At 42.4% G+C, this 70947-nt stretch overlaps 3 protein-coding genes and 1 long non-coding RNA gene across 7 annotated transcripts; 2 read left to right on the top strand and 2 right to left on the bottom strand.

The window, feature by feature from the left end:
• Positions 1 to 10676: 10676 nt before the first annotated feature.
• Positions 10677 to 34069, bottom strand: LOC130112849 (bifunctional apoptosis regulator-like). The gene is made up of 9 exons (XM_056280362.1): positions 33817 to 34069; positions 32805 to 33110; positions 28269 to 28367; positions 27936 to 28029; positions 18090 to 18262; positions 17750 to 17894; positions 16735 to 16884; positions 12411 to 12607; positions 10677 to 12317 (listed from the first exon to the last, which is right to left on the bottom strand). The coding sequence occupies exons 1-9, from the start codon at positions 33819 to 33821 to the stop codon at positions 12125 to 12127; spliced, it is 1362 nt and encodes a 453-aa protein (XP_056136337.1). The 5' UTR covers positions 33822 to 34069; the 3' UTR covers positions 10677 to 12124.
• Positions 34070 to 34243: 174 nt separating this feature from the next.
• Positions 34244 to 44899, top strand: LOC130113145 (zinc finger protein OZF-like). 3 transcript variants are annotated; one of them, XM_056280678.1, is made up of 9 exons: positions 34244 to 34304; positions 37590 to 37757; positions 38283 to 38347; positions 40176 to 40344; positions 40427 to 40522; positions 40657 to 40746; positions 41871 to 41954; positions 42130 to 42372; positions 42794 to 44899. In XM_056280678.1, the coding sequence occupies exons 2-9, from the start codon at positions 37631 to 37633 to the stop codon at positions 43576 to 43578; spliced, it is 1659 nt and encodes a 552-aa protein (XP_056136653.1). In that variant the 5' UTR covers positions 34244 to 34304; positions 37590 to 37630; the 3' UTR covers positions 43579 to 44899. The 3 variants fall into 3 exon arrangements, with proteins under 3 accessions (XP_056136653.1, XP_056136652.1, XP_056136655.1); XM_056280677.1 differs by lacking the exon at positions 34244 to 34304 and adding an exon at positions 35490 to 35600; XM_056280680.1 differs by lacking the exon at positions 34244 to 34304 and having other exon boundaries at positions 37660 to 37757; positions 38238 to 38347.
• Positions 40005 to 47528, bottom strand: LOC130113146 (uncharacterized). Of its 2 annotated transcripts, none has more exons than XR_008810271.1 (4): positions 47390 to 47528; positions 43154 to 43286; positions 41902 to 41951; positions 40005 to 40260 (listed from the first exon to the last, which is right to left on the bottom strand). It is a non-coding gene; the product is annotated as an uncharacterized LOC130113146 (long non-coding RNA). The 2 variants fall into 2 exon arrangements; XR_008810272.1 differs by having other exon boundaries at positions 40250 to 40336.
• Positions 47529 to 53071: 5543 nt separating this feature from the next.
• Positions 53072 to 69489, top strand: LOC130113361 (zinc finger protein 497-like). The gene is made up of 7 exons (XM_056280947.1): positions 53072 to 53100; positions 55351 to 56064; positions 57668 to 57726; positions 59034 to 59162; positions 59594 to 59819; positions 67719 to 67988; positions 68101 to 69489. Exons 2-7 carry the CDS (start codon positions 55485 to 55487, stop codon positions 68718 to 68720), a joined length of 1884 nt encoding a protein of 627 aa, XP_056136922.1. The 5' UTR covers positions 53072 to 53100; positions 55351 to 55484; the 3' UTR covers positions 68721 to 69489.
• Positions 69490 to 70947: the final 1458 nt, after the last annotated feature.

Below are 70947 nucleotides of genomic sequence, written 5' to 3'. Positions count from 1 at the left end.
TGTATATCTGTATTTATTTTTTATTATTACATCATACTATTGGATATAATTACGATATTATTACAGTATTATACCACTTTATTATACACACACACACACACACACACACACACACACACACACACACACACACACTGTATACTTCCTACCCTCACATGTAAATATTTTGTGTTGTTGTCAGTGTTAACGTTTGTCCATTGTGTGTAATGTACTGGTCACCTATGTAAGCAACTTTGTACATGTGTAAATATGGTTTGGGGCGGGGATTTATATATATTTTCATTTTCTCTGATATATATAACATATATTGTTGTTATATATACTGTAGATATATAATGTGTTCATATATTGTTTATATACACTGCTCAAAAAAATAAAGGGAACACCTGAAAACACAATATAGACCTCGATGAATGAAATATTTCAGCTGAAAATCTTTATTTATTAGACAGAGGAATGTGTTTAGAGCAAAATAACCTAAGAATGATCAATGGAAATCAAAATCATTAGCCCATTAAGGTCTGGATTCAGAATCATACTCAAAATCAAAGTGGAAAATGAGAACATAGGCTGATCCAACTTCTGTGGAAATTCTTCAAGACGATTCAAAATGAGGCTCAGTAGTGTGTGTGGCCTCCACGTGCCTGTATGCACTCCCTACAACGTCTGGGCATGCTCCTGATGAGACGACGGATGGTCTCCTGAGGGATCTCCTCCCAGACCTGGATCAGGGCATCGGTCAACTCCTGGACAGTCTGTGGTGCGTCATCGCGTTGGCGGATGGTACGAGACATGATGTCCCAGAGGTGCTCGATTGGATTCAGGTCTGGGGAACGTGCAGGCCAGTCCGTAGCATCAGTGCCCTCGACATACAGGAACTGCTGACACACTCTGGCCACATGAGGACGAGCATTGTCATGCATGAGCAGGAACCCAGGGCCCACTGCACCAGCATATAGTCTGACAATGGGTCTGAGGATCTCATCCCGGTACCTAATGGCAGTCATGGTACCTCTGGCTAGCATGTAGAGGTCTGTGCGGCCCTCCAAGGATATGCCTCCCCAGACCATCACTGACCCACCGCCAAACCGGTCATGCTGGAGGATGTTGCAGGCAGCAGAACGTTCTCCACAGCGTCTCCAGACTCTCTCACGTCTGTCACATGTGTTCAGTGTGAACCTGCTCTCATCTGTGAAGAGCACAGGGCGCCAATGGCGAATCTGCCAACCAAGATGTTCTCTGGCAAAGGTCAATCGGGCTGCACGGTGTTGGGCTGTGAGCACAGGCCCCAATTGTGGACGTCGGGCCCTCATACCATCCTCATGCATTCTGTTTCTCACTGTTTGAGCAGAAACCTGCACATTAGTGGCCTGTTGAAGGTCGTTTTGTAGGGCTCCGGCAGTGCTCCTCCTGTTCCTCCTTGCACAAAGGACCAGATAGCGGTCCTGCTGCGGGGTTGTTGTCCTCCTGCGGCCCCCTCCACGTCTCCTGGTGTACTGGCCTGTCTCCTGGTACCTCCTCCATGCTCTGGACACTGTGCTGGGAGACACATCAAATCTTCTTGCCACAGCACGCATTGATGTGCCATCCTGGATGAGCTGCACTACCTGAGCAACTTCTGTAGGTTGCAGATACCGCCTCATGCCACCTCTAGTGGTGAGGGCACTAGCAAAATGAAAAACTAACCAAAGATCGGCCAGAAAAGATGAGGACAGGCAAATGGTCTGTGGCCACCACCTGCAAATCCATTCCTTTTATAGGGGTTGTCTTGCAAATTGTCTAATTTCCACCAGGTGGAAATTAGACAATTTACCAACAGGTGAAATTGATTCACAAATCAGTGTTGCTTCCTAACTGGACAGGTTGATATCTCAAAAGTGTGATTGACTTGGAGCTACATTGCATTGCTTATGTGTTCCCTTTATTTTTTTGAGCAGTGTATTTATATAGCCTAATCATATATTGTTTCTTCAACTTATTAAAATAGCTGACTTTACTGCCACTATCTGCTTCTGCCTCTCTATCATATTTTAGCGTGTGTGTGTGTGTGTGTGTGTATATATATATATATTTATAGTGAGTGTTTTGCTAAATACCGTATTGTTCCGAATATAAGACGACCCTGATTATAAGACGACCCCCCCTTTTTCAAGACTCATTTATTGAAAAATACTTTTTGAAGAGCAAATATTGGTTTTATAAAGAAAAACATTATATTTGAAAATAATGATAATAAAAACACATTGAATAAAACAAGGTAGTCTGTTTAACAGCTTTTAAATAAAATTATGTTTTCAATATATTTTAGATGAAATTGTCACATTTAAATAAAAAAATGTGAATATATTCGTAAATGAATGACTTATGGTATTTAAATAGCATACAAATGAAAATAAACTGTAGTCTATTGAGACTATCCATCTCATAGTGAAAAAAATAACCATTTCAACATTTCAATAACTGCATTAACCATCGAAGTGGTCTAATTTTAGAACGGTCTTGAAACAAATCTGACTGAGTGAGAATGCATATTGACATTCAAAAGTCTAGACCTCGAATGTAAGACGACCCCCACTTTTTCGTACGTATTTCCAGGGTAAAAACCCCGTCTTATATTTGTTAAAGTGTGTTGTTACCTTCTACTAATGAGACGTTACAACTCGTTTCAACCCCACGGGACTATAAACTTTAATAATAACTTCGGCACGTAAGGTTATGCATCATGCTCGGTCCGTTATTCCAGGTGCAACAACCTAAACGACCCCTGTGTAAACAAGGAACTAAACAATGGTTCCTAACAATAGCTCCTATTGTTACATCCTTTCTCTTTTCAGTTTCTTCTTTTTTTTTAGAACCTTTAATACATTTGCACAATATTTGTGATTCACTTTTTTTTCTTTTTCATTCATGCCCCCCCCAAAGTCCATTAGTGCTACAGATCCATTCATCTATGTGAGGTCACAAAGTCTTTGTATCGCTGCGGCTGCACAACAGAGCGGCCTGATCTGGTGGTAACAGGGTTGGCCCTGTCACCAGTGTCCTTGGTTTTGTTTCCTGCTAAGACACTGCGAGAAGGAGCACTCTCTGAATGTCCGGGTTCAACACTCTCTGGCTGACTGGGACTGCTGATCTCCATGTCCATAGTGTCAGTGAAGATTGCCCCTGGTGCATGCCTGAGGTGTCTGCGATTTCTCCTGATGACACCACCCGTGTGCAGCTGGACCTCATAGGATCTCCTATCGACCGGCCTCAGCACCTTGCCCACTCTCCAGCCAGTGTGGGGTGCGAGAGGCTGAACTCTCACACATTCACCTGGGGCAAGCGTGTCCAAGTCTTTAGCCGACCTGTCGTAGTATGCCCTCTGCCGTTGTTGGTTATTTTGTAAATCCTGTTTCACCTGCACAACTTTCGGCTGTAACAGGCTTGCCTTGGTTGGCAGTAGTGTTTTGGTACGGCGACTGAGCAGCCGCTGTGCTGGTGTGGTATCAGTACCCTGTGATGGTGTGTTGCGGTGGTCCAGAAGGGCGAGATAAGGATCCCGTCCAGCAGCCTTGGCTTTGAGCAAGAGTCTTTTTGCTGTCTTAACGGCTGACTCAGCTTTGCCGTTGCTTTGCGGGTAACCTGGTGATGAGGTTTTATGTTGAAATCCCCACAGTCGACTGAACTTCTGGAATTCTTGTGACGAATACTGTGGGCCATTGTCCGAGATTACAATATCTGGGATACCTTGGCGGGCAAAATGAGCTTTCAGCTTCCGTATCACTGTGGTTGACTTGGTATCTGCCAGGTAATCTATTTCCCAAAAATTTGAGAAACAATCAACAATTATGAGGTAGTCTTTCCTCAATGCATCAGGGATGACCGCGCGCTCACTCCTGAACACTATTCCATCTTGGTGGCTTAACTCCTCTTGGAATGAGAAGTAGGGCTTGATTTCCCTTGGTGTTTTTGACTTATCGTCAGGCCATCCTTGCTGCATCATTTTGATGAGAAGCTGCAGTGTTTCATCCTCTTTTGTGGCAGATCGTATATCATGTAGCCTGTCTGCTGCGATAGGTAAGTGTTGTGCCATGTTGACAGTCTCTAGTTCTGCATCCGGTGCACTCTCAGGAAGATAAGCTCTGCTCAGAGTGTCTGCTAGCAGCATGTCTCTACCTGGCACATATACTACATCTAGATCATACTTTTGTATGCGCAGCATCATTCCCTGCAGCCTTTTGGGTGCACTTAGTAGAGGTTTTCTCACTATTGTTTCCAACGGCTTGTGATCACTTTGCACCGTCACTTTTCGGCCGTATGTGTACTGGTGAAATCTTTCCATGCTAAAAACCATTGCTAAGAACTCCTTTTCTATTTGTGCATACCCACGCTCTGTTTGAGTGAGTGCTCTGCTTGCAAATGCTATTGGCTTACCCATCTGCATGAGCGCTGCGCCTAAACCTGTGTCTGAAGCGTCACACTGCACTGTGAGTTCCTCATCTGGGTCGTAATATTTCAGTACTGGGACCTTTGCTATAGTCTCTTTCAATTTGAGGAAAGCCTCCTCATGCTGTGCTGTCCAGTTCCACTCCCTGTTTTTGCGTGTCAAATCTCTCAACACTATGCACTGGTCTGAGAGGTGGGGACAAAACTTGGCTAGATAATTTACCATACCTAGCAGCCTTTGCACTCCTTTCACATCAGTCGGTGCCGGCATCTTCTCAACGGCAAGCACTTTCTCTGGATCCGCCCTGAGTCCATCAGCCGTCAGGCGGTGTCCAATGTATGTGGTCTCCTTTTGTCTCAGCTTGAATTTGTCTTTGTTCAGCTTGATGTTCTTTTGTCTGCATCTTTCAAGAAACAGTCTCAGTTTTCCATCATGGTCACGCTCAGCTTCCTCCTGTGTTTCCCCTTGGCCTGTGATCAGTACATCGTCAGCTATAATGTACAAGCCCGGTACACCGTCCAGCGCTTGTGTGAGCTTTCTCTGAAAGATTTCTGGGGCCGGACTTATCCCCATTGGCATCCTCAGCCACCTGTAACGTCCGAATGGAGTGGCAAATGTTGTTAAATAGCTGGACTCCTCTTCCAGCTGCACATGCCAGAATCCACTCTTGACATCACACACTGTGAACACTTTTGCTTTTGACAAGTCCGGTAAAATGTCCTCAATGGTTGGCAGTGGGAAGTGACTGCGCTTTAGAGCTTTGTTCAAAGGCTTGGGATCGATACACACTCTTGGTTTCCCACTTGGTTTCTGTACCACCACCATTGCACTGATCCAATCTGTACTGCATTCCACAGGTGTTATGATCCCTCTTTGCTGTAGGTCCTGTAGCTCGTCCTTCAGTGGTTTCATCATGGCGACTGGGACCCGCCTCTTTGGCAGCTGTACTGGTTTCACTGTGCTGTCCACCTCTATTTTGTATTTTCCCTCGAGGCAGCCATCGCCAATGAACACATCAGCATACTCATCTTTAATTTGTCCCATTATCCACTGTCCTGTTGTTGTTTCTGTTGTGACAATACTGTCTATTGTCATGATGTTTTCATATTGCACTTTTATCAATTTCATGGCCTCACTGGCTCTCCTACCCAGCAGAGGCACTGTACCAGCTGCATTCACCACCTGGAACTCTAAGCGATATAGCTTGTTGTTTCTCGGGTTTCTTATTTTCACTTTACATTTTCCCAGTGGTTTTAATTTGGTTTTATTGTACATTACTAGTACACTCTTCGTGTGTTCTAATTTGGCATCTGGATTCAGCAGGTTAATTGGGATGATATTGCAACTGGCACCACAGTCTATTTGGAATTTGATCATGTCCTTGCCTAGAAGCATGCCAGCATAGAGAAGCTGAGTTTTCTTCATTTTCTCAGTTTCTTTTACACAGGTGCTAATATCTTCATATTCATCACTCTCAGATTCAGTTGTTATTTTACTCACATATTTCTTTTTCCTTAGTTCCGGTTTTACTCTGCATTTTGCTGCAAAGTGGTTCTCTCTTCCACACTTTGTGCACTTCTTCCCAAACGCTGGGCACTTTTGTTTACTTTTCTCGTGCGTTTTTCCACAATATCTGCACTCCACAGTGTTGCTCGTCTGTTTCCGATACTGTGCTCCTTGCACTGCATGTACCTCTTCCACCATCGATCCCGAGATGGTTTTCACATTGTCCTTTGAGAGCTCAGCGGCTCTGCACAGCTGCAAACATGTGTCCAGTGTCAAGTTTTTCTGTCGGAGCAGTCTTTCTCTTACGATTGTGTTGTTACCTCCACACACAATCCGATCCCGAATGAGCGAGTCTCTCACTGTCCCAAAGTTGCATGTTCTTGCCAACACTCTCAGTTCCATGACATAATGGTCTATATTTTCACTGGTGCCCTGGTTTTTTGTAAAAAAACGATAACGTTCCACAGTCTCGTTAACGCTGGGGTCGCAGTGATCATCAAACTTCTCGATAACGTCATCTAACGTCCATGCATCCTTCGGTGTGTCGCCCAGTAACGTGTCCATAAGTTCCCTGCCGCTCTCCCCGACAAGATAGCTGAACAGTTTCACCCTCTGTTTGTCATCGGCGTCAGCCATGGCTAAATCCACATACAGAGCAAACTCGTCCCTCCAGGCCTTCCATGTCTTCGAAAGGTTGCTTGAGTCCAGACATAACGTTTGCGGTGGTTTAAGCCCATCCATGTCACACGGCAGTCTCACGCTAGCAGCTAATGCTAACATATACTGAACGTTGCTTAGGAACACTAACCGCTCTCCCGCTCCTAGAAACTTTTCTGCACCAAACTTCAAACCGAGTCGTCCGCCGCTGCCACCATGTTAAAGTGTGTTGTTACCTTCTACTAATGAGACGTTACAACTCGTTTCAACCCCACGGGACTATAAACTTTAATAATAACTTCGGCACGTAAGGTTATGCATCATGCTCGGTCCGTTATTCCAGGTGCAACAACCTAAACGACCCCTGTGTAAACAAGGAACTAAACAATGGTTCCTAACAATAGCTCCTATTGTTACAATATTCAGAACAATACGGTAGCTACCTATCATACATCACATATATCATATATCAGAATATTCTATTACTGTTAAGCCAACTATGAATATTAAAATACGTCAAACCACGTGTCCTGTATCATAGCTACATGTATGACGTTTTCAGCAACAAAAAAGGCGTGGAAATCAGTTTAGTATTCAGCGAGTTATGATTGATTAACTGCGCTGACAGTTCATTGCGCCTGCCAAACACATTACACTGAGTGGAGCGGGTGACCGGTCCAAGATGGCGGCCCACGGCTCGTCAGCGCCAATAGGCAGTAGCGGTCGATGCGGCGTCTACTCTTTATATGTCTATGGGCGACCCAAGTAATCCGACATTGTCATATCTAGTTGGAAACTCGGGTAGGCTACTGTTTCTGAAGCAAGATTCTTCAATCTTTATTACATTACCAACAGCGGTTTAGTTTCATGTTGAAACGGTAGTCTATTATAGGCTAGGTGTATAAAAGGCCCCTACGTATCACAGCGTTAATTATTTACGTTGGGTGAAGGTATATGATCATGAGGACAAAACCATTCAAATTGCTCCATAGGGGGCGCAACAGTGCTAATGCTTAGACCCCTCCCAACGCCGCTTGCGGCTTTATTATTATTGTAGCGAATTCGGGGGACAACGCATCCACAGGAACTGCCGCGGCCGGGAAGCGAACCCGTAGCGCCCGCACCGCAAGAGACATCGCTAACCGCTCGACTAAAGGGCCAGATCCGCGAGCCAGCGGCCAGCGTGTCTTCTTATCCATGCACGTTACATTATTATTATTGTTATTATTATTTACCATGTCTTTGTTATGGGCCCTGAGTTTTGAGTTGAGCTGAGTGTTCAGAGGCCCATTCTTATCTTTTGTAAAAACCCACGTAGGAAAAAAAACACGCAATAAAACAATTTAAGTGTGCTTTTAATAAAAAGTTATTTAATGATAAACTTGCATCTTGCGAATAAGCAGTTGAGCATTCCAGCCGGACTTTATTCAGACGATGCACTCCAATAACGACTGATGGGTCCATGGTGCGGTATCAGACCATTTATTGCAGCATTTTACTAGTCACACCGTAGACACACCATAGAACCACCGTAAGAGCTGAAAGCATATACATAAAACAATCATTCAATTATATGTGCAACCACGTTTCCCCCATAGCTAGCCACCAGTACGGGGTGCATAGCACTAGCTAGCATTAGCGATCTCCAAATCACAAAGAACACATTGTAAATAAAAACATAACGAAATTCGAATCAAACAGTCAATCGGCACTCATACCTGTTCGCCTTCCAGCTAGGTGCTAAATAAATGATGATGATCAATGAATTATAAGTTGTGAATTCGTTCTGTGCATAGTGAACATGACCATCGTGTCCAACTTTCAGTTTTGTTCTGCGGTTTCTCGCAGCAGCGCACAGCATCATGGGAGACCAGAGTTTTTCAAATAAAGGTCACATAACAAAAGGAAGTGTAATTCGCTGTTAATATAAATCAGGACTGTACTTTAGGCACCAAATACAAATCAATAATGAGCACCATACAAATCAATAATAATAAAAAATATTATGACAAAATTATATGGGTCATTTACAGCAATCTTAGAATGAGATTCGACGATGATCATAATTATCACAAAGATGATACATATTTATATATTATAAACCTACATAAAAGAGCGGCATGGTGGCGCAGTGGTTAGCGCAGTCGCCTCACAGCAAGAAGGCTCTGGGTTCGAGCCCCGGGGTAGCCCAGCCTGGGCAGGGGGGGGTCGTCCCCACCCGCGAAGCCTGCATGCTCTCCCTGTGCCCAGCTGAGGTTCCTCCCACAGTCCAAAGACATGTAGATCAGGTGACTCGCTCATACTAAATTGCGTGCGTCGGCCCTGTGTGATGGCCTGGCGGCAGGTCCAGGGTGTCTCCCCGGGGGCCCGCCACCCAATGACTGCTGGCATAGGCTCCAGCGACCCTGAGGGCAGGAAAAGCGGTTCGGATAATGGATGGATGGAAAGACGTACCTAAAAAATACATTTTTTGGTATTGTAAAAGAAGACAGAGACACTGACTTGACAATTTGGGCTTTAACCCTGTTATTTTTGTGCCTGTTTATTCTTATTATCATTATTATTCAGAAATGTTTTTGCAAATTTCTGTGAGATGGTAAATGGTAGGGATATGCGATTTTGCGCATACATTGGAAGTTGTGTGCGAGTGTTGCCCAAAAAAAACAAACATTGATCCCCATTGGCCTGGTGGGGACATTGTAATTAAAGGTAAAAAAAAATTTTTAACTTTGAAAAGTCATAACTCCTGCGCGGTAAATCCAATTTACATGAATCTTGGTACAGACATCAATCTATCCTCACTTTACAAAGTTGAGTCAAGAACCACCAAAGTCCGCCTGACTAGATTTTCCGCCATTTTGAATTTTTTGAAAAACATATTTTTGACTTATCCCCCTAAACCGCTGGTCCGATTGCTACCAATCGGAACAGCTATGTGGATCATTATTGGACCAAGCTTGTCAAAACCTATATAAAACTCGTTGATATCTTGTTTAGTTTTCAAGACATTGATAAATGAACCCCAAAAGGGCAGGGTTCAGCACATATACCACCTCAAATCAGAAACGTTTAAGTGCTTTCACTCATCCGAGGACACGGCTTAGAAGCAAACGACGTGTATCTGTTTCCAGGCTGTGGTGGAAGAACATGTCAAATTTCAAAGAAATCTTTAAAACAAGAGAGAGCTCTATGTAATAAATTCTAACTTCAAGCCATCTTAAACGCGAACAACACGTTTTTCAGGTACGCACACGAAGACGTACGCACACGCCACCAGCACGCACGCGTTTCAATATATTATTCCACCGTCCTTCTAGGCGAGACACGCCCCGCGTAGCATTCAAGCACTAGGATTGGCCAGTACTCGTTGCCTCCTTTGGTTGGATTGGTTAAGGTTAGGGTACAGTAGGGTTAGCTAGACAGAGGCAGAGTAGGGGCGGGTCTTCTTAGCGCAACATCCTAGCGCCTGGATGCTACGCGGGGCGTGTCTTGCCTAGAAGTGCCGTGGGATTCATAATAAATCGTAATTTCATGGGCTGTAGACAATTTGCGATCCTCAATCAAATCACTTTATTTTAGTCATGTCTGACTAAAACAGAACAGACTAAAACATCGGACAACATAAATATATACACATGTCAAGGAAAACATCTGTACACTACGCTGAAGTGATAAGCTGAATCAAAGACGATGTAAAGTTGGCTTTTTAACATTGTGGGAGGCTTAAGTATGTTGGCCATCTATGCAATTTAAGCTGTCAATCAACTGAAGGGACGGAAGCTTCCCCTCAAAGCTGCTGTGCTTAATGGATATAAAAATGGGAACCTTGGCAAACGTAGCCTTTGAAATATACAAAAAATTAAGCCATTTCCTCAACATCTTTCAAGGTAACATAAAGACTGAGGTTTATCGACATACATGACATCTGCACAAATGAAATTATGAATATAAACAAACCCTTGTTCGTTTACATGGAAAACGCAGCAATTCTGCCTTAACTCGTCTGTTTCAACTTGGTTATAAAGCTATTAAGTATAAATTGCTTTGTTCACACGTATTTGAAGAATCTTTATTTTTCTTGGTCATTTTTAACACCAAAAATCCCATCCGCAGAACAGAATCACAGTATAGTACTGTAAGTGCAAAGTAATGTAAAAATAAAAAAAGGTGACTTGACTATGCCAAATTGAAGTGAATGTTGCAAGCAAAATTCTGACAAGCATGTTAAAAAAATGCAGATTGCAATGTTGGTCATGGCAAGACAAGTACATAAACTGATGCAAACTTATTTATTATAAAAATTGGTAAAGATATTTAAATTAGTCAGCATGTCCAACATCCCTAAAACCATTTGAATAACTTTTTTTTTCCAAATTCAAGTGCCAGATTTCATAAAAGGAACAACTAATAATGCATTTTAATATTTCACACTGGTCTCACAGACTGAACATTTTTGCTTTCCTTTAAATCAACTGTAAGGCCTTTGGCTCACAGCAGGACACAACACTGAAAACCCATGACATTATTCACAATACCATCACCAAACCTTGCAGGGCAGGTTTACACAAAGCTCGGTTGCACCAAGATTACATTCCATCAGAGTAACAACTCAAGAACAAACTTAAACCTCAAAAACAATATGTGTAGTCTTTTGCACGTACAATACATTTGTATATTTATACACACCGATTCATTCTAATCCAATGAGAAACGTGTATATGATCATTGAAGATGCATCTTGGAAAACTGCAGCTGGATTGTTGAACTGATCGGGGATTAAGCATTTATACGTTATTTAATACTGTTGCGAGAGAAGATCTGCATCCCTGCTTGTTAAATCTAGCAATTCTGCTGCTTGTTTATGCATTTAAAAAAAAGCAAAAAAAAAGGTACTTAATACCCGACTGTCCCAATGACCGTGGATCAAGCTGTTGGATCAAATAGAGCATTCCCGTTTATCACTTTCACATATTTCCAATTGTCTCCATAAACATTAAAAATACAAATAAGATGAGTGTACAATCAATGCTGCAATTAAAGAAAAAAATACTTTGACCACATGAAAAATATAATCTCAATACCACATAGGTCTGTTTCCAGGAAACACAACTGACTTATCTAGCCCACTTTAAGTGAGACAAGTTCTGCAATATGAATTACTTTCAGAGAGACCACATCAAACGACATATAGAGTACGTGGTTTTGGGTGCCTTATACACAGGGATTACAATGATTAAGACAGTGATGTGTTAATACCGTCTAAAACAATTAAACTTCCTCATTTTTTGCTTTTGTTTCAGTCTCTGTTGTTCAGCGTTGTCACCATCCAGTGGAAAAACGATATTTGAACTCCAAGATATATGCAGAACTTTTTATAAGCAGTAGATGAGCCAGTCTTGTAGAAGGGCACACCATTTAGTACACTTTTGAAAGTAAATACAGGTCCTCTGCAGAAACTCCATTTCTGAATGTTTATTTGATACACGTGTAATGGCAAAAGTATGTTATCAGTCAGGACACGGTATTTCCATCCCTTCAGAGTGCCTGTGTTTCTGGGTGCATCAGTTGCTGCACTATCAGGTATATAGTAATAATGGGGTGGAAGTACAAAGCCCAGTAGAACATACAGTTGCACACAAACTGAGGTAAAAATGGCCACAGGAGGGCAAATGCTAAGCCCTCAGATAATATCCTCCACATGTGGCTCCACATCCTGCTTGGCAGGGACCTAAGGGAGGTGAGAGTTGTAAGTTAGAATATGTTTGTTTGTCTGTCTGTGGCAAACTGCTGAACATAGAGAGCCTTTCCATACTGTTTGTACCTGATCCTAGCTCTTGTCCAGAGTCCCCACAGGTTACAGCCTTCCAGTACAGACAGCAGCACAGCATTAACAATGATGAGGTGAGATGTCCAGTCGTGGGCCGTCAGCCAATTCCAAGCAAACTCTGCAATCAGTTGGTATGGAAGTAGGAAATACTTCACCAGAAACTCTGCCCATTGCTGCCAGTTTGGTTCCAACTACCAAAATAAAATGAGTACAGAGAACAAGAAAAAAAATTAGATTGAACCAAAACAAGGGGGGTCATATCAAATCATAAAAGCTCTATAAATGCATGTAAAAACAAATCCAAATACAGATTCTGTCTGGTCCAACATCATGTTTGTGACAATGACATGCAGCATGTAGTTCTTTCTGGACATGAAAAGAGGATTACATGTGTGGTGTGCAACTCTGCTCCTAAGGGTTGAATTCAGTTTCATTAGGCCAAGTATACAACTCATACTGGCTATCTATAAGCTGCATATTCCACAACAAACAGATACTTCTACTACTACTACTACTTTCGGCTGCTCCCGTTAGGGGTCGCCACAGCGGATCATCCGTTTCCATTTCTTCCTGTCTTTTGCGTCTTCCTCTGTCACACCAGCCACCTGCATGTCTTCCCTCACCACATCCATAAACCTCCTCTTTGGCCTTCCTCTTCTCCTCGTCCCTGGCAGCTCCATATTCAGCATCCTTCTCCCAATATACTCAGCATCTCTCCTCCACACATGTCCAAGCCATCTCAATCTTGCCTCTCTTGCTTTGTCTCCAAACCGTCCAACCTGAGCGGTCCCTCTAATATAATCGTTCCTAATCCTGTCCTTCTTCGTTACTCCCAGTGAAAATCTTAGCATCTTCAACTCTGCCACCTCCAGCTCCGCCTCCTGTCTTTTCGTCAGTGCCACTGTCTCCAAACCATATAACATAGCTGGTCTCACAACCATCTTGTAAACTTTCCCTTTAACTCTTGCTGATACCCTTCTGTCGCAAATCACTCCTGACACACTTCTCCACCCACTCCAACCTGCCTGCACTCTCTTTTTCACCTCTCTACTGCACTCCCCGTTACTTTGGACAGTTGACCCCAAGTATTTAAACTCAAATGCCTTTGTCACCTCCACTCCTTGCATCCTGACCATTCCACTGTCCTCTCTCTCATTCACGCATAGGTATTCCGTCTTGCTCCTACTGACTTTCATCCACAACAAACAGATGATGTGTGTAAAAAGACCCTGTCTCAAATGCTGTACACCGTGACAAAGTCTGTCTTACCAAACTGAACTGAATTACCCTATTCAATGATCCCATCACCATGGTAACAGTGCAGTGGTATAAAGGTCGACAGCTGTGTTTCCATTGAGCTTCTACATGTGACTTTTGAAGTTGGAGTAAGAAAAGGATGAACGGAAAATCTACTCCAAAAGAATAGCAAGAATTTTTTTTACACTAGCTTGTTGACAAAGATACATTAGAAAGTCCAACTTTACCATACAGATATGTTACCATACGGTTAAATGTTATGAACCTCAATTGAATTTTCAAACACTTTTTTTTGTATACATAAATAGATAGTGATATATAATCGATACAGTCTTAAATCTGGTCATGGGTGTCCGGATTTGGTACAATTATAAGGCACTTGGGGCAGAGCCGTTTTGCAGGCTGTGACGTAAAGGCGTAGAGGTAGCGCTGCACTCAGTGTGCATTCAGTGTGCACTCTATACTTCCTGCCTTGCTTTCGACGATATCAGTGGTAAACATTGTGGCTGTGCTGGCTGCCTGCTACAAATGCCATGAAAAACCCTCTGCTTGTGTGATCAATTTATTTTTAGAAATTCTTAATTTTATATTTTAGAAAACGGAATAAGGGCAAGTCTGGAAACACATTTTTCCATACTCTTTTCTTTTTCCCATACTTATCCAGACCTGGAAATTACCAAAACCAAATTCCATACTGCACAGGAATGCTGTTACCATACATGACAATCATTTCTTCCACATTGCTCAACACTTTTAGCTTTCTCGCACATACTGTCTACAACATGACCGTATACCATGACCGTCAGACCTTACTGGACTTAAGGCTACATGTTCCAAACTTGTGCGCACCTCTGGAGATACCAAAAGACACTGTTTACAATCCTACAGTATCTTGGAGCACCAGCAACCAACGTCAATACAGGAGGAAATGCGGAGGTCGAGGCAAGGTCCTGGCTAGGCTACGGCGTTGCCTGATTCAACCTCCCATCCCTAGCATTTTGCTAGCCAATGTACAATCTGCTGGCAACAAGCTAGATAAACCCCACTGCCATATTAGCACCCAACGGGCCATGAGGGATTGCTGCGTGTTCGTTGCACTGAGATCTGGCTGACCTCGAATATCCCAGACAAGGCCGTACAGCCTGATGGCTTCCCAACTGGACCGCTTATGTGAAGCAACTGGCAAAGTAAAATGTGGGGGAGTACGTTTTCTGGTTAACAATTCATGGTGCGCTGATGTGGAAGTAATCTCCCAGTCCTGTTCACCGGTGTTGGAACATTTTACAATCAAGTGTCGACCATTTTATCGACCAAGGGAATTCCCCTCAGTTCTGTTAATTGTCGTTTACATTCCACCACAAGCCAACACTACAGTAGCTCTGGAAGAGCTCTATGGTGCAATCAATGGCTATGAGAATCAGCATCCACACGCCATTTCGATTGTGGCAGGGGACTTCAATCACTACAGCCTCAAATCATCCATCCATCCATTCATTATCCGAACCGCTTATCCTGCTCTCAAGGTCGTGGGGATGCTGAAGTCTATCCAAGCAGTCATTGGGCGGCAGGTGGGGAGACACCCTGGACAGGCTGCCAGGCCATCACACGCACACACCTAGGGCAATTTGGTATGGCCAATTCACCTGACCTACATGTCTTTGGACTGTGGGAGGAAACCGGAGCACTTGGAGGAAACCCACGCAGACATGGGGAGAACATGCAAACCTCCACAGAGGACGACCCCCAAGGTTGGACTACCCCGGGGCTCAAACCCAGAACCTTCTTGCTGTGAGGCGACCGCGTTAACCACTGGGCCACTGTGCCACCAGCCTCAAATCATTGCCACCTAAATACTTCTAGCATGTCAGCTGTTCAACCAGGAGCAACAAGATCTTGGCTCACTGCTACTCCACTATCAAGGGAGCCTACAGGTCTATTCCACAGCCTCATTTTGGGAAATCGGACCATTCATCCGCACTCTTGCTAGCTGTTTACAAGCAGAAAGTAAAGAGCAAGAAACCCACATTAAGGACAGTATAGTGCTGGTTGATAGAAAATGAGCTCAAACTTCAGTGTTGTTTTGCTTCAACAGACTGGTAGGTTTTTAATGAACCCTCTGAACCTGAAAGAATATGCCGGTACAGACATTTGACTGTGTTAAATTCTGTGTGGACAACTGTATTCCCAGTCATACCATCCCCTTCAATCCGAATCAGAAACCCTGGGTTAGTAGTGAAATTCAGCTGAGAATAAAAGAAAGTACTGCTGCTATTAAAGCTGGTGATAAGGACTGCTACAAGGAAGCCAAGTACATGCTGAGGGAAGCCACAAAGTCAGCCAAAAAACCGATACCAAGATAACTTACAACAGCATTACAACGGCGGGGACTCCAGGTGCATGTGGCAGGGACTGCAAGTGATAACTGAGTACAAACCCAAGCAGGGCAGTTTTACCAACACCACCGCTTCCCCCCCAGATCACCTAACAGGTTCTATGCCTGCTTTTAGTGTAACATGGGACCACCAGACAATATACAGAACCTTGTTGGGCACTCACTCAATGAGATAACACATCAAGTGATGGAGGCTGACGTGAGTAAGGTTTTTAAATCTGTCAAAACATGTCGGCCCAGATGGTATCCCATCTTTTGTCCTTAAGACCTGCTCTTATCAACTATCAAATGTTCTTACAGACATTTTTAACCTCTCATTGTCACGACTTGTGGTTCCTACATGCTTTAAGCATTCTGCATCGACCAGAAAACAAAAACGAAACTGAAAATAAGGTGAGATATTCTGCATCTGATACTGATGAGTCCATGAGCTGGATCCAGTCTGAGCAAATGACATCCATGTAAACCCAGAAACATGCCGCATCTCATCATCTTGACACTAATCAGATTTAGACCTTAATCTGATATTTCACAGTAGCTAGGATATCATGTGCTGGAGCCACTGCTGCTGTCTTTACTCCTTTTATTACATTTGGCCTTGAAAACAAGGCAATTTGTTGGGTTTTTTTAAAACTGTGTCTGGGAGTCAAGGGGGAGGCTTGTTATTACTTGATCAGTGTCTGTGACAGCCGGGCAGCAGGTGTGCAGGAAGGGCAGGAAAGTTTCCGGATAGTCAAACAGGTACAAGTAGAAGAGCGTGAGGCGAGGGGAGATCTTGAGTGCATAGATCAAGAACAGAGATTTCCCTGCATTGACAGCCTGGCAAGGAGGAAGAGAAATATTAGCATATGTGCAATGTTAGAAGACAATAACTTGGTCAGAAAATATGACATATTAAGGCCATTTTTTTGTTTGGTTTTGTTTTTGGAGAGCCAGTTTTGAACGTCTTTCATGCCATTACTTGAATCTAAAAAGGGCCCCTCTGGGAAAGCGCCATGGCTACCTGTTTTATAGGCAGCGGGGACTTCTTATTGAAGACAATAAAAGTTTTTCTTCTCATAGGAATTTAAAAAGCGGCAACTTCTGTGAGAAGAAGCAGCGCCTTCTTGTGAGCAAGCTCAACCACCGTTGAGCAAGTAAAGGGTAAGTCTAGGTTGACAGATGGAGTAATAACTGTTTGTGAATTTCCAGAAACACTATCATTAAGAGGCAAAATGGGAGTGCATTAGTTGTGTTGTGGGGGACTCTTGTAAGCATTTCAGTGTTGCACCTACTGTATTTGTCACTCAAGGCAGGTTCAGATTAGGTGATTATTGCAGCTGGTGTCTTGTTGCCAACCAAACGCTCTTCAGTTGCTGTCGAAACGTTGTGAATGAGTGACATAACGTGGATCCAGGCAGCAATTCAGGCGGTTGGAGTTGCAAGCAACTGTTTTCAAGTTAAAACTGTTTTCAATTTTGTTGGATATCCAGTAAACAGTTGCCATACATCTATCTAGGTGCAGACTGCAATAATCACCTAGTCTGAACCCATCTTTCCGACAATGACAGCTATTGCAACTAGTGATTAGGGGCGCAAGTTGCACGTGACTAGCCTGCTTTTATGTAAACACAAAATCTGTTTGATGCCGTGGTTCCTCCCCACCCACCCCACAAAGAAGCCAAGAGTGTGAACACAGCCTTACTTTGTACTCCCAGAGGTTCTGGGGTGGTTTCACCCCTAGGGCTTTAACTTGGTCTAGCTCGGCCAGAATAGTCCTTCTGTGGACCCGATTCTCCATGCTGTAGGGAGGCCTGGACAACTCATCATCCCCCAGCATCAAGAGCAACCTGATGAGAAGACCACAATACAACTATGACACGAGAATAATAAAAATTATGACCAAAAAAACTTAGAGCTTTAGTAATGACACATTAGGTTTAGGTCTGTCTATTACCCCCCCCCCTCAAAAAAAATAGATAACAGCAATACAAGAAAAGAGAGGTCATGCAGCATATTAATTCCAACATCTAATTTGCTCCTACCGCCCATTGACATTTTCATGCTGGAAGGGCTCTCTGTATAGGTGGGTCCAGGGCCCCAAGTGCTCCAGCCAGGACACCACCTCGTCTGGGGTCCACCGAGACACAGGCTTACTACTCAGGAGGTCATGCTGTCCCCCCTCACTACTGCTCCAGTGATACACCAACAGCATTACCTGACAGCACATATGTCGAAGAAAAACAACATAAAAATCGTGTTACATCCGACTCCAAGATATGACCTCTGTCCGAGGCTAGAACTAGTCAATGTTTGATCAGTTTTGATTCTTTGTCAGTTCATTAAGGATCTTCCAAGCTAAACATATTGAGGCATCTTCTATTAAGACATGCATCATCTGTACGTATGTTGACTAGGCTATTCTTAACAACAACATCATCATATTTGGTATACCCCTCAACAGGCCAACGTTATGTAACAAGTTTGTGGCAGTCTAAAAAAAAATTGTGGCCACAGATCAGCCAATCTTTTGTGTTATGTTTAAATCATTATTTCAAAGTATTCAAAATGTAATGTATTTATCTAACCAACAAAGCAAGTGGTTAAAAATGCTGTTCCTCTGCCTGCTTGGACACACAAACATCCCACTCTGACCAGTTAACCTGACTCATCAAGTCTTCAAGCACACTGTGAAACTGGGTTAATTCATCAAATGGAAGCCGACTCAAAAACTAATCTCATCATCAGCCGCTTCTCCAGGGTCAGGTCACAGTGGCAGCAAGCCAAGTAGGGCACACCAGACATCCCTCTCCCCAGCAACGCCCCCCCCAGCTCCTCCTGGGGGATCCCAAGGCATTCCCAGGCCAGATTGGACATGTAGTCCCGCCAGCGAGTTCTGGGTCTACCCCGGGGTCTCCTCCCTGTTGGACGTGCCTGGAAAACCTCCACAGGAAGGCGCCCAGGAAGCATCCTAATCAAATGCCCAAACCACCTCAACTGGCTCCTTTCGACATGAAGGAGCAACGGTTCTACTCCGAGCTCCCTACGGATGTCCAAGCTCCTCAGCTATCACCAACGTTGAGCCCAGACACCCTACAAAGGAAACTCATTTCAGCCGCTCGTATCTGGGATCTCACCGGGATACTCAAATAAACTACCTTTTTAAATTAGCAAAGTGGTTATTGAATTTTGACCTTAATGTGGACAAACAGGCATTTGTATAGTTTAAACTAATATTTCAGCAGATAAATCTCCAGGAGAAATTCCTCCTCTGCATTTAACCCATCCTAGCTGTGTAGATAGCAGCAGTGTGCAGCCGCAGTGTGCAGCCACAGTGTGCAGCCACAGTGTGCAGCCAAAGTGTAGCACCCGGGGACCAACTCCAGTTTTTTTTTTTTTTTTGCCATGCCTTGGTCAGGGGCACAGACAGGAATATTAACCCTAACATATATGTCTTCACAGCAGATTCCTTCAATTTGAAAATTAAAGTGAAAATATAGCCAATATGATTCAGTAGCTGTGTTTCTATAGATGATTACAAATGGTCTGTGTTTCCATTGAGTGATGTTATGTGATTAAAGATGGGTTTTCTCCTCTCATGATAGTCTCCAAGACCTGAAAAGCGTTGGCCCGGTGATTTCGATTGCATGCAACGCAATAGCCATGGAAGTGTTTAATCGAAGGCAACGAGGGCATGTGATGAACACAATGACAAAAAGGTAAATCCCTTTTACAAGGCAGCGGCCACATATCAGGGATTTATGGGAGATCACTGTCCGCAATGATTTTGTAATCAGTTGTAACTGACTAATAACTGCTTTCTTTTCTGCGTTGTGTAGTTGAGTGAGACACATACACCGGAGTTGGAGATCTGTGGGGTTTATTTTTTCTTCACAGGAAAAAGAAAAAAACACAGGCATCAGTCACATATCTTGTCTTCTGCATCTCTCCATACAGTTCCGAGCATACGTGCTCACTCATAGTATAAAAACATAAAAAAATATAAACATATTTAACATAAAACAGTATAAAATATAATGACTGCATGGTATAAAACAGTATCCAAAATACAGCAAAACAAATGCAATGAAAACAGTATAAAACACGTTTATCATAGTACAAATCATTAAATTATTTTACCCACATCAACCCATTTTCTTTTATAGTGCAAAAATATAAGAAACATAGGCTAAAATAAATACTTCAATGATTTTAACCCAGCCACTGAGGATGCACAAGACAATGCATTCTTAGTGCCGGTCCCAAGCCTGGATAAATGAGGGGTTGCGCCAGGAAGGGCATCCAGCATAAAATCTTTACCAAATAAAATATGTGGCTCATAAATCAGATTTCCATACCGGATCGGTTGAGGCCCGGGCTACCAACGACCACCACCAGCACTGTTGGCCAGCAGGGTGCCGGTGGAAACTACGCTACTGTTGGGAGAAGGAGAAGAAGGCATGTTCAGAGGCAGCAGGACAGAAGGAAGGGTAGGAGTGTGGAGGTGAGAGTCAGAACTTTGAATGTTGGCACTATGACTGGTAAAGGGAGAGAGCAGAGCTGGCTGATATGATGGAGAGAAGGGAGTTAGATATACTGTGTGTGCGCAAGAGACCATGTGGAAGGGGAGTTAGGCCAGGAGCATCAATTCAAACTCTTCTACCATGCTGTGGATGGGAAGACAAATGGGGTAGGGATCATTCTGAAGCAAGAGTATGTTGGAGGTGAAGGGAGTACACATACACCGTAGTTGGAGTCGACAGAGTGATGAGTATAAAGCTGGAAATTGAAGGTGTATTGATGAATGTTATCAGCGCATATGCCCCGCAAGTTGGGTGTGAGATGGAAGAGAAAGAAGAATTCTGGAGTGAACTGGATGAAGTGGTGAAGAGTGTACCCAAGGAGGGGAGAGAGTAGTGATTGGAGTAGACTTCAATGGGCATGTTGGTGAAGGGAACAGAGGTGATGAGGAGGTGATGGTAGGTATGGTGTCACGGAGAAGAATGTGGAAGGACAGATCGTGGTGGATTTTGCAAAAAGGATGGAAATGGCTGTGAAGAATAAATATTTCAAGAAGAGGGACAAACACGGAGTGACATAGAAGAGTGGAGGAAAGTGCACACAGGTGGACTATATCTTATGTAGGAGGCATGATCTGAAAGGCATTGGAGACTGCAAGGTGGTGACAGGGGAGAAGGTAGCTAGGCAGCATTGGATGGTGGTCTGTAGGATGACTTTGGAGATCAAGAAGAGGAAAAGAGGGAAGGCAGAGCCAAGGATCAAATGGTGGAAGTTGAAGAAGGAAGAATTGTGTGGAGTTCAGGTAGGAATTAAGACAGGCGCTGGCTGGTAGTGAAAAGTTGCCAGATGGCTGGGCAGGCACTACAGAAATAGTGAGGGAGACAGCTAGGAAGGTACTTGGTGTGTCACCAGGACAGAGGAAGGAAGACAAGGAGACTTGGTGGTGGAATGAGGAAGTACAGCAAAGTATACAGAGGAAGAGGTTGGCAAAGAAGAAGTAGGATAGTATCAGAGATGAAGAAAGTAGAGAGGAGTCCAAGGAGATGAAGCGTAAAGCAAAGAGAGGTGGTAAAGGTGTACAGTAAGTTGTATGAGAGGCTAGACACTAAGGAAGGAGAAAAAGACTTGCACCAATTGGCTAGACAGAGGGACCAAACTGGGAAGGATGTGCAGCAAGTTAGGGCGATCAAGGACAGAGATGGAAATGTGCTGTCAAGCGAGGAGAGTGTGTTGAGAAGGTGGAAGGAGTACTTTGAGGGGCTGATGAATGAAGAAAATGAGAGCGTGAGAAGGTTGGATGATGTGGGGATAGTGAATCAGGAAGTGCGGTGGATTAGCAAGGAGGAAGTGAGGGCAACTATGAAGAAGATGAAGAATTGAAAGGCAGTTGGCCCAGATGACATACCTGTGGAGGCATGGAGGTGTTTAGGAGAGATGGCAGTGGAGTTTTTAACTAGACTGTTTAACACAATCTTGGAAAGAGAGAGGACGCCTGAGGAGTGGAGAAGAAGCATACTCGTACCGATTTTCAAGAATAAGGGCAATGTGCAGAACTGTAGCAACTAAAGAGGTATAAAGTTGATCAGCCACAGCATGAAGATATGGGAAAGAGTAACAGAAGCTCGGTTAAGAGGAGAGGTGACGATTAGTGAGCAGCACTATGGTTTCACGCCACGAAAGAGCACCACAGATGCAATGTTTGCTTTGAGAATGTTGATTAAGAAGTATAGAGAAGTCCAGAAGGAGGTACATTGTGTCTTTGTGGATTTAGAGAAAGCATATGACAGGGTACCCGAGTGAAGAGGTGTGGTATTGTATGAGGAAGTCGGGAGTGGCAGAGAAGTATGTAAGAGTAGTGCAGGATATGTATGAGGGCAGTGTGACAGTGGTGAGGTGTGCGGTTGGAATAACAGATGGGTTCAAGGTGGAAGTGGGATCACATCAAGGATCGGCTCTGAGCCATTTCTTGTTTGCAATGGTGATGGACAAGATCAGGCAGGAATCTCCGTGGACTATGATGTTCACGGATGACATTGTGATCTGTAGTGAGAGTAGGGTGCAGGTTGAGGAGAGCCTGGAGAGGTGGAGGTATGCACTGGAAAGAAGAGGAATGAAAGTCAGTAGGAGCAAGACAGAATACCTATGCGTAAATGAGAGGGAGGACAGTGCAATGGTGAGGATGTAAGGAACAGAAGTGACGAAGGCATATGAGTTTAAATACTTGGGGTCAACTATTCAAAGTAATGGGGAGTGCAGAAGAGAGTGCAGGCAGGGTAGAGTGGGAGGAGACGAGTGTCAGGAGTGATTTGTGACAGAAGGGTACCAGCAAGAGTTAAAGGGAAGGTTTACAAGATGATTGTGAGACCAGCTATGTTATATGGTTTGGAGACAGTGGCACTGACGAAAATACAGGAGGTGGAGCTGGAGGTGGCAGAGTTGAAGATGCTAAGATTTTCATTGGGAGTGATGAAGAAGGACAGGATTAGGAATGAGTATATTAGAGGGGCAGCTCAGGTTGGATGGTTTGGAGACAAAGCAAGAGAGGCAAGATTGAGATGGTTTGGACATGCTTGGAGGAGAGATACTGGGTATATTGGGAGAAGGATGGTGAATATAGAGCTGCCAGGGAAGAGGAAAAGAGGAAGGCCAAAGAGCAGGCTTATGGATGTGGTGTAGGAGGATATGCAGGTGGCTGGTGTGACAGAGGAAGATGCAGAGGACAGAAAGAAATGGAAAGGGATGATCCACTGTGGCGACCCCTAACAGGAGCAGCCGAAATTGGTAGTAGTAGTAGTAGTATTGTCCACAATGATTTTACAGAGGTCCTGTGGATCCAGAACTTCAGAATGACCCTCTTGACAATTGATGAGTTATGCAACGCAATAGAAGCCCTTGTCATGCCTGAGGGAGCCAGTTCCAACCAAGAAACTCATAGCCATTGCTCTTTATAAAAGGTACCATGCGATATCCAACGGTCCATTGTTACGAAACCCCAATAGTCAGAAAGATTTCCCATTGGACTGAAAGCCCATTTGTCCGACAGCCCTCTATCCTAAAAACAAACACCCACTGCTCTGAAAATACACGCTCTCTGTTGTGAATCATTGATCTGAACTGGCCAAAGGTAAATACAAAAAAGTTGATATTTCTGGTGAAATGCTTTTAATATTACACTTGCTATTCATGTGAATTAGTAGTAAATGATATTTTCGCGTTTCCATGTCAAAATACACAAAAATTTTAGGGGCAAAAATCTCCATGGACAGAGTGTATGTTCAGAACAACTTTGTAGCAGTGGGCTTTTGTTTTCAGGATAGCGGGTTGTCGGACAAATGGCCTTTTGGTCCAACTGGACATTTTCGAAATATTGGGGGTTCGGACTAATGGGAAGTCCCTCCTTTAGGTGTGGCTACTTTTTAGATTTAAATGCAAAAAATGCGTTTCCATTTCAATTTTGCAAAAAAAAATTTTTTTGTGATAACTGAGTTTTTTTCAAAATTCCTTTTTTGAAAAACACAAAACTGTAGGTCTGATTGCTACCAAATTTTCCGTGGATCATTATTGGACCAAGCTTATCAAAAGTTGTAAAAAGCTTGATATCTTAATTAATTTTCAAGATATTAACCAATGAATTTCAAAAGGGTGTGTGGCTCAGCACATAAATAGACACAAGTCAACAATCATTGGGTCAGTCATCACAAAACTTGCAGGATATGTTCACACAAGTACCTAAAACATACCCTAAAAGTTACATTCAAATGGACCACTAGGAGGAACCACAAATTTAAGAAGAAAAAAAAAATTGATATAGCATAACAAACCAGACTGTAAATCACACATCCATCCATCCATTATCCAAACCGCTTATCCTGCTCTCAGGGTCATGGGGATGCTGGAGCCTATCCCAGCAATCATTGGGCAGCAGGCGGAGAAACACCCTGGACAGACTGCCAGGGCATCACAGGGCTTGGCGGCCTGTCGGACACATTAAAAAACTCCCAGGATGCATTTCATAACAATGTTGAACCACATGTGTAAAGATTTTGAAATTGCTCAATAGAGGGCACCAGTAGTTCCAAACATACGCATGGGCCTGGCGCACATTTGGCCATCAATCAATGACATTTATATTTTTAATCAAGCTGCTGAAGCTTTCAACTTCTAATGATCTGTGTTGGCTTGAACCCCAGAATTGCCACTTGCATCTGTATTTTTCTTCTTCATAAATTTTTGCACATATTCCTGTGAGATGATAAATGGCAGAGACGTAATTTTGCCCATTGATTGGAAGTTGTGTGCAAGTACTGCCGAAGAAATATGACCCCGATCGGCCTGATAGGGGTGCTATAATTAAAGATCAACTTTAAAAAGTCTTAACTCCTACGCCCTAAGTCTGATTTACACGAAACTTGGTACAGACATGCATCAATCCTTACTCTACAAGTTTGCCTCTAGAACCATTAAAGTCCACCTGTCTACACTTCCTGACATTTATTTTTTGAAAAACACATTTTTGACATCCCATAAACTGTAAGTCCAATTGCTACCAAAATTTCTGTGAATCATTATTACACCAAATTTATCAAAATTGGTATAAAACCCATGCTATCTTATTTAGTTTTCAAGATATTGACCAATGAACTTCAAAAGCGCATGGCTCAGCACATAAATAGACTAAAGTCAACAACCGTTGGGCCAATCATCACAAAACTTGCAGGATGTGCCTGCATAAGTACCGGAAATGGGCGAGCCATAACACAATCAGACTATAAATCTGAAATTGTTTGTCCAATCATTACAAATTTCTCACTACATGTTTCATAGCGATGTTTAACCATGTGTGTAAAACTATTTTGAAATCGCTCGACAGGGGGCGCCACCAGTTCCAAACACGCGCATGGGCCTGGTGCAAATTTAATCAAAAGACATGCATGTTGGGTTAATACTCCTGTCTGTGCCCCCGACCGAGGCATGGCAAGACAAACTGAGTTGGTCCCCGTGCGAGTTGGTCCCCGGGCGCTATGTGGCGGCGGCCCGCTGCTCCTAGCTACACGGCTACTCAATGCTTCCAGTTTGTGTGTTGGGATGGGTTAAATGCAGAGGAAGAATTTCCCCACGCGGGATAGAGAATCCAAAAACCAAACTATCACAGACATCAGCAACATGCAGACAATAAATTCAGAGTTGTCAATCCACTAATACAACGAAAATACCGAACCCGTTTCTGAATGTATAATTACTATTATCTCAGCAACCTGAGATGCCAGGCCATTTTTGATTCATCAAAAGCACAATTTATGACAGAAGAGCATGTCAGTCCCATTTATAGTCAATATCCTTCAGGTCAGCCCTGAAATTGAAAAATCAATACCTTTGTATCAAATTAGAATAAGACAGACAAACTGGGAAGAAACTCTGAGAAAAGGATTTTCAGAGGTCACCGACTGATTAACTGAATCATGGCACTCATATTTTGAATATTCTCAAGGATCAATGTAATTGAACCTTAAAGTTCCTTATAATAACCCTAAAAATTTGACCAACAACATTCATACTTTTAAAAAAAAAATGCATAAACTCAAAACCAGAATCATGGTACATGGCAAACAGCGATAAGATAATGTGAGAAAATTTTGCCATTGCTATATCAAAACTTGCATTCATACGCATGGCATTTATTGTACCAGCAAACTAAATCAGGAGCCACCTCGATTGTCAAGCTATGACATCCAGACACATTGCTGTCATCTATTTACACACTAGTGCAAACAGTAGTACACACTTTGCTGCCATGCAAGACAGACGTTGCTCCCTACTGCCACATGGACGAAATAAACAGTCTTCATGACAAGTCAACAAACCTTTCCATCCACTGTTTCAGCAGCCTTAAGTTAACAGTCTGGTGTTTTTAATAAACCAGTTTTACACACACACACACACACACACACACACACACACACACACACACACACACACACACACACACACACAGAATAACCTCATAAATGGTTAAACTAACTTCAAATACAAAATGAGAGAAAATACACTGGTATTCCCTGTCTGCAAAATAATTGTAAAAAAAAAAAAGATGGAGTGGGGGCGTGGGTAAGCTGTAAACAAGTTGCTCTTTGGGAGTTGGGTTAAATATATAAAAAGCGAAAAAAGCAAAACCTATTTGCTTTGTGTTGACAGGGTTTTTCTTTAAGATCCAAGGCATTACTGCATTGGGGTATTGGGATAAAAAAAACAAGTCAAGTCCAACCCCCCCCAACCCCCCCAGCTCAACACCTTTGTATTTCAAAAATTGCCATTTATTTATATGATATTCCTTGTTGAATCATGCAGATAATATGCATTTACAACTTTAACACTTGTGTGTGCCATAAAAAGGTCTCAAGTTTTTCAGAACCAGCTTTCCTGTACTTTTTTTATGGTGCTTTTCTTTTTTTAATTGCATAAATGTATACTCAATTGTTATTTAAAAAAATCATTCAGGGGGCATTTTCACACAGGAAATTTGTAGGCAGACAAAAATGGTAGAAATTTGGGTTCAACCTGTGTGAAAAAAAATCAAAGGTTAAAGGTACAATCTTGAAGCTTTATATGCAAATAAATGCCTTTTTTGATACGAAGACAGTCTACAAATATCCAAATTATGAATCCCATTGTATTTATTCATTTTAATGGTGAATGTCAGTTAGGACTGACTGTTCAAGGAAAAATTATAAATTTGAACAGCTTTTTACATCTTCAATGTTACAGCAAAATGCTAAAGAAGAAGCAGTTGTGGTGTTAAATCTGAAGAGGAAGCAAAGTTGTTGTCGCTAACAAGCAGATTAGGGACAAGCTAGTAATTAGCTTTACCAAGAGATACTACATAGTATTTCATTTGTTTGGCAGTAGAAAAGGCGCTGACATAATTGCATTGGTGACCATCTCAGTTCAATGGATCTGTGGGATTTGGATTGTTCAAACACCACTGTATTTAAAACAGTGTCAGGTGTTGGCAAAGTTAAACAAAAATGATGCTCCTTGGGATTGTAGCTTTGAGTCCAAGCGCTGATCTTTCCCCTCATTAAAAAACAGCCCATTCAAACCTGGTACTTTTTTTTGGCATTGTTTAAAATGGTAAAGTAAAAAAAAAAAAAAGCTAGCGCAATAGGTAAATGAGCCTCGCCTTGGCACCTTATATGACATTTCCTAGAAGATGATTGGTTCACTGTGGCATTAACTTCTTGAATTCCCTGTGCTTTGATGAAAATCTTTAGTGTGAATTTTTGACTGAAAATTCCAAACAGCTACATTTTAAAATAATGTTTCACAAAAAAATGTGTAAAAGGGCCAATACTTTATAGCCTGTGTACACTTACAGACACACATGCGAGTGCAGTGAGTATTCCAGAAAAGAAGAAGCCTGCTCCTCTGTGCTGGCTGGTTCTGGATCTTCCTATAGAGTCACCATACCTAAAATTATGGTCAGGGATGTTGTCTTAACTGGCCACTTTGCTTTAAAACGCAACAAGATCAAGCACACAAAGGCACACATGGATCAGAAATTCCTCTGTGCAAATACAAGCAGCTGAAAGCACTTTTGCAACCAACATCCAAGTGCTATTCTTAGAATTAATTCTTTGGAACCCATTTTCAGAGCACTACAGTTTTAATCTACATGGTAGATTTCAAAACAGTTGTGTTAAACATACCTTTGGAATGCAAGCAAGCTACGGGAGATAGTGGGGTTAGCCTGGATCTCGGCTCTCCTCCTTTGTATTTCTTCCCTGAACAACTTGTCTACTGCATCCCTGTGACAAAGGGAAGACAAAATAATACCTCAGAAAAGAGTATTGCATATAAGGAAGGGACGAGAGATGTCTAAAGCATAAAATGTAAGGGTGTCTGGGAAATCCCATGGAGCTGAAAACTGTGCAACTTTCAATGTGTTGTTCATTAAATTGATGTGTTGAGTATTTTTATCTATGGTGTACATCCTTCTAATCTATTGATAAGATCTGAAAATATCAGTGATATAACCTGAGGTCACTATGTACTTTCAGTCTTTTGGCATGGCATCAGTGGCTATTGCGCAGTGGCCCCTGTTCAAGTTGACCTTTCCTCGGCTTGTGTCCAAATACCATGTGGAGTCCACAGATTGCCCCTATTGATCCACAACCATCTTGATATCCACTCTACAATTTATACAGTAACACTTATGGTCTTACTCTTTTGCATGGGACAGATGCCAATGACAGTCAACCATTAGATCCAGACAGGTGGCACTTTTCTGTGTGCTGACCTCCTCTATCTAATCAGAATACTTTATTCATCCCTGAGGGGAAATTGGGTTCTATTACAGACACTCACGCTCTAATAACTAAAAACTATCAAGATACAAGATAAGAAAATAGAAACAAGAAAAACAGAAACAAATAGAAATAAAAGATAAAATAAGAAATATAAATAAGAACAAAATATATCAACAAGCATGGAGCACATAACATCCTATCTATACTGCACTACCGCAGCACACAACAAGCAGCACAAAACACGACAGGGCCAGTCCAGTGACCATGAACTCCAAGTGTCTGACAGTCTGAGTCTGAGAGAGGAGTTGTAAAGTTTGATGGCCACAGGCAGGAATGACCTCCTGTGGCGCTCTGTGGTGCTTTTTGGCAGAATGAGTCTATTACTGAAAGTACTCCTGTGCCCAACCAGCACATCATGGAGTGGGTGGGAGATATTGCCCATGATGGCACACAATTTCAACAGCGTCCTCCTCTCATAAACCACCGCCAGAGAATCCAGTTCCACCCACACAACGTCACTGGCCTTGCGGATCAGTTTATTGAGCCTGTTTGCATCTGCTACCCTCAACCTGCTGCCAACACACAACAGCAAACAGGAGAGCACTGGTCACCACAGACTCGTACCACATTGTAATCAGACCAGTAGCAAATGTCAGCTAGCAGTAGGGTTGGGCGATCATTTCTATTTTCATATCGTCCAATCGTGGCTATTCAAGATTGCCAATAGGTGATCCAATCGCCAGGGGCATGCCATTGAGCATGGACAATTTAGGCTTAGTGTCAAAGAAAAACGTAACGTCTCGTATTTGGGAATATTGTGACTTGTTCCTGGTTTGTAGTAGTAGTAGTAGATTTACTCGCTTTTATTAAATAATTGTTTAGCGTTTTTTTCTTAATTACCATTGACATTAGAATTTATTTTGCATTAAAGATTTTGAATAAAAATCCTCAGCGTGGCTCAGCGTCTGACGGAGCTTTGAAATAATCAAACCTTGAAGCTTTCTGAACGCAATAAAGTTAAAATTACGTGAATAAACATTTATAAAAAAGTTAACTTTTATTTAAAATATTGAAAACAGTAAAAAAAATCTATTCAATAGCAATGTCTCCTCTATTCAAACAACAGCTCCCTTTTAAAAGTCCGCGTGTCTGTGCTTGGTGCGACAATATCACAGCATCATGTTTCGTTTGACATTATTATCTTATCTTTAATATCACAATCCAAATCATATCCATAACATTAACTACGCTTATGGAGCGCAGAGCAAAGTTTTCGTGAGCAGGCATATGGAGAATGGAGGTGAAGGATGTCCAATCCATGGAAAAGAGACGGCAAACTGGTTTGAAATTAAGGATTTAAAATTCACTCGTGCATATTGAACAGGCTCAGCGGGCTGACATGCCGCTCCACCAGAAACATCGCTAAATGCACAGTAGGTTGCAGACTCTAGAGCTTATTTTTATAACATCTTAGTTGATAGTAAATTAGTTAAAATCACCTTAATATTGGCACAAGAAAAACCAATCGTAAATCATCCCTTCAATCATCAATATAAGATCCGATCACCAGTTGGCACAAGCCTAGCTAGCAGCCAGCATAACCACCGCTCTTTAAGTTTCAGACAGAAACACAATGTTGGGCCTAGACATGACCATGGGAATGGTTTCTGGGAATTTTAGCTGTCCTCCCATTGCAACCTTCAGCCAAGCTTTACATTGTTCTTACAAGCCAGATGACTGTATTTTCTGAGGCGTCTCCAGAAATTTGGTTCGAGTACCAAAACTCTTATTAACTTTTATCACAGTACCATCAAACGTGTCTTTTATCACAAGTAGTTGTATCACAGTGTGGGGTTTGGCAACCTGACTGTTCAGCACTGTACACTATATCAAAGAACTGTAAATGCAGCAGCAAAAATCATTGACATAGAACTACCACAACTTCATAATATTTACACCACTGGCTGCAAAAGGAAAGCCCAAAACATCATTAAGGACACTATCCACCCCACTCATGTTCTGTTCTCGCTCCTTCCATCTAAAAAACTTTACTGGAGCATCAAGTCACACACAACCTGTCTCAGTAATAGTTTCTTTCCCAGGCAATCAGGTTGCTCAACAGCTGATGTGCCCATATGCACTTTGTTGTTGTGTTATCATGTATTTTTCTATATTGTGTATCTAATGTATGAATTTTGTGTACATAGTCTATGTGGGTCTGGTGTGCCCTTGTATTCTTTGTGTTAAGGCAGACAGAGCCAAAGCATAAGAAGTTAATTGTATTTCAATACACAAGATAATAAAATTGAACTTGACATGCTTTGCTGGGCCTGGGGCTTCTCATTCACTTTGAAAAAGAAATGGTTTGCCTTACTTGGAGGCAGCATTTACTACTGTTTCTACAGATGGTGTCTGCTACAGCAACTGATTTTGCTGCCTACGATGGTATCCCACTGTAACAGGCATAAGCTGTGATGCTCTCTGACCTACTCAGGCATAAGAAAGCATGTTGATTACTTAGCCTTACCTCTGATGTCTGATTTGGCTAAGGTTCAGTCTGCCAACAATTCAAAAGAGGGAAATTACAGGACCACCGGTTCAAATCCCCGTGTTACCTCCGGCTTGGTCAGGCGTTCCTGCAGACACAATTGGCCATGTCTGCAGGTGGGAAGCCGGATGTGGGTATATGTCCTGGTCGCTGTACTAGCACCTCCTCTGGTCAGTTGGGGCACCTGTTCAGGGCGGAGGGAGAACTGAAGGGAATAGCGTGAGCCTCCCACGTGCTACATCCCCCTGGCGAAACTCCTCACTGTCAGGTGAAAAGAAGCGGCTAGAGACTCCACATGTATCGGAGGAGGCATGTGGTAGTCTCCAGCCCTCCCCGGATCGGCAGAGGGGGTGGAGCAGCAACCAGGACAGCTTGCAAGAGTAGGGTAATTGGCCAAGTACAACTGGAGAGAAAAGAGGACCCCCCCCAAAAAAAATGGAAATTACAGACCATTTCATGCTCTTGCACCCCACTGCTGTATCCCCATCAATTTTTTCTGGCAACAAGACTGAAACATCAGCAAGACTGAACAGCTGCGATACAGCTGATGGATGTTTGGGATTGTACTTTTAAGACTGGATGCCAACTGCAGTTAAAATGCAATGGGGGGGGCAGTGGCTCACCTGGTAGAGCATGTATCACTTACGGCTGAGTCCTTACTGCAGCAGCCTGCGTTTGAATCCATAATATAACATAATGATGACTGCCACTTTTCTGTGAGTTTGCATATGGTCTGGGTAGATTGTAAAAACTGAATTGCCCTTCTGGGATAAATAAAGTTGTCTGAATCTAAATCCAGCCCACGCCCTTTGCTGCATGTCATCCCCTCTCTCTCCCCTGTCTTTCCTGTCCCTCTTTCTACCATCACTATCAAATAAAAGGCGGAAAATGCCAACAACAAAAATAAAAAATTAATAAGGATGATAATTTAACATTTGTTACATGAAGGTCTGTTTAGTCAAAATATAACCTCTTGCCACATTTCAGTCTCCCACCTCACCCCGCTAGTGAACAACCATTAGCTACGTATAACTTTGAATTTGCTTGGATCAAGGAAAGTTTCAATGAAGGGGGGGGGGGGGCTTTGATACAAAATAAAAGTTGTGACGATGTGAAACTTAAGGCAGCATGCAATTATAAAAAGCACAAACACAGGGTCAATTTAAGAAGAAAACAACTGCTTTGTAAATACCACAACATAATTTATACAATAGAATTCCTTTTCAGCCAAGGAAATTGTACAAAAGGGAACTGTACCATTTGAAACACACATTTGTCACAAACGGCAATCTTCTCAGACCTCGTAGGCCAATTTGTGCAATAAGATATTTTGCATGAGAACATAAATAAAATATCCGTTTGATATTACCTTGTTGTGCATAGCATACCTTAGTAGTATGTTGACTTTTGGAAAACCCTCCCATTTCTCTCGACACTCTGGGCAGTCGTTCTTGTGTGAGGAGTCCCACCATAGAGCCAGACAATGGCGGCAGAAGTTATGGCCGCAGTTTAACGTGGTGGGGTTCAACAAGATGTCATAGCAACAGTGACATGAGAAGTCTTGCTCCGAGATGATGCTCCTGTCAGGAATTTGCAGAGAGGATTCAAATAAATAAGGAGAATCATCTGTCAGCTCTCCGAAACTGATATCAGAGGAGTTCCTCCCCATACGTTGACGAGGCAGCATGTCAAGTCTGTAGGAAAGAGAAAGGACAAGACAGACAGCAATGTAAAACCTGTTAGTGCATTAGTCTCAATTTAACTGCAGCTTTACCAACTTAAGCTTTAAGATGTTTGGCCAACAGGTCAACGTCTTCAAAATGAGAAATTACCTGTGTCTTACATTCAGGACAGTTTTGGGTTGTACTAGGGGGCGGATGCGTCAACAGTAAACAAGTGGATAACCGAATGGCAAGGTTTAGACGGCAGGAAATGCGTCCAGCGGCGTTAGCGAAAGTATAACTAACGCTAAGCTTTGTCTTCCGGTAACGGCAGTTTGGCAGATGTTACGATATTAACTGACCGACTATTATGGCTACTGGTTAACTAACACTGTAAACTAGCGTTAGCTGTAATTTTCTATTCCCGCCGCGCGTTGACAGACGGGTTTCGTGAAACAACAACACTTGACCTTTTTTTTTGGAAACATAAAGAATAAGAATATCCGCCGGTGGTTATGCTAGTTCTGCTAACGTTGACTAGCCAGGTTAGGTAGTGACGTTTCGCTATCGCTTGCCACCACCACTGTACCCCCCCCCCACCACACACACACACACACACACACACACACACACACACACACACACACACACACACACACACACACACACACACACACACACACACACACACACACACACACACACACACACACACAATCTCCATCCACCTTTATCTCACCTCATGAGTGGCCTTCGTGTTGCGACCAGCTGGGAGAACACATCAACGTAGGTTACATGTGACTGGATTAATTTACGTCCGTGTCGCCAGTTTGTCTGAAGCGGAGTGGTTGAAGCCGGCGGTCAGGTAGGCATGGCCGTCACTGTGTAACTAGTAAAGCACCTTAACGGCGAGCTGCCTTGCAGGGGGAGTTGTTAGGCTTGGCAGCATTAGGAAGACTGCAGGGATCGCCCATTCGTGTCCTGGACGCAAGAGATCTTCCAGCCAACTTCGAGAACACCTGCCTCTAACTGGTTAAACTCAGGGAATGCCTTCCGCTGATTGGTTAAAATTAGGTTTAGGGTGTGGTTGTTAAAGTTAGCCAATCGGAGGCATTCAAATGCTTTCGTCACACGGAAGTTGGTTCTAAAGCGGATTGGAAGTTGACAGAAAGTTGACTCAGTTCATGTGGACGCAACGATTATTGGCAGAAGCGTTTCATCAGTCATGTAAGTGACCGCTTCAGTCTAAACGGACTGAATGTATTCCCACCCTTATAAACGATGCAGGGAAAAAGATTTTGCTCAGTTTGAATGTGAAAAAGACAGTGCATGAAAGTGAGGGAATCGGATATTGTAATATCAGTAGATGGACAAGATGTAGAACACCTAGAGAGCTTCAAATACTTGGGTTCAGTTAAGAAAAATGACGGTGATTGTACAGATGACATTAAAAAAAACAGAATTACCTTAGCAAAGAAAGGAATGATGGAGATGTTATCAATATAGAAAGACAGGGGAATAAGAAAAGAAGTGAAAGTCAGTCTACTTAAAGAGCTCGTCTGGCCAGTGTTGTCATGTGGAGCTGAAGAAAGCGACGGTAAACAGGATAGAGGTTGCAGAGATATGGCTTTATGTAGGATGCTTCGAATAAGCTGTACAGAGAAACGAATGAATGCGAGCATCCTTAATGAATTGGAACAAAAAGAGGACTAATGGCGCATATAATGAAAAGAAAGTTATCATTCTTTGGTCATACCTGTCGTCCAGGTGGAAGTAAATTAACTAAGACAGCGATTTTGGGAACTACACCAGCAAAGCGCACGAAATGCCGACCAAAAAGGCAGTATCATGATGACATCAAAGAATGGCTTAGTCTGAAAATATCGGAGGCAACAAGATCAGCTTAGGACAGAAAGGACTGGAGGAGACTTGTTTGGCAAGCATATCATCCTGATGGTGCTGGCAACCCTCGCTAAAGAGGAAGCCTTGAAGAAGAAGGGAGTTTCTGGAGAAGGTGTGCTTTTAGACGCTCTCAGAAACATTAGAAATAAAGAAGTTATATCAGGTTATAGAAGAGTGGGAAATGATGGGAAGGACTTATTATTTTATTTGGCTAGTGGGGATTTATCCAAAGGAATTGAATCGAGTGCAACTGGACTTGGTATATATCTTGATCTAGTCAGACAGGCACGAACTGATGAAGCCTCTTGGATGAGAGGCGAAACGTCTTCACGGATATATACCAAGTCCAGTTGCACTCGATTCAATTCCTTTGGATAACCATGACCTGATGAATGAGAACATCCACAGACATAGTGGAGATTTAGCTTAAATTCATTAGATGGCGGTAATGCAATATTTCGGATGCGAACTGTCAATAAAAACCAAGCAGAAGAAGAAGAAGAAGAAGAAGACGCAACAGAAGAAGACGACGTAGAAGTGAAAGAAGAAGCAGACGAAGAAGAGAAAAACACGAGTGGAGGAGGAGCCGTCAGTGAGCGCATCACTATTTTTCCTGTTTGGGTCAGTTTTAATGCGATTTTACGTACTAATTAGTTAGAATAGACCGTCGCCAGTCTTCTTGTTGCGGTCCCTTAAAACAGAGAACCTTCAAACACGGCTGACACTATGTTCGAGGTACCATTCAAGTATTTAGCTCATAAGCGTTACCAAGCAATGTAAGTCGAAGCTGGCCTGCATACACGTTAATTGTACTTGGGCAATCGTGTGTTTCGCTCATTTGTTATTAACATAAACTACGAGGCAGATAATGTCCATCAAACAAGAACTTCGCCGGTGGTGCACTCATGGCCTCAGGTGAAATGGCTTGGAAAAGTTGACATTGGTTGTCTTCAATCTCAAATAACACTAAAACAGCGTCGCCATAGATTGCTGGCAATAATATATTGTGTTTTCGACCTTGAAAGTCACAAGTCTTCGTAACTAATGCTGCATTAAAGAGAACTCGGGGGTTCTCTATTAAGTCTTGGTTTGGGACTCAATTCGTATCGTAGAAACGACGTGAGGAAGGTAACAAACATGGTTGTGTGGAGAAATATCGAGGGACAAGAACTTGGAGTGCAGAAAACACAGTAAATTAGAATAACTGCTATAGACACCCATTGCCCACATTCCGGATTATTTGCTCCTCAAAGCGAAGCAATAATAGCACATCAATTAACCTTAACTATGTTTTGTCATGTACATTATAAAATTGCACATGGGCTCCCCAATTATTTGGATAAACTGAACTTGGGAGGATTACAATTATGTTATAACATGTCATCACAGATATTGTACTTACTGCTCTTTAAATAAACATGCTACATTTCATTAGGTAGTGTGACTTGGTTACTTTTGGTTATGGGATTAATTGGTGGCAGTTAAATCAACAGTTACTTTCCACTTATAGAATACAAAAGTGAAACACTGCAAATAGGTTTCTAATTAAAAGACTACTGCTAGTTTTTAGATCTTGCCAAGTAATGACCACTTCCCTTTTTTCCTTAGTTCCTTTCTTTGTCTGTTTTGTATCAGAGTTAATGAGATTCGAAGATACATCCTAGAAGAAAATTCAGTGCCATAGAATAAAACATATTGATGACAAATACAAACGAAATCCTAAATAACTTTGGCTACACTGTGAATGGCAATAAACACAAAATCTGCCAAGGTTTCCTTAGGTCATTCAGACTGGGATACATTTGGTATTGAAAGAGAAAAGAGAAATTGGTTAGAGTTCGTAACAACTAGGGGTGTAACCATGCAGATCGGGACTGATGTATCGATTCAGTGATCTAATATCATCGATGCAAAGTGAAAACATCAATCGATATCGTAATTTTTAAGATAAACCTAGGATATGAAAATTTTAAAGCTCAGTATCGCTAAAGCACTGAGCACACAGACAGAACCTTGTAAATCCAAGGTGATCAAACATAGATGTGCATGGTTTATGTTCATAATTGAAAGGTCATTAAGGGCTCTTTAAGTGGATAAAAAAAACCATTTGCACTTAAAGATGAGAAATGTGGCACTTTATTGTGGACAACAGGAGGTCTATTTTTATTTTCATTAAAAAGAATAGATGGTTTTTCATTTATATGTCTGGAAGAGCTCAGTAATAAAATTGTCAAATATTTTAGTTGCTTTTTGTGAGTTTATAGATGTAACTGATTGTGGCAAATGGTCATATAATATCGTCTCATATCGATCGCAGGCCCCTGAATCAAATTGAATTGAAATCATATCGTGGCGGATTTTGTGATATCAGCAAATATCGTATCTTTTCTAAAGAGTCAATATAATATCCTACTGTGATGAAACTTGGGATTTACACCCCGAGTAACAACTACATGAAATGTAATCCAAGGCTTAGAGGGTTCAGAGAAAAAAAGGGCAACAAAGGTAGTGGCCTCTGAAGTTTACCTAAACTTGTAATCGTGAGTTGAAAAAATAAAGAAGGGAAAGAAAGAACGGTTGTTCATGGCCCTGCCCTACGTCCTTTAATAGGCCCCTGGTGAACTCAAGCTGCTGATGTCATAGGCCTGAAGATGGCTTCTGCCAGCCTGATGGACCAGTCGCTCCATCTAACTATTAGGCTACAACAGGAGGAAGAGGAGAAACAAGAAGAAGAAAACATTTGTTCAACTGACCATGATAGTAGAGCAGTTGATAAAAGTAAGTGATACAAATCTCTACAAAATGCATCATAGCCATCAGTGATGAAATGACTTCATATTGTTTATTTTTGTGAGATTTCTCCTGTTTATTTTTTTATGTGATTTTCAGGCTACTGACTTTAGTGTGGGCCCAGGAACATTCCTTTATCATTTTCTCGGTGACTTTTTTGCCACAACTAATTCAAATTAATGGGAAGCATAGGGACAACAATAGTTTCCTAAATGTTAGTCAAATCACTGTAAATCACATTTGATTTTGTGTGAAATGAAGTCACTTTTTCCCAAAATCTAAAACCAGTAATGATGTGATTATCAGTTAATTTAAATACCTGTTAAAATCTGTTGACTGCTTTGTGAAACCATATGAATAACAGAATTCAATTAGTGATACACTCATTTCAGTTAGGTGTATCCATCTGAACTGGACCTTTATGCATTTGCCAAATTTTAAATGTATTTTGAATGTGTTTGATGTCAGTGCTGTATGTCGGGTATCTGCCCTGAGACAATCTGATTTTCATAGAAGGCAGTGTCGATGATGGCTCAGGCAAAACAGGAAGTCCCCAAACAGCACACGCTACTAGCAAGGTAATCTATAAATTATACTTTTGAAAATATATCCTAATATTAACACGTTTTGTTTAAATAAACTTACTTTGCCTTTCATTAAACAAAGAAATTCTGATCTTTTTTCTTCATCAAGCAATCTCTAGTTAGTATTAATATTGCCAGGGGAATTCTGCACCCGTAATCATGGAGCGTCTCAGAATTACTTCGTGGAATTTATACTAAATGTATGACTATAACTAAAATTACTTCTCCAAGGGCCAAGGAGTTATAAAATTCCCTGCATGTACTCTTAGGGAAGATTAGGGAGAAACTGACATCATTATTTTGTAATGAACAGAGACATTCTGATGTCATGCTTTTCTGTAAAGTGAGCATTGCACAGTGTGACACATTTCATGGACTTTTGGGGGCTAGCCATTGTTGCCAAGCAATGGACATCCAAGGAGCACTTGGTTGTGCTCAGAGAGTGGACAGCATAAACATCCGCAGCAACAAAGATTACAGCAGGACGTCTCTGTACGCTCATTACCTGCTTATTGTGTGACATAACAGTGGATTGAGTTTGTCAATCACAAGCCATATATAAAAATCTTTCTATATGTGCCCCTATTAATTGGTGTACATGTGGGAAATGTGCCAAATGCAGACTGAAGTGGTAAACGTCTGCTGTCAGGAAATAACAGGTTACGTAGCTAGTAAAATTTTATTCTGCTTTTGTCAAATGATAGCAGAATAAAATTTATTTATTGTATTATTCATCTATTATCTCCCTGCATTGTTGGTTATTTGTGTGATGGAGTTCATTAAATGCCTATAATACTACTCAAGTAGACGGTTTTATAAGAACGTTTATATTTACCAAGAAGACCCTAGTTTGACAGGCTTTTAGCTTGGAATATCTTCGCTTGAGCATAACTGCTTTTAGCACTAGCCTCGCCAAAAATCCAGTGTGAACAAACAAACATGTTGGCATATGGCTGTTGTTGGCCTCAAAAAAGAAACTTTATCCAATGTTGTCTGGTGCTTTCTTCTTTAGGAAAGGTGATCAAATTGAAAATCCATCATTGAACTGTGCCTGATTCAGGAAGCAGTCCTTGGGAAAATGAAGGGGATATAAAAGTTTGGAGTTGCACTGCTGAGCAATGGTGGTAAAAAGGAATTTTAACTACCGAATTTTCATTTTGTCTTCCTTTGGATGTCCATACAAAGGGAATTTGCCTTCGCATCGAAGAAGACTGTCTTCTCGACATTGCAATACGTGCTAACCAAACTCTTTCTGGTTTTGCACCAAAGTCTGACAGGTCTGCTCTACCGAACATTGCTTGAAAGCGGGCCAAATTAGCTGCTACTCAGGCATTATGAAGATGTGTTACATAGTGACGTAGATAAGTAACGGAAGAAAACGCTGGACTACAAACAAGGCATTTCAAGCAGTTTTCTGTCAGAGAGAATAACTCCATTTGGTGTGGACTTTGGGCTTTGTAACTCTGCAGACGTTTTACATGCACCTCCCAGCTATATAACACACTAAAGTAAAGGGAAAAATTCAAAAAGCCTAATATGACCTCTTTAATGAACAATGTCAATCACAAACTGTAATTCATTCAGATCAAATAGATTTCTTTTCATAAGCTCTGCATTGTCAGGTGTTCACAATACATCCTACCGCTCAAGGAATTGTGCGCAAATGTCTTCATCTCAACATCATCAATTTCTAAAATTGCCCCCATTTTCCTGAAATTCTTAGAATTCTTTTGTTTTCAGTACTTTTCAATGAACGTCATGTGAAACTAATGTCCTTCGGAGAGCTTTGGGCTGTATTTTTGATGGCTACATTTTGGCACAGGGTGGTGGTGTCACATTAGATTCTCAAGCACGAGGCCAAGACCAGAGGGAGTGCATCAGTCCAACGCTCATAATGGAAGTTATAACTGCGGAGGAAGAGGAAACAAGGAAGGGAGGAAAAGAAAAAGAGAGGGAGCTGACAATGTCAAATGTTTCTTCCACCTGTCAAGGTACAAAAAAAAAATCAAATCAAAATACTTATTAATGGAAATACCATTTCTGACATGTTGCTTATGTGTTGTTTTTTGCTAGCGCTAAAGCGACGTAGTAGAGGGAAGAATGTTCCAGAGGTATCTGTACTACCACTAGACCTCCCTGAGGAAGAGAGAGAAGTTCTGACAACTCCAGGTGAGTATAGGAGTTATAGTGGGGATTTTTTTTTAGTGATGACAGATATTTTGGGGGAGTCACAACATAAACCCCCAAGTCCATGCAGGTAAGGATCTCAACTGCTTCTAACACACGGCAGTTTTATCTTGTAGTGAAAAGGCGAACCCAAAGAAAGAGAGCTCTACCTACTGCATTGTCCTCCTCAGAAGAATTGAATTCAAAGACACTACTTCCCTTTCCAGGTATGAGAAAGAAAGAAAGTGCAGTGTAAGGAGCGTCCGGGTAGCATAGTGGTCTATGCCATCGCCTACCAACATGGGGATCGCCGGTTCAAATCCCCGTGTTACCTCCGGCTTGGCGTCCGTACAGACACAATTGGCCGTGTCTGTGGGTGGGAAGCCAGATGTGGGTATGTGTCCTGGTCACTGCACTAGTGCCTCTGGTCGGTCAGGGTGCCTGTTCAGGGGGGAGGGGGAACTGGGGGGATAGCGTGATCCTCCCACGCGCTGCATCCCCCTGGCAAAACTCTTCACTGACATGTGAAAAGAAGCGGCTGGCGACTCCACATGTATCAGAGGAGGCATGTGGTAGTCTGCGTCTCTTCCCAGATCGGCAGAGGTAGTGGAGCAGTGACTGGGACGGCTCAGAGAGCGGGGTGATTGGCCAGGTACAATTGGGGGGAAAAGGGGGGGAGTGCAGTTTAATGTATGGTAAATTGTAATAGACATTAAAAGTGGGATGGGAAAGTAACCTGCCAGAAGCCCAAACACTAAAAACAAAGTAGGTTTTTTTTTGGGATCCCCCCCCTTTTTTTCTCCCCAATTGTACCCGTCAAATTACCCTACTCTTCTGAGCCATCTCGGTCACTGCTCCACCCCCTCTGCCGATCTGGGGAGGGCTGTAGACTACCACATACCTCCTCCGATACATATGGAGTTGCCAGCTGCTTCTTTTCACCTGACAGTGAGGAGTTTCGCCAGGGGGACGTAGTGTGTGAGAGGGTCATGCTATTCCCCCCAGTTCCCCTTCCCCCCTGAACAGGCGGCTCGACCGACCAGAGGAGACGCTAGAGCAGCAACCAGGACACATACCCACATCTGGCTTCCCACCCACAGACACAGCCAATTATGTCTGTAGAGATGCCTGACCAAGCCGGAGGTAACAGGGATTTGAACTGGTGAGCCCCGTATTGGTAGGCAACGGAATAGACCACTACACTACCTGGACGCCCCCCTAAAGTACTTTAAAATAATATGAGTCAAAGAAAGGTGAGCAAGTCTTAGCATTTGTAAAGTGTAACCAGCAAATGTTTGGTATTTTCACTTGATAAATAACTAAAAACTTATTCATCTATTTTGAAACACAGAAAAGAGAAGTAACAGAAAGAGAAAACCTACCCTTCCGTTTGTTGTGGAAGAAAAAGCCAGCAATAGGGTTCCTTCCATTTCTGGTGAGAGCAAAATGAATTGACCATTCTTATTTCAATGAACAAATCAATGCCATTAACACTGTTGTCTTTATCTAGTTGCTGTCAGATTCAGGTAAAGGTTTTTAAAAAGGCCAATCTTTCTCTAGCAATAAATTAACATTATGGTTAAAATCCATCTTATGATTTCTCTGCACAGTGAAGAGGGGCCCTGGCAGAAAGTTAACTCCTATCCCAGTGAAAATACCCCCTGAGCTGCTGAAGATGGCTAAGGAGAAGCTAGACTACCACTGTTCAGTGTGTGGCAAAGACTTCCCTCATGTGTATAAACTCAAGAGGCATGAACTGACCCATACGGGAGAGAAACCGTACTGTTGCTCTATCTGTGGAAGGGGCTTCAACCAGAAAGGAAATCTCAAAACGCACTACAAGGTTCACACAGGTGAAAGCTGTCATTAGAGTGTTTACCCAAAATGTTTACCCTATTTCTATATCCATCAGTTTCTGTGTTTTGCAGATGAAGCACATTTGATATTTTTTACTAACTGCAAATATGTCCAATAAAAGAGATTTAGGGATTGGGTGTTAATTTGCAAATCAGAGCGCTCCCAGATCTTATTAAAATAATATTTAGAAATGTTCCGTATGTCATGTTTTAGTGAATGCACTACTGTTGCCATGTAAACATTAAATTATTAAAATGAGACTTGAGCTTGTTTAAAACAAAATATTTGTACTCAGTTCATGGCATGCCATATGAAAAACTTAAAAAGAAAACATGTTTTGCAAATCAAATATTGTCATTCTTCAATAGTATTAGATCTTAAAAGTGATTTGCCTTTGATTCCTATGTCTTTATGTAGGACTTAAAGGTATTGAGGATTGGGCTGACGAGATGAATCCCATGTCATCAAGGCCTCCACAATACCCTGAGATGCTGCCCAATGAATCCAGGACTGAGTCATCTGTACGCTGCCTGGAATGTGGGGCCAACTATGATAGTCTTTCAGCCTTACAAGCACACCACATTACAACACATACACACACAATGGCAGATGCAAACCCAGTTGTACAGTCTGAATTACAGCTGCACTTCTGTCATCGGTGCAGCGTTATGTTCACTGGCAAAGAACAGCTAGAGGAGCATATGAAGAGTCATGTCAAGGAGAAACCCTATTCCTGTCCAGACTGTGGCAAGAAGTTCATCAATGAGCGATACGTACAAGTTCACCAGCGCATCCATACAGGAGAGAAACCATTCCTCTGCTCCCACTGTGGCAAAGGGTACCACACAGCCTCATCTCTCAAGCTGCATGAGATGCAACATTCAGGAGAGAGACCCTTCGCCTGTTCCCTCTGTGAAAAGACATTTCGCATTAACTCCTCCTTAATGGCACATTATCAGACCCATATTAAAGAGAGACCTTTCCTTTGTAGTGTCTGTGGGAAAGGGTATACCAGGGCGGAAGAGCTGAAAGTGCACTACAGAATTCACACTGGAGAAAGGCCCTATCAATGTGGAGAATGTGGGAAAAGCTTCATCTATCGCCAGGGTCTAAGACAGCATCAGCGCACCCATACTGGAAGGCGCATAGGGCCCACTAGACAGCTCGGTAGACCCAAGAAACAACCCAGGCTTGAAAATTGACAATTGCTGTTAATTTTGCAACCAACTGGTCTTTTTGTAATCCATGTACTTATCTGTAATGTCTATCTGCCCCAGTCTAAATCAATCCAATATTTGCTCTTATGCCCGGTTGCTTCTGCCCAGAGGCACCAGTTCATGAAAAGAAGAACTACCACTTGTGTCAGCGTGGGTTATTAAAGGCAGATTGAAAGATTACTCTTTGTTCTATTAATGTTCATGTATTTACCATTTTCTGAAAGCCCATATGCACAGTTTTAGTGCCTTTATACCCTGCATGCCAGATGTTAGTGGACATTGTTTCCAATCAAGTGCAGTATTTTTGTTAAAATCAGTATTGGTGGAATAGAGGAGTTTTACAGATGTGTCTTGCTTTTTCTCCCATCATATAGTTTCAAGTGTTGAGCTATACCCATTACACTCCCAATCATCTCAGTCACTGTACTTCAACAAACTGGTGGTAGAATTGTTGTGTAGTAGCACTTAACTGTAATACTGTTCTCTTAACAGTGAATCATAAGGCAGTTATTTATTGTTGGAGTGGTTTGATGTATATTGCAGGGGAGCTGGTTCATAATAGATTCCCATGCAGATGTGAACAATCTAATGTGGGTCAAATAACCGTAACTGGATGATATCATCTCCAGCGTTTTGAGACAGATTAGCCATGAGAGCTGATTAAAAGAGGGTTATTTTCAGCATTGGGAATTCACAGATTTTGGTTGCCATCTTGTCAGAGAGGCTGAACCTGTGCAGTGTTTGAGGGGAAAAATTGTTCCATTTGCAAGGATAAATCAGGAACCGGGATTCAGGAACGCTTTTATATTTGTCTTTATTATTATAAATCAGCCTGTGGCTTTATAGGTTACAAATGATGTAATTTACTGGAGAATTTACAATGAGAAACTAAGCCCTTACAACTATAGCCTAATCCCAAATTATTTGTTTGTAAACTATCGGAGCAAATTTAAGAACGGACAATCCATGATGAGAATCAACAAGAAATGCTTACCCATCAGTGAATATACATAATTTTCACACAAGCTGTAGTTGTGATAGCATGTTTTGTTCTGACACCTGATGTTGCAGAGAATTGATCTGTCCTTTCCAAACTCATTTCTGTTTAAACTTGTAAAAAAAAATCAGAGAATGCCAGTTCCCCAAGGTAGGTAAAGTACAATTCTATAACAATGTAAACATAGCTCACATCCACGTGTAATGACTTTTCTGTTATGTTCTAGATTTTTTTTTTCCCCTGCGTTTCATTCTGTGGTTCATTTTCAGCTTTTTTTTTGTTGCATATTTTAGTTAAAATGCTGTCTGAATAAATGGGCTGTTGAGCACTTTGCAAACTGTTTTAATGTTTCGTGACTATAGTTTTATTATGATTATGAAGTTTATTATGTACATTATAGTATAAATTGCGGATTTTGTTATTGTTAAAGATGAACCAACAGGTCCTGGCTCTGTATTTAGGAAGGTTTTTCCTGCCAAATGGTCTCATAGCGAAGGCATATGATGCACCCCCTGTGCATGCCTTTGTAAAGGTTTTTTTTTTGTTTTTTGTTTTTTTAAATGGGGCCTTGTTTGACTGCGCAATGTGCATGCACAAGATTGCAGTATGCAGACATAACCAATCTCAATATGGACTGCATAACATTGTTTGCCAAATTGTGTTGAGATGGTGACTGGACTGCATAACGCTATTTTCTCCTCAGTACAATTTCTATTGTCAGGATTTACATATTACTTGCTAAACATTCTCTGCCAACAGGTCAATCATGGTAAGCCTGCATTGGTATCCTCAGCTGTAATACACACCCTACTTATAGTCATGCCACTGTGCACTTACTTCATTTCATACTTGGCAACACCTGTTCTTGTTTTACTTAATAATAATAACAATAATAATAATAATAAATTGTATTTGTGGGCGCCTATCAGAGCACTCAATGACACCTTACAGAACACTGTTAAAAACAAGCAGCACTGTATCAGACAGCATAAAATCAGAACAAAGCAGGGCAGACAATGAAAGGTTAATGCAACAGATAAGTATAACATCATCATCTGCACAAAACTCAATGACGTGTGGATACCTGAACTATTATGACATCAGTGGAGCTAAAATTTATATAAATAAAAAGTACAATAGATACATTGTTAATTTCTAGTAAGAAAGCCTATTTCATTTAAAGGGGAAAAAACAGCTTCATCAAGAAAATTACTTTTTCACCCATACTGTACCAGATGAAGTAGAATGATCTCTCTACACCGTTCCTTATTTCTGTATGTGTGTGCGAGTCTCTTTTTTTTGGTCCTTTTTTTGTCAAGGCAGTATGGGCATTTCTTCTTGTTTTACCATCCTTTAACAACTGGTATTGGTGTTAGCGTGATAAGCGTCTTCTTGGCTCCCAGTTCTCTCTCCAAACTAGAACTTGGATTCAAAGTAAATTCAGGACACCCAAGTTCATAAAAAAAAACTGAATGCACTCTGCAAGTGTGTGTGTGGGGGGGGGGGGGGACAGAGTGAGGCTCCACTATCAGTGCCTGACAGTTGAACGTGACGTTTCCATACCCTGTTTGCCCCAGTCAAATATGACTCAAAACATTTTATTCAGTTTCTGAAAATGCTATCAATAGCGTAAAATACATTTCAATGCTCAGAGACAGCTCCGTGTCAGGGATACTGGCCCTTGTTTTGGTGGGTAATGGATATCCGGACCCACACTCCAGTCCTAAAGGTGGCTGTAATGCACATACAGCAGAAGAAGACGAAGGAGAAGAACTAGCCCGACATGCTACCATGTTGTCGGTAGGAGCTAGCCATCGATAAATGTTATCGTCATTATTCAGATCAAGCGGAAAACAACCTAACATTTGTAGAATAGTGGCGCACAAATCCAAGGCCTGAACCCTGTGCTAAGCGAGTGATTAGGAGCCGCAATGAATGAGGTGAGTGTCAAATTGTCCTCAGTGCAACTTGTTAGCTCGCTATTTAGCGAACAAGCTGGCTGAGTGGTCCTTTTGGATACAACCTAAAGGCAAGGCGATTTATTCGTACAACACATTTCAGAAACAAGGCAATTCAAAGTGCTTTACAGAAAACATAAAAGGCGTTAAGACAAAATGTAAAAGCAACATAAGTCAAAAGACATTTAAATACAAATAAAGAGTAAAAGTTAACAGCGCAGCACAAGATGATAATCAAAAGGAAAGTCTTCAGCCTTGGTTTAAAACAACAGAGTTAGAGCGGACCTGCAGTTTTCTGAGCGTTTGTTCCAGATATGTGGTGCATAAAACTGAAAGCTGCCTCTCCGTGTTTAGTTTAGACTTCGGGGACAGTTAAGCAGACCTGTCCCAGACCACCTGAGAGGTCTGGATGGTTCATAGCGTAGCATAAGATCAGGAATGAATTTTGGCCCCTAAACCATTCAGTGCTTTATAAACCGAGAGCAGTATTTTAAAAATAAATTCTGACAGGAAACCAGTGTTCGACCTCAGAATTGGAGCGATGTGATCCACTTTTTGGGTCTTAGTCAGGACTCGAGCAGCAGCAGCGTTCTGAATCAGATGCAGCTAGTTGATCGATTTATTAGAGAGACCTGTAAAGACGCCGTAACAGTAGTCGAGTCGACAGAAGATAAATATATGGAAAGTTTCTCCAAATCCTGCTGAGACATAAATCCTTGATACATTTTGTTTCATGATAGCAAGCTGACTTTGTAATTATCTCAAGTGTGGTTATTGAAATTCAGGTCTGAGTCCATGACTACACCAGATTTCTCGCTTCGTTTGTGGTTTTTAACATTACCGATTGCAGCAGTTTCTTCAGCTTTGTCTTTGTTTAATTGAAGAAAATTCTGAGACATCCATTTGTTGATTTGTTCAACGCTCTTGCTCAGCGCTTGTATTCGTTTTGGAGTTTTACATGACGCAATGTGTGATCGCGCGCCACTAGTAAACTAAACGTGCCAAAAAATAATAGACCCCTTAACGCGTGACGTAAAAGCTGCGTTATAAATAAGATGCGCGCGCAGAACGTGTGGCAAAACGTGGCCGAGAAATAACGTGCGTACCGGTGAAACTCACTGACGAAAGCGTATAACATTTTTAATTAAACAGAGAAAACTTAGAAATTTGAGGAAATTGAATTCTCAGAATATGTTGAAGGTCTAAGCAAGGAAGACAGAAAGCATTACGAGTCGAAACTTAGGCTAAGCACTGGAGAAGACCTTCCCGATCCGTTCATGCTTGCTGCCGCTCAGTGGACAAGTGATATCACGAAGTTGCCAAACATCGGCTGGAGGGATGTGAGTGAATACCTCATAGATACACCAAGTATATTTACGAAAGAATCAATGAAGGCACACAAGTCTTTAGAAGCATACGATTACTTTGGTGGTGGACATGTCCAAGACTGCTTTTACCATCCGTTATTGAAGGATAACAAGTTTTGCTTCATCAAATCAAAGGTAATCCCTCGTAGTTTGTTTGTACGGTTGAATTGTTTGTATTCAACAAAAGTTGAATTGTTTGTACGGTTATGATATTGTAGCGAATTCGGGAGGCAACGACAGGAACTGGTTGCCTCCCGAATTCGCTACAATATTGAGGCTGGAGTCAAACTACGACCTCAAACATCATGACACAAGAAAGCTGGTGGAATCGTTGTGAAATTTGAGGAAGGCATTACCAACTTAAACTTTGGATTGGCAGTCGCTCTACTAGGACAGTATCACATTTAGAGCTGTTACATATTGTAACGTGCATGGATAAGAAGACACGCTGACCGCTGGCTCGCGGGTCTGACTCTTTAGTCGAGCGGTTAGCGATGTCTCCTGCGGTGCGGGCGCTACAGGTTCGCGTCCCGACCGCGGCAGTTCCTGTGGTTGCGTTGTCCCCCGAATTCGCTACAATATGTTCAGTCACAATACCTATTTGTGTAAGAAACGGATACATACCAGATATGACATGTTCTCCGCAAATCTTCGCTTTTGATATTTGCTCTCCTGATCACGTCTTCCAGTCCTCCCGACGGATCGCAGGAATTCACACCTGTCGTCTTCGTTTTTCGATTGGCGTGTTTTCCTTTCGGCATGCGATAAAAATGCAGATGCTAGTTTTTACCATCTTTACGACCTGTACAACCGACAGCGCAACACCTGTGGGGCATTTCGTTTCGTTCTAAATCAATTTCTCCGTGATGATCTCTTCGAAATTAACGTAGTATTGTAGCGAATTCGGGGGAAAACCGCAGGAACCGCCGCAGCCGGGACGCGAACCCGTATCTCCCGCATATCGCTAACCGCTCGACTAAAGGGTCCGGTGTAGAGCCGAAGGAACGGAGAAGACCGTAGGTTCACACTTTAGCCGTGTAGGCAACTTTCTTTAATCCACGGTAAATCAGAGACAACCAAACCACAGCTCGACTGAGCGGAGGTGGCAAGAATAACCCGAAAACTGGCTGGACAACCATAACTTAACCCTGCGTTAACCTGCCAGGGCAACCATGACTTAACCCTTAGTTCCTGGGTTGAATTCTGTCCCCAATACGTGTCCACCACATGAGCCCCCCCAGAATTCGCCCTAGTAATTGAAGTCAGGCAGGCGCGGGGGGACGACAGGCCGTCCGCGGCGGCTCCGGATAACAGGGGCCGGAGTGTCTCTGGGAGGCATTGACGCGGGCCTGTGGAGGTCGGCCTGAGGAGCAGAAGAGGCAGCTCGGGCCTCCACGGGGGGAGGAGGCGGAGCCGGGGGACGACCGCGACGAGGAGGTTGGGCTAACTCCAACGGCTGCGTCAAGTCCAGGTGTGCGGGTTTAACTCGGTCCACTGAAACATGCTCGGCCGTGCCCCCAAAATCCACCACCAGGTGCTTAGTTCCCCGTTCCAGGACGCGGAAGGGGCCGTCATAAGGGGGTTGCAGAGGGGGGCGGTGTGCGTCGTGACGGATGAACACGTAGTCCGCTGACTGCAGACCTGGGGGCACCTGGGACACCGGAGCGCCGTGTTGGGCGGTAGGGACGGGTGTGAAAGCTCTGACCCCGTCCAGCAAGGAGTCTCGTTGGTCCACAGCTGACCAGGGACGCGTTGCATTGGGCATGAAATCGCCTGGGACTCGCAGCGGCGTGCCGTACACCAGCTCCGCAGAGGAGGCTTGTAGGTCTTCCTTCGGGGCGGTCCGCAGGCCCAGCATGACCCATGGGAGCTTGTCGACCCAGTTGCAGTCCTTGAGAGTAGCCCGAAGCGCAGCCTTCATGGACCGGTGGAAGCGCTCACATAGGCCGTTCGCCTGAGGGTGGTAGGCGGTAGTGCGATGAAGCTTGACGCCCAGAGCCTCACCCACAGCATTCCATAGCTCTGAGGTAAACTGTGGCCCACGGTCAGATGAAAGGTCGGAAGGCGTACCGAAACGTGAGACCCACGACCCAATAAAAGCCCGGGCCACATCAGCAGACGTCGTGGATGCCAGGGGAACAGCTTCAGGCCAGCGCGTAGTCCTGTCCACCACAGTGAAGAGGTAGGTGAACCCATGGGATGGGGGTAGGGGACCAACCAGGTCGACGTGGACATGGTCAAATCGTCTCTCCGGCACTGCGAAGCGTTCCAGGGGCGCCTTAATGTGGCGGTAATGTGGCGGTGTATCTTAGCCCATCAGCCGGTGGGTTGGTTATGAAACCGCTTATCCTGGAAGCCGTAGCGCACCCCAGCGCTGCCGCTACGTAGTAGTACCTGGTCTCGTCTGCTGTTATGTCTCTGAGCGTGAACTGTGCCTCAGCCTGCGCGAACCATGTAGCCGCGGAAGACTCCCAAAACTCCGGCAGTTTAATTGCAACGGCGTTCGTAGCCATAATGTGTGTGGTTTCAGAAAACTTATCCGAAAACCGACGTCGGGGTCACCAGTGTAGAGCCGAAGGAACGGAGAAGACCGTAGGTTCACACTTTAGCCGTGTAGGCAACTTTCTTTAATCCACGGTAAATCAGAGAGACAACCAAACCACAGCTCGACTGAGCGGAGGTGGCAAGAATAACCCGAAAACTGGCTGGACAACCATAACTTAACCCTGCGTTAACCTGCCAGGGCAACCATGACTTAACCCTTAGTTCCTGGGTTGAATTCTGTCCCCAATACGTGTCCACCACACCGACCCGTTAGCCAAGCATGTTAAAGGTCGGACCCTTTAGTCGGCTGGTTTACGTTGTCGCCCGCGGTGCGGAATACTAGAATTCGCGGCACTGCCCCCTGACATCGCTACATTTGTGTCAGAAATGGGATGTGCTCCTCGAAGGAGAGGGGTAGTGTAACGTGCATGGCTAAGTAGAGGCTAACGGGTCGGACCCTCTGGTCGAGCGGTTAGTGGGAGATGCGTGTTCGCGTCCCGGCTGCGGCGGTTCCTGTGGTTGCCCCCGATTCGCTACATTGGTGTCAGAAGTGGGATTCTACCCCCGAATTCGCTATAGTATTATTTAGAAACACAAGACTCGTGGTCTCCTTTTGCCCCACAATCTGCGAACACGTCTATACATGTCTAATTTGGTTAGTTGGCTCAAAAATTTTGCTATTGATTAGTCAGGCGGGCTACAGTGGCTAGGCTAACAATAGCCATGTTAGCTATAGCGTTGGGTACATCGGTAAGGATGTGTAATTACTTTACTGTTGAAAGTAATTCATTATTCTTTTTGCTTTTATTGGAATTCATCCATTCCACTCTTGCCACTGATATGATATTGAGAAGTTGTCTCTTTAGGGTTCTTTTTGTGAGTTCCCTGGCCGAGCTCCTTCCTGCCACCCTGAAAGCATGGATGATCATTCAACTGAGGACAGCCCTGGAGAGCAAAGCCCTGCCAGCAATATTAACCATGATGATGGAACCTCAGCCAACAATGTCTTTCCGTGTGATGAAAGCCAGGGCAGAGCTGAAAAAGGCTAGCCATGATTTTCTTTTCCCTCTCAAAAGCAGTAAAATTTGCTGAATACACTGCTTGTCTAGATAATGTGTGAAATTCACCATATGATTTTTTATTTCTTTTAGGACTCCAACTGTCCTCTGCTAATGAGGAGAATCACACTACAGTTGAAGAATCTAAACAAAACCAGAGAGCCAAATGTGAACCAAAAAAACCTCAGAATAAGAAACTGCGCAAAAACTGTTATGTGTGCGGAAAGGACTTCATTACTCAAAGTGGACTTTGCCAACATATGAAGAAGCACGCAGGAGTCAAACGTCATGAGTGTGTCGATTGTGGAAAAAAGTTTGCTTATCGAAATCATTTGGAAATACACCTACAGACTCACACCAAAGAAGAGGTATTTTCTTGCCCTGTGTGTGGCAAGAGGTTCTCTAAGTTGGTCAGTGCGAGGTCACATCTGAAAATGCACACCAAAGAAACTGTTGGTACAACCAGTGTGGAGGAGGATGGAGAGGAGGTAGTGTGTGGTCTGATCAACTCCGATGGAGAGGATGTTGAATGGGATCCTGCAAGTCATGGTGAGTGGAGACACTGATCAAATTACTTGTTGAATTTTTGCATAGAGACATCAGTGCCAGTTGTGAGTTTTGTCATTCCAGGAATAAATGATAATAATAATCTTTATTTGTATAGCACTTTTCATACAGAAAAGTGCAACTCAAATGCTTTTCAGTCATAAAATAAAGATAAAAAATAACACAAGTTAAAGTGGATTATATCAATAACGTGACAATAAATAATAAATAAATAAGAGTAAAATGATTATCATAATTAGAAAAAATACCTCAAATATTTTCCTGCCTTGGGAAGCTACCCCTGTTAAATAAGCGCAGCCCTCAGTGCATACACAATGCATTTCCTCACATAGATTAAAATGCTGTCATCCACAGCTGAAGGCCAACAAGTAGGCAATCACGTATTGTTACAATGTGAGGCACCTCCATATGAGAAATGCCTGGAAGTTGCTGTGTCACATTCATCTCAAAAACAGTTTAACAAGTAGTTCAGCTGTATAACTGACACCTTTCCTGCATGTGCATTGATGCATATTTTTTGCACACAGGTAAGGCTCCTGATGTTGCATTGCCAAGTAAAAAGCCGATTGATCCACCGGCCAAACCTAACCATTCTGCGAAAGTGAAACTCAAGAAACATAGAAGGAAAAATGAAGCTGAAATGCTTTTTGGCTGTGGAGACTGCGATAAGGAATTCCGAAGCATATACACCAGGGACCGGCACATGAGAGTGAAACATGGAAAGCTCCACCCTCACAAGTGTTCTGACTGCGAACAGTCGTTTAGAACCTACAGAAGCTTGATAATTCACCAGCGCATCTACCATCCAACTCCAGGAGTTGCAGCAGAACCCCTGAAAGAACACCGGGTTCCAAAGACATACCTCTGCTCAGTATGTGAAAAAGAGTTTCCTACTAATGCTTCTCTCAATAGACACCTTATCATTCATACAGGAAGGAAACCATACAAGTGCACTTTGTGTGGAAGGGGTTTCACTCAGATTGGAAACCTTAAAACACACCAGAAGGTGCATAAAGGTGAGCGCTCTGAGGTTAACATTATTCAACTCAGTAAAGCCCTTTCTATGAATGCAGACACATTTGTTTGTACATTTTTAGGTTAACAGACTGAACAGTGCAATGAAATTAAGATGGCAGAGCAGATATGGAAGTGTAAGGTTTTCCGTACTTGAAAGCATACATCACTAAATGGGTGGTTTCACTATGATACTAGTTTACATTCATGTCCCGTTGCATTTTATATGTACATTTAGTATGAAAAAGGTAAAGTAAATTAAAAAGCAGGGTTTTTGGTTTTATTTTAATTTAATCATAGTTAGTCTGATGAAACTGAAAATAATGAGGCATAATATCTACAGGCGTGTAAAACTATGAGATTACAAAGTGCAGTGATGTGACACCATGGTTTATAAAGCAACTTATTGATTGCAGGAAGATTTGGCTAGCTCGTATTAATAAAGGCCAGGTCTGACATCATTTTCCACAGAATTGTGAACATTTTACTCCCTAGCTACAACCCAAGGTCAAAAGTATTCTTTAACCTCTCTATCAACTTATACTCAAGTTGCTGAAGACTGGACAGTAGAGTGAAACCACATTAAAGAATACGTGTGAAAATTTATATTTAGGACCCATTTCAGTGTAAAGAAACTTTTCTGCTATCTGGAAGGTTGGGGGGCATTCAAGGTGTCAATTTGTGAGTAAAAGTCATAACTCACCCGTGTTACCTCTGGCTTGGTCGGGCGTCTCTACTGACACAGTTGGCCGTGTCTGTAGGTGGAAAGCCCGCAAACACAGCCAACTGTGGGTGGAAAGCCCGCAGACATGGCCAATTGGCCGCAGACATGGCCAAGGTCTCGTCTCCTTTCTTTCATCCAATGTGGAGGATGAAAGAAAGGAGACGAGACTACTTATCCGTTTGACCACACAGCCGTGGGGTCTTTTATTTCCTCCAACAAAAATCTAAGTCGAACAGTTCATTGTCGTCAAACCTCAGCCTCGTGTCTACCCACAACATGAGGCTGAGGTTTGATGTGAAGAGTAAGGTAATTGGCCAAGTACAATTGGGGAGGAAGAAAAAGGGGGGGGTGAGTCATAACTCAGACATGTCTGATGTCCATCATTGCGAAATACCTGGGTATCTGCTTATCTTAAAAGTGATAGAATAGAATAGAATACTCTTTTATTAGTAATTTTGTACATAAATACAAATGAAATTTACTCTCTGCATTCAACCCATCCTAGCTGTGTAGCTAGGAGCAGTGGGCAGCCGCCGTGCAGCACCCAGGGAACAACTCCAGTTAGTTCTTCCTCTTGCTTTGGTCAGGGGCACAGACATGAGTATTAACCCTAACATGCATGTCTTTTTTTTATTATACAGAGCTATAAAATGGCACTTTATTAATCCTCATGAGGAAAATTTGGTTTTTGCAGTAGTAATAAAGAACAGTTATGGCTGCCGACTCCCAGCCATAGCTAGAAATCAGCAGCCATTAAGTAAATAATTGAAACCTAAAATAAATAAAGAAAACCTAAAATACTAGATGTATACAAATAAATTAGATCATGAAAAATGAAAATTCCCTTAGAAGAAAATTCATGCTGTGTGTATCTATGAATGGAGAACACTGGACCCCTATGCTTGACCCAGATACTGCATCCCTTTGCAATGCTAATTTCCAGAGCAATTACGTTCTGAGCATTTGCATTTTTAAATGGTTCTATAGCTAAATGATATGGCCCACCAGCCTACATAAACTGTTTGTTATTGTGTCTTCCCATTTCGGTTCCCTCTGTAGAACCCCATTGTGAAATTATTTGCTCACTGTGGTGGGGCAGTGCATCTCAATACATTTTTTTTTCATAAATATACTATTGGTATGTTTATTTATTGGTATAGGATATGTTTACATCTGCCGCTTACATGGCATACATCAGTGTTTGATTTTCTGTTAACTTGTCAAATATAGGTCTGTTTGGGGGGGGGGGATTGACATGGCCACAGTTCTTAAGAGATAAAGATAAAGGAATTTTGTTGGTGCATGAAATCCGTTTATTCAGTGGAAATGCTAGCAAAAGTATGCCTCTGCTATATCACAGTGTTTTTTTCCAAGTGGTTTTCCAATGAATTAATGCAATGGGTTGTAAGTTGTGTTTTAAATATCTGAACTATTTGACACTTGTAATAATTCTTTCATAGTATATTTTATAGGTAATATAGAGTACCTAGAAAGAATGTGTTGATGAGCTTTATTGTCTTTCCTTTAGGAATTAAACCTACTAGTGTTAAAGAGGTTGAGAATCACTCCCCTGCATCTGAGGACGCTCAACCATCAGTGGAGATATCATTTTGTCATTTATGTTGGACACAATTTTCAGAAAAAAAATTATATGAAGATCACATGAAGGTCCACGAGTCCAAAAAACCATACGCCTGCACAGTATGTGGCAAGAGATTCCTGACGGACCAAAAATTAAAAGAACATGAAGGTGGACATGAGGGCCCCAAGCCTTACCAGTGCTTGCAGTGTGATAAAGGTTTCCAAACACCGAAAGGACTTGAGAACCACATGAGAGATCACACAGGGGAGAAACCTTTCTCATGCAAAATATGTGGAAAGTGTTTCAAGCAGGCATCTACTCTGAGAGCACACTATGTAACACATTCTAGAGAAAGGCCTCACCTCTGCTCCATATGTGGGAAATGTTATGCCAGAGCAGAAGAACTTAAAGTCCACTTAAGGGTTCATACTGGAGAGAAGCCTTACCAGTGTGACGTATGTGGCAAAAGTTTCTACTACAGACAGGGTTTTAACAATCATAAAAAGACCCACAATGCCAAGCCAATAGGACCCACCAGGCAATTAGGCAGACCCAGGCAGCTGAACGGTCCAAAGAAGGCAAACAAGACCAACAGGATCCGACAACGAGCTTTGACCGACTCAGATGGAGAAGACCTGACATGGGACCCTCCCAACCTTGGTATGTGGGCTGGCTATCTGATTTAACTACTGCTCTTAACAAGAGCCATTACAGTTTAAGACCTCGAGTATCGAGGTACTCATCAGATTAGATGAAAATTAAATAACTTCTGTAGGGAAAGTGGGTTGTTGCACCAGCATTACATAATCACCATAAGACAAGTGGATCCTGATATGCAGCACATATGATGACGCTGTCACCATGGAGTTTTTGGTATGCACTCTGTTGTTTTACTATTATTCAGGCAGTAACTTAAAGTGGGATGTTGTGGTGCATTATGTTACCTACCTACACCATGCTAGACTTTTGACATTTTATATCTTATTCAGACCCTTTTACTTTCACAAGGTGGTAAATATTAATAATTAATAGTGGAGTTTTTATCTATTCTATAAAAGATCAGGGCAATACTATATTGATGGATGTTGATATTGTGATATGAGACTAGATTTCTTCAGACATTTTAGTTATTGTGATATAATGTAATTGTTGTCATTCCTTGGTCTTAAAACTGCATTCCATTAAAGTGATGCAATTTTCTGAAATTAGACTGTTTTAGCTGAGTGTAGTTAACAATTAAATGCCTTGACCTGCTTGATCATCTCATCCATATTACTAAGGATAATTTCGCAGAACTTTCTTTTGTGTAAATATCTTATGAAAGCACCAATAGTCTTCCCCAAAATATCACCACATTTTTGATATCAAGGTGTTCAATCAAATATATTGTGATATTTGATTTTGTCAATATTGCCCAGCCCTGTGCTGTTGTTGCATGAATTAGTTATTCACTTAGTGGCTAAAAATAAGATATAACAGTCAGAGAGGCTGTAGCCTAACTGAAGGGCTCATGGTATAATCATGTACAACCAAAGTGTCATTAGCATGGTACTAAACTCTACCATCTCTTAATTCACTGTACGAGCCGCACCAAAAAAAACCCCAAAAAAAACCCACTTTTTTTTTTTAAATCCTCCCATTTTTTTCTCCCCAATTGTACCTGGCCAATCACCCCTGCTCTCTGAGCTCTCCCGGTCACTGCTCCACCCCCTCTGCCAATCCGGGGAGGTCTGCAGACTACCACATGTCTTCTCCGATACATGTGGAGCCGCCAGCTACTTCTTTTCATCTGACATTGACGAGTTTCGCCAGGGGGACATAGTGTGTGGGAGGATCATGCTATTCCCCCCAGTTCCCCCTCCCCCCTGAACAGGCGCCCCGACCGACCAGAGGAGGCGCTAGTGCAGCAACCTGGACACATACCCACAACTGGCTTCCCACCCACAGACATGGCCAATTGTGTCTGTAGGGACACCCCACCAAGCTGCAGGTAACACGGGGATTCGAACCGGCGTTCCCCATGTTGGTAGGCAACAGAATAGACCGCTATGCTACCTGGATGCTCCCCTCCCCCTTAAATACAACAAAAATATTTCAGTATATTAAATATAACATAAGGCGTATCTCAAAGGTTTATTAGTATTAAAAGTCATTTAGTTTAGTATTTCTTAGCATACATGGTTGGAAGTGCGATTGGAAAAGAGACAATTTTACAGAAGTTACAAATTATCTGTCTTAACTAATATGTCATTGGGAATTGCAGGAAACAGTCCAAGCCATCACCATGATAACCAAGAAAATCATGCTGTACATAACAACCACGTGAGTGAAAGGTTACCACCAAGTGAATACTGTTCAGTTCTTTACCTTATAAAAATTCCTGGTCCATATAAACCAATTCTCTTCAGCTGTGGCCCCACTTAACTGTGGGGTCCCCCAAGGCTCCATTTTGGGCCCCATTCTCTTCTCATTGTATATGCGCCCTTGGGGTCCATTTTTTAAAAACGTTATATGTATTTTCATTGTTTTGCTGATGATTTGCAAATCTATCTGCCTATAAAACAAATAGCAGAGGAAGTTCTATACAGGCTTTGCTGAGTTGTTTAAAGGATGTCAAAACATGGATCTAGTTAAATTTCCCTGAAACTAAATCAAAATAAGACTGAAATTATTGTATATGGACAACCTGATCTTCTGGATGGTTATGATAGCACTCTTGGCCCTTTAGCTTCCTACAGTCACTCTTCTGTTAGGAATCTTGGTGTGATTTTTGACAGCTCTTTTAACTTTGATGAACAAATAAGCTCATTCGTCAAAACATGTTTCTTTCTATTACGACTTCTGGGGAAAGTAAAGGCCTATCTCCCTCCACATGATCTTGAAAGGGTTATTCGTGCATTTATTACCTCTCGTTTGGATTATTGTAACTCATTGTATGTTGGCGTAGCTCAAGTCGTTGCTTCGTCGCCTGCAGCTTGTACAAAATGCAGCTGCTCGCCTGCTGACAGGAAAGAAACGACGTGATCACATAACGCCTGTACTGGCGGCCTCCCTTCACTGGCTTCCTGTCTGTTTTAGGATCCAGTTTAAGATTTTAATACTTGTTTTTAAGTCTTTAAATGGGCTGGCACTAACTTATTTGTCTGAGCTAATACATCATCATACACCAGCCAGAGCATTCAGGTCAACAAACCAGATGCTCTTACATGTTCCCAGTTCCAGGCTTAAGAATAGGGGTGACAGAGCCTTTGCAGTGGCTGCCCCTGATCTCTGGAACAACTTACCAGTACACATAAGATCTGCTCAGACCCTAGAGGCTTTTAAATCTTTGTTAAAGACCTACCTCTTCTCACTGGCATTCAATTCAAGTTGAGCTTGACACCGTGATTTTATTGTGGAAATATACTTTTACTCTTATGTTTTATTGTTTACATTTTAATTTCTTTATTTTATTATGTCTTTCTTACATATATTTTTATAATCATATATGTCACTTATTTTATATTGTATTTTAAGCTTGTGCAGTACTTTGGTTCAACTGTGGTTGTTTTAAATGTGCTATATAAATAAACTTGACTTGACTTGAAGTTATAGTTGCTATCATATTTATTTTTCTTCAATTTTTCCAGGTATCTCAGTGGAACCACTGGGACACACACCCAAACTCATCTTACTGGAGAGAAACAGATGACCACCAGCTCTACAATGCTGTTGCAGGGCCTGGCATGAGCTTTAATGCCCAGCACAAGGGGACAACAGTAAGTGATACCAAGTTACACAATTCTTCACCTCAGAGTGGATTTTATTCAGCTGAAAACCAAGACCAGAGAGTAACTTAGGTAGAAGGTTTAATTGTTCCTTTCTGGCACCAGAAATGTGTGCAATTCAATGCAAGTTTAATTTTTTACTGTCATTGACAATGGTTTTAATACACAAAGTGGGATATTTTCTGTCGCAATTGCCAGCACCACTGGCAGCATTTTGTTGGATACAATTTACTTCAAACATAAGTAGGATGAAAAACATAATTAAAACTATAGGCATGATGTGTAGCAGTTTAAAATAGTTTATCTCAAATTAACTTTTAAAAAGGGTTTAAAGCAGCATTATTTTATATGCTGCACAAGTTCAATGCATTGTCCACATCTATAACCATGTGAGAAAAATGTTAATCTGATTGTGATTACAGAACGATGGGAACCTTCAGGGGAGTTGTTTAATAGAACAAGCCCCTTGTCCCTCTGAGACCTCCATGGTTCCACCAACACAACCATCAGAATCTGGGTTGGGTGAGCCTCATCCAAATAACACCATATCACAGAACACACACTTCAGCAACAGAGATGTTGAGATGAGTCACCGTGATGAACAAAGACCCACAGGGCAGGTCCAGGATCACAGCACATCACCTACAGGTGACTTGACTTTGATTTTAAGGGCAGCTATTACTCAAGAACAACATTTACATTTACTTCTATGGCCTAGGGCAGCATAGTCATGTTCATTTGCGGGTTCTTGGCTTTATGAGAATGTGTCTAATTTAGATACATGTACTTACAGATAAATAATCTTAGGACCTTGACTCAATGCCCATTCCAGTGAAAAACTCTTTTTATTCAACTTCAGTTCTGCTCCATATTTTTCCCCAATCTCCTGCATGTATGACATGACCCCCAGTGTTGTGGGACGCGTCGAGAACCACTGGCCAAAATTATCATCATCATTCCTTTTGAAAATAATTGTGCTGTAAGTGCTCATATTCCTACTGTGGTGGCTCGCCTGCAACTTTCAAATGAGTGTAAGGGTGCTTTCACACTAGTAACCCAGGCCCGGATATGAGTACACTTGACCCCAAAGTCCAGTTCATTTTAGTAGTGTGAACACCGCGTACCGTACTTGGGTTCGGATAACTAACCGTGCTCGGTTCCTCTTGAAAAGGTGGCCTCGAGTATGGTTCATGTGTACTTGTGTACAGTTCACATCTGGTGTGAAAATAGTTGTACCAAAACCCGGAAGTAGACTGCTATGCAGTCTAAAGCATTTCTCAAATGCCCCTGTCTTCTCTGAAATCAGCATATATGTGCAGCATGCACTGATCTCGTGTGTAGATATGCAAGTGTACTCGAGTATGGGTCAATATTACTAATGCTGAAAGCTGACCAGTGGGGTGGAGGCAATCATACTCAGGCACGGTATGAAGCATTCATCCTAATGTGAAAACAGCCTAAGTTACTGCAGTGGGACTTTAAAGAAGAAATAGAATTCACTATCTTAAACTTTCTCGGCATCTTAATAATTTTTCTGAGGAAAATTAAATAATACTCACACTTTACAGTGCTATTATAAAGACGCAAGTTGAAATGCTCCCATATAGCAGACAGTAAATATTTTGTGTGTTGTGTTTGGTTTGTAGACTATATCTTATGCAGGAGGCACAATCTGAAAGGGATTGGAGGCTGCAAGGTGGTGATAGGGGAGAACGTAGCTAGGCAGCATCGGATGGTGGTATGTAGGATGACTTCGGTGATCAAGAAGAGGAAGAGAGTGAAGGCAGAGCCAAGGATCAAATGGTGGAAGTTGAAGAAGGAAGGTTAAGGTGATGAAGGATATAGATGGAAATGTACTGATAAGTTAGGAGAATGTACTGAGAAGGTGGAAGGAGTACTTTGAGGGGCTGATAAGTGAAGAAAATGAGAGAGAGAGAAGGTTGGATGATGTGGGGGATAGTCAGGATTCCCACGCGTCCTGGAAAACCTGGAAAATACCAATTTTCCAGTCATGGAAAACACATGGAAAATGAGAGAAAAATTAAATGTCCTGGAAAATCTTGTGTTGTCCTGGAAAATTATTTCAACATTCTTCTATTTTCCTTTAGCTTAGAATTAACTACTAGGCAATCTATTGGAGCTCTCCAAAATTAATATTTCCCATATTTCTCACCTGTGTGCTCTGAGAGACATAAACACACACACACACACACACACACACACACACACACACACACACACACACAGAAGCCCACATCGAGCTCCCAGTTCTTGAGTCGTCATGCGCTCCATTTGGTCTTGTTGTTAATGTAGCTTGTTAAACTAAAGACAGAACGTAGCCTATGGATTGCCTAGCCTCCACAACCGATTTTGATTGACAAAGAAAACAGGAAATATCAGCTACTTCACATTTGAGGCGAATTATCCAGGAAAGGCAAAGGATTCCAGCAAGCCCCTAGCTACTGTATGCAAGCGATGCTACAGATCAAGTTCAAGTTTGTGAGTTTTCCCCATCCCTGCGTGCTAGCTTGTTTTGCCTGCAAAGGTTTGTGATTCAACTCTGGCGAGCAGCAGTGGTTTCAAATATGTGTTGGGCATTGTTGATAGAGTTCGATAATAATGAATGGGAAGCCGGGGTCAAAACAATGAATGGGTGCCCAGCTGTATATGAGTCAAACACCGGCTAAATACTGGTTAACGGTACGGGTTTACTTTGCTAGCGCCATCTCGTCAAACACACTGCGGCATTGTTAAGGTTAAATGGGGCTAAAGTATGGTGTGATAAACTATTAAGAAGCGTCAGTGGCAGTTAATAGGTGTGTGAAAAAATATGGTGACCAACTTTCGACACGTTCTCTGTGTCGACAGTAAAAGTATTAATCAGAAACCTTTTTTATTATTATTATTACCATGTGTAGATCATTTGGCTAAATGATTGTCCTGTTTGTTCATTATGAGTCACTGGTTACAGTGTTTTGCAGGCTGTGACAAAGTTACAGGTGAAGGGGTGTGAAACATTGCTTCCCTCAACCTCAAGGCAATCTCCGTCATGGCAACAACAGTCAGAGATAAAACAAATCACAGTACAATTCCTCTTTAGCAGTTGGTCAGTTGGTCCAGATGACATACCTGTGGAGGCATGGAGATGTTTAGGAGAGATGGCAGTGGAATTTTTAACTAGATTGTTTGACACAATCTTGGAAAGTGAGAGGATAGCTGAGGAGTGGAGAAGAAGCATACTGGTACCGATTTTCAAGAATAAGGGCGATGTGCAGAACTGTAGCAACTACAGAGGTATAAAGTTGATCAGCCACAGCATGAAGATATGGGAAAGAATGATAGAAGCAAGGTTAAGAGGAGAGGTGACGATTAGCGAGCAGCAGTATGGTTTCATGCCACGAAAGAGCACCACAGATGCAATGTTTGCTTTGAGAATGTTGATTGAGAAGTATAGAGAAGGCCAGAAGGAGTTACATTGTATCTTTGTAGATTTAGAGAAAGCATACAACAGGGTGCCGAGAGAGGAGGTATGGGGCTGTATGAGGAAGTCAGGAGTTGCAGAGAAGTATGTAGGAGTGGTGCAGGATATGTATGAGGGAAGTGTGACGGTGGTGAGGTGTACAGTTGGAATGACAGATGGGTTCAAGGTGGAGGTTGGATTATGTCAAGGATTGGCTCTGTCTTTCTTGTTTGCAAAGGTGATGGACAGGTTGACAGACGAGATCATGCAGGAGTCTCTGTGGACTATGATGTTTGCGGATGATATTGTGATCTGTAGCGAGAGTAGGGTGCAGGATGAGGAGAGCCTGGAGAGGTGGAGGTATGCACTGGAGAGAAGAGGAATGAAAGTCAGTAGCAGCGAGAGGGAATACCTGTGCGTGAATGAGAGGGAGGACAGCAGAATGGTGAGGATGCAAGGAGTAGAGGGGAGAAAGGTGAATAAGTTTAAATACTTGGGGTCAACTGTCTAAAGTAACGGGGAGTGCGGAAGAGAGGTGAAGAAGAGAGTTCAGGCAGGGTGGAGTGGGTGGAGAAGAGTGGCAGGAGTGATTTGCGACAGAAGGGTACCAGCAAGAGTTAAAGGAAAGGTTTACAAGATGGTTGTGAGACCAGCTATGTTATATGGTTTGGAGACAGTGGCACTGACAGAAAAACATGAGGCGGTGCTGGAGGTGGCAGAGTGGAAGATGCTAAGATTTTCATTGGGAGTGACGTAGAAGGTCAGGATTAGGAACGAGTATAATAGCGGGACAGCTAAGGTTGGGTGGTTTGGAGACAAAGCAAGAGAGGCAAGACTGAGATTGCTTGGACATGTGTGGAAGAGAAATGCAGGGTTTATTGGGAGAAGGATGCTGAATATAGAGCTGCCAGGGAAGCGGAAAAGAGGAAGGCCAAAGAGGAGGTTTATGGATGTGGTGAGGGAGGACATGGAGTTGGTTGGTGTGACCGAGGAAGATGCAGAGGACAGGAAGAAATGGAAACAGATGATCCACTGTGGCGACCCCTAACGGGAGCAGCCAAAAGTAGTAGTAGTATACTTCCTCTTTAGCGATTTTGCCTTTAAAATAAAAGTGCAAGACCGTTCGGTTCAGCAATGCGTGCTAGCTTACGAGCTGACTAGAGATCTTTTCTTTTGAAAAGTTGACCAGACGTTCAAATGAGTTTTGTTGCTGGCTTGACAGGCCTCAATGCATCTGCGTGACCTGCAGCTATCTACCTTGTAAGCTATGCGGAGTATTCCAAGACTGTATACATGGCGAACATTTAATCTACCTTGCCTGGCTATCTGTCTAAATTGCCCCCAGATTGATTTGCAAATGAAACAAAACACAGATAACAAAAACCTGCATCATTCACATCCCTAGCAGTTAATAATCCTAGCAAACTCCATTCTAACTTTGAATAGTACATTTAGGTATGTAAAGTTCAGTCAATCAATCAGTCAAGTTTCATTTTATTTAGCGCTTTTCTAGCTGTAACAGCCACTCAAAGTGCTTTACAAGTCTAGATTTGTCAGTAGGCAAAATTGTAGGCTACTATTTGTGTTATTGGTATTCAGGCTATTCTGTTATTGGTGTTCATGCAGCAATGGTTAATATAATTCATAAGAAAAAAGGTAATTGGGTTATAAATTAATGACTTTCTTGTGTAAGAAGTCGGGTTGTTGTGAAGCGTCTAGTGTGTTGGTGTAGTGTTCTGTGCCTGTCTCGTCTCACTCAACCTTCACTGCTGGCTAGCAGAAATGCAAACAGGAGAGAGCCCTGCATGTAAGTCTCTCCCTGCCAGTACATAGCCTCTCCAACAGCAAGCCCTATGTAGTGCCTCCTTGTGGCAACACACGATAACTGGGTATACCTTAAACCCTGGCTGAACTACAAGGGACTTGGAGAAGGTGTGGCCCCTAGACGTGCAGTAGGCAGGCCCATCGGTGTGTGGATGTTCCCTGATGCCCAAAAAACCAGCCCCAAGCTATGGGTTAAATAGTGCCACTGCCCAGTGGATACCTCGGGAGAGGAATAGGCTGTGGGAGTAAAACCCTACAGAAAATCAACATCTACAGCGCTGTTGTTTTTTGTTTATCTTGCCCTTTTGTATCTGTTTAAGTCGTACTGCTGGCATCGTGTGTGGCTGCCGCTTCTCCCTCATGTAGCCCCCCTTCCCATCCACCCCTGTATGTCTGTGTTATGTTTATCTGTTGTCTTGTTTCACTGCCGTTTATTGTAAAGCGACTTTGAGTGTGAGAAAAGTGCTATATAAGTTTACTTTATTATTATTATTAAATTAATAATGATATGATACATTATTTACATAGCACTTGCCAAGCATAGAGCACAAAGGGCTTTCCAAAAGAAACAAAATAAAATACAATGACAGAATACTATAAAACATAAAAATATAATAACAATATTAAAACAGAGCATTAAAACAAGGCAAGAAAATAAAAAAAAAAAACAGTAAGAGGAGATAGTAGTAAAAGTAGTGACAAAACATAAAGGTTATGCCCATATACTGAAATGTTGTCCTCTTGTCCCCTAATTACAGGAGTGAGTGACAGAATGTCAAGACAGTGCAAGTTCAAAAATGAGAGGAGAGAAGACCTGGTTCAGGGACTGGTTAGGGGGAAGTATCAAGAGATGTGCATAGGGCATATTGCAAGAAGTCTTTTGATGTTGGTATTGTGGACATCTCAGCACTCAAGAGTCATGCACAAGGGCAAGGCCATGTCAAAGTTGCTGGACATTTCAACAATGAGAGAAGACATTTCATGAGGGTGACATCTTCAAAAGACACAGGAGAAGGAAGTAGCTGTCCAACAAACCAAGAGCCACAAACAGCCACTGTACATAAGGAAAGTGGCCGTCATGGAAGCACAGCAGTACAAGTGAGCAGGGAAAAAGCTCAGGAGCACAAGGCAGCTCAGCTCACTGATCCTCCTGATTTTATTATTATTTATTTATTATCTACTTTTTTAGTGAGGCAGGTGCCAGATACTTTTGCTGGCTCTTTATTTTTTAATTTGGCCTAATTTATGTTTTTTAGAGAAAGAGACAGGAGAGAAAGTAGGAGAGAAAAGGGAAGGCTGAGGTGAGAGTTGCCCAGACCATCATGTAACTTGGTTATTATACTAATAAAGTGAAGTGCTGTACATCTGCAGGTATGTTTGCATTATTCTATGATCAATTTGTCATAATTTCTAAGCATGTAAGAGATGATTTCATAGATAGGTTATAGCCATAGACTGCCCGTCTTTTAAATCAGGCTTCCACAGAGAGGAACATATTGGTGTATGGCGCGATCCCACCACTGAAAATGTCCTGGAAAAGTCCTGAAAAATGATCTCTAGAAAAGAGCGGGAACCCTGATAGTGAATCGGGAAGTGCGGTTAATTAACGAGGACGAAGTGAGGGAAACTATGAAGGGGATGAAGAGTGGAAAGGCGGTCGTCCAGATGACATACCTGTGGAGGCATGGAGGTGTTTAGGAGAGATGGCAGTGGAGTTTTTAACTACATTTAACACAATCTTAGAAAGGGAGATGATGCCTGAGTAGTGCAGAAGAAGCATACTGGTACCGATTTTCAAGAATAAGGGCGATGTGCAGAGCTGTAGCAACTACAGAGGTATAAAGTTGATCAGGCACAGCATGAAGATATGGGAAAGAGTAATAGAAGCAAGGTTAAGAGGAGAGGTGACGATTAGCAAGCAGCAGTAGGATTTCATGCCATGAAAGAGCACCACAGATGTGATGTTTACTTTGAGAATGTTGATTGAGAAGTACAGAGAAGGCCAGAAGGAGTTACATTGTGTCTTTGTAGATTTAGAGAAAGCATACGACAGGGTGCCGAGAGAGGAGGTGTGGTATTGTGTGAGGAAGTTGGGAATGGCAGAGAAGTATGTAGGATTGGTGCAAGATACGTATGTGTGAGGGCAGTGTGACAGTGGTGAGGTGTTTGGTTAGAATGACAGATGGGTTCAAGGTGGAGATGGGATTACATCAAGGATCAGCTCTGAGTCCTTTCTTGTTTGCAATGGTGATGGACAGATTGACCGACGAGATCAGGCAGGAGTGTCTGTGGACTATGATGTTTGCGGATGACATTGTGATCTGTAGTGAGAGTAGGATGCAGGTTGAGGAGAGCTTGGAGAGGTAGAGGTACGCACTGGAGAGAAGAGGAATGAAAGTCAGTAGGAGCAAGACGGAATACCTATGCATGAATGAGAGGGAGGACAGCAAAATGGTGGGGATGCAAGGAGTAGAGGGGAGAAAGGTGAATAAGTTTAAATACTTGGAGTCAACTGTTCAAAATAACAGGGAGTGTAGAAGAGACTGCAGGCAGGGTGGAGTGGGTGGAGAAGAGTGGCAGGAGTGATTAGCGATAGAAGGGTACCAGCAAGAGCTGAAGGGAAGGTTTACAAGATGGCTGTGAGGCCAGCTATGATATATGGTTTGGAGACAGTGGCACTGACAAAAAGACAGGAGGCGGAGCTGGAGGTGGCAGAATTGAAGATGCTAAGATTTTCATTTGGGAGTGACAAAAAAGGACCCGATCAGGAGGGACAGCTCAAGTTGAATGGTTTAGAGACAAAGCAAGAAAGGCAAGATTGCAATGGTTTGGACATGTGTGGAGGAGAGATGCTGGGTATATTGGAGAAGGATGCTGAATATGGAGCTGCCGGGCAAGAAGAAAAGAGGAAGACCAAAGAGGAGGTTTATGGGTGAGGTGAGGGAGGACATGCAGGTGGCTGCTGTGACAGAGGAAGATGTAGATGACGGGAAGAGATGGAAACAAATGATCCGCTATGGCGACCCCTAACGGGAGCAGCCAAAAGTACTAGTAGTATTGTGTGTGTGTGTGTGTGTGTGTGTGTGTGTGTGTGTGTGTGTGTGTGTGTGTGTGTGTGTGTGTGTGTGTGTGTGTGTGAGAGAGAGAGAGATGCGGTGGGGGGAAGGGGGTGTCTGTCCAATATTCTGTTCATATTGATCAGCCAGACTTGATTGAACAGAGCCTTGTTATATTTATAATAACAGAAATCCTTTCTCATTCAGGAGAGGCTTGTAGTGGAACACTGGCCGAAGAGGAAACCAACACATATGAGCAGCCTCATGAAATGAGTTCTGAGGAGCCACATTCCCAGGGAACAGGCAAACCTAGAAAGACCTATGATTGTCCCACATGTGGAAAAGGGTTTTCTCACAATGCTGCCCTGCAACGACACCTTGTAATACACTCAGGAAAAAGGCCTTTCAAGTGCTTGACATGTGGGAGAGGATTCACCCAGAGTGGAAACCTCAAAACACACATGAAGGTTCACAGAGGTTAGAACTGAGAATAACCAAACCTAACTGTTGAAGTTGCTTTCAAAGCATGCTATTATAAAAGAAGGATTTCACAATGAATGACTGTGAACACCTTTTATTTTCCCCACAGGAGAGATGCCCATCGTAGTTCAGGGACAAAGTTCCTCTAAATCTGAAGAAACCCAGGTAAAAACCCATGTTTGTGGAGAGTGTGGAATGGACTTCCCTCAAAAGGAACAGCTCGAGGAACACCACAGGATCCACAAGAAACCGTATGCCTGTGCTGACTGCAACAAGAGGTTTAAAAACGAATATTATTTTAAATTGCATAAGCGCATTCATTCTGGAGACTCCCCCTTTCTGTGTTCAGAGTGTGGAAAAAGATTTGTCACAGCAGATGCTCTTAAAAAACATGAGTTAACACACACTGGAGAGAAGAACTTCCGCTGTGACCTGTGTGGGAGGGCATTCATGCAATCGTCACACCTGAATGTGCACCTCAAAACGCACACTGGAGAGCGGCACCACCTGTGCTCCATTTGTGGTAAAAGTTACTCCAAAGCATGTGACCTGAAAGTCCATTTGCGCGTTCACAGTGGAGAGAAACCTTATTCTTGTGAGAAATGTGGGAAGTGTTTCTATTATTCTCAAGGCTACCGAGCACATCTGAAGACTCACGACAAGAAGCCAAAGCGGCCAACAAAACCATTGGGTAGACCAAAACAACAACCAGTAGTGGCAAATGTTTAACGAAACATTAATTTGGGAGGTCATGTCTTAAGATTTGCAGCTACTTAAGTCAGGTATATGGTAAAACATAAAACTCTTATATATACAGTTTACCAACCTTTCTATTTGTGAAGTAATGATCTTGAAGTATTTAAGAAACACGTATAAAAGTATTCATATCTGATAGAGTATAGAACACTTACAGCAGAATCAATATTTAAAAGATAAATCACATCAGTATAATGATGTGATTTCTTTATATTGATGGGTTGATGAGTCTTCATATCCCATTATGTTTATCCTTCTTTTTTTTTCCTTTTTCTATACATTTGTGGCAAAGAATGTAGTTGAAAATCCATTTATAATTTTATTTATCCTGGATGGGTTATGTTTCAACTAAAGGTTTTTTGTATCTTATTTATGATGCATTACAATTTAATCTGCTTGTCGACGATGGATGGATGGCGGATTTGAAAGAAAATAATATGGAATTTACGCTGTTGAAATGTAATGATGTAAATATTACATATAACTCTTAGAGTAGTATTCACTTCAATTATTATAAAATCTTATTTTACCAAAAATGTGTATTGTATTACACACAGCCAGAGGTTAAGTTAAGGGATCTAACCTGTGATACTAATTTGCTTCTTTGCTTTGTCTTGGTTTAGTAAAGATATGATTCTTGCTCTCACTTTGATAATATGCTATGCTGACATGCATTAAATACAAAGCGTCAGTCAATGTGGCTATGTCCATTACATATTGAATTCTTTGGTTTTTCATTGAATAGATCATATATCCTCATCCATTCAGGCAATGAGCAGTGTCTGTTCATCTGCTGTCATAAAACTGCAGTTGCATTATTTCCTTTGTATCTCTCTCCATATGTTTTTCCTGTTATTTCTGTCAGGGATATGTATGGGGCCTACATATCCACACAGTCCCTATACAGTAATTGATTTGATATCCGATTACTCTATATGCCTCAGTCAGAATATCTTGAGACTAGGGTGGTTATATGAAATGGAGCTTAACAGCATTTTCAAAATTAAACTAGGTCACAGCAAAGTTTTGCATGTAAACATGGCACAGTTCTGAAAGATAGAACATGTTTGTATCTGGTGATAGCAAACCCCATCCTTGCAATCTTGAACCAAGTAGTTCTGCTTCAGCTTTTGACATCTAACTCCCTTACCAGGTCATTTAATTCTGGCTGTGTTATCAGACAAGAATAACCAGGCATAAAGGGTTCAACATCTGGATCAGTGTCGTTTTCCACATCTGGTTCATGCGTTGTGGCATCTTCATCTGCCTCATCTAGGCTCCATGAGTATGGGGGCTTCGGTACTGGCAAACTGTCATTATGTGGCACTGGTCTCATGGCTGAAAGCAGACTGGGGTATTCAATAGATTTCTTATTTTTAGTAGCAAAGCCAGATACATTGGTCAGACAGAAGTAACAGTCCGTCATGTGATGCTTCTGTTCTCGCCATGTCATTGGGACTGCAAATGGCATTGACTTCCAAGTACCTCTGAGCCAAGCTCTCAGTTTGACTGCACATGTTGCACAACAAATGTGAGGAGACCGGGGTTTCTCTTGGTCACCAATTTTACACCTGAAGTAGAGCTCCTAGGCTTTCTTAATAAGTGCAGTCATGGTGCGTCTTTGAGCCTTAAGCGTATACTCACCTACTCACCACAGATGTAACAGAATGTATTGCAGCTGTTCCAACATTGACGAGACATTTCTGCTATATTAAATCTTCCTGAAGACAATAAATCCTATTGTTAAATATACTCGCTATGCTATTGCCTGAAGAACATGTGCATCAACATGCGTCCAAACAGCATCTGTAAATGTGAGCAACTTTTATAGCCTGTCTCATCTCATTTCATCATCAGCCACTTCTCCAGGGTCGGGTCACGGTGGCAGCAAGCTAAGAAGGGCACTCCAGATGTCCCTGTCCCCAGCAATGCTCTCCATCTCCTCCTGGGGCATCCCAAAGCGTTCCCAGGCCAGACAGGACATGTAGTCCCTCCAGCGAGTTCTGGGTCTACCCCGGAGACATGCCCGGAAAACCTCCAAAGGAAGGCGCCCAGGAAGCATCCTAATCAGATTCCCAAACCACCTCAACTGGCTCCTTTCGGCTGTAGACATGTAGACTGGCTGGTAAAACTCCCATGCCTCCTTCAGCAGTTCTACAAGGGTAAATAGTTGGTCTGCTGTTCTACAGCCTCTTGGATC

This window comes from Lampris incognitus, chromosome 5 (assembly GCF_029633865.1).
Source record: "Lampris incognitus isolate fLamInc1 chromosome 5, fLamInc1.hap2, whole genome shotgun sequence".
Taxonomy (NCBI): domain Eukaryota; kingdom Metazoa; phylum Chordata; class Actinopteri; order Lampriformes; family Lampridae; genus Lampris; species Lampris incognitus.
This window is presented reverse-complemented; position numbering and strand designations above follow the sequence as displayed.

Coding starts and splice junctions, on each gene's coding strand:
- LOC130112849 (XM_056280362.1), bottom strand. Junction 18,263..27,935: donor CTGCACTCGCATGTGTGTCT/GTAAGTGTACAC, acceptor ATGTGCTGTCAG/GTAATGCTGTTGGTGTATCA. Junction 16,885..17,749: donor AGAACCTCTGGGAGTACAAA/GTAAGGCTGTGT, acceptor CCTCCTTGCCAG/GCTGTCAATGCAGGGAAATC.
- LOC130113145 (XM_056280678.1), top strand. CDS start 37,631: ATGGCTTCTGCCAGCCTGATGGACCAGTCGCTCCATCTAACTATTAGG. Junction 38,348..40,175: donor CAGCACACGCTACTAGCAAG/GTAATCTATAAA, acceptor ATTTTGGCACAG/GGTGGTGGTGTCACATTAGA. Junction 41,955..42,129: donor TAGGGTTCCTTCCATTTCTG/GTGAGAGCAAAA, acceptor TTCTCTGCACAG/TGAAGAGGGGCCCTGGCAGA.
- LOC130113361 (XM_056280947.1), top strand. CDS start 55,485: ATGAAGGTCCACGAGTCCAAAAAACCATACGCCTGCACAGTATGTGGC. Junction 56,065..57,667: donor ATGGGACCCTCCCAACCTTG/GTATGTGGGCTG, acceptor TGGGAATTGCAG/GAAACAGTCCAAGCCATCAC. Junction 57,727..59,033: donor ATGCTGTACATAACAACCAC/GTGAGTGAAAGG, acceptor CAATTTTTCCAG/GTATCTCAGTGGAACCACTG.